General features: G+C 43.7%; 1 protein-coding gene and 2 long non-coding RNA genes across 5 annotated transcripts; 2 read left to right on the top strand and 1 right to left on the bottom strand.

The window, feature by feature from the left end:
* The first annotated feature begins 56,228 nt into the window (after window positions 1-56,228).
* Window positions 56,229-56,868, top strand: LOC117186286. Its single transcript, XM_033386844.1, has 2 exons — window positions 56,229-56,267; window positions 56,352-56,868. The coding sequence occupies exons 1-2, from the start codon at window positions 56,246-56,248 to the stop codon at window positions 56,648-56,650; spliced, it is 321 nt and encodes a 106-aa protein (XP_033242735.1). The 5' UTR covers window positions 56,229-56,245; the 3' UTR covers window positions 56,651-56,868.
* Window positions 56,869-64,642: 7,774 nt separating this feature from the next.
* On the bottom strand, window positions 64,643-65,493 carry LOC117186291. The gene is made up of 2 exons (XR_004471398.1): window positions 65,403-65,493; window positions 64,643-65,341 (listed from the first exon to the last, which is right to left on the bottom strand). It is a non-coding gene; the product is annotated as an uncharacterized LOC117186291 (long non-coding RNA).
* Window positions 65,403-66,092, top strand: LOC117186288. 3 transcript variants are annotated; one of them, XR_004471395.1, is made up of 2 exons: window positions 65,403-65,495; window positions 65,584-66,092. It is a non-coding gene; the product is annotated as an uncharacterized LOC117186288 (long non-coding RNA). The 3 variants fall into 3 exon arrangements; XR_004471393.1 differs by having other exon boundaries at window positions 65,432-65,524; XR_004471394.1 differs by having other exon boundaries at window positions 65,436-65,528.
* Window positions 66,093-72,089: the final 5,997 nt, after the last annotated feature.

The following is a 72,089-nucleotide window of genomic DNA, read 5'->3' as shown; positions in this document are numbered from 1 at the left end:
ATTTATGAGGCGGCGCACAGTGGCGATTTCGACGAAAAGAGGTGGCAAAAGTCGGAGATTTTAGCGCTTTGGATACAATGAATATACGCATTTAATAGAGATTTTTCCAGAGCTTTCAAAAATCAAACCAAAAAATTCAGACTTTTAGTTTAGAAGATATGAGCACTCAAAGTTGAAAATTGTTTCAGTGCGCACAATTTTTTTTAACTTTTATTCAAATACTGCATCTTTCAGGTGGAAAAAAAAGTTAACTATGTAACGTATGATTCTGTTTTTGGTATCTTTTATTAGTTGCATTAATTCTTAAGAAAACTTTTTAAAAATATGGTCAGTTGCATAGGCAGTTGTTTAGAAAAGCTTGATTTGCAAACCATCTAAAAATTATGCTGTTTTTTAACTTTGACTGGACTTTTAAAAAATATTTATCTAAATTTTCCCGAGATTTTTTTTGTATATGTTCCTTGAACTATTTATTACCTAAGTCTAAAAGCCTTTTCTGCGCTTCGGAGCCGTTTGGCTTCTATACCGATTTACCTGTCACAACCTCGCGCGAAAAACGGTCAAAATATGATTTTGTATGGGATCCACCACCACGAACTTGTAAACCATTCCTGTTTAGCGCATAAACTAGACCTTTTAGGGTTTCCGCCCAGCCTCCTGAGATGGATTTCTAGCTATCTTTGTCCCAGGTCTCAAAGAGTCCTCTTCAAAAACTCCCTCTCTTTACCAGTCAAGGATTCTTCGGGAGTACCACAGTGCAGGCATCTAGTCATCTTACTCTTCACACTCTTCATTAATGACTTGCCTTTAGTATTAACATACTCGCGATGTCTCTTGTATGCAGATGATGTTAAACTCTGTGTCCAGTATAAGGACATTTCATTTCAATCTCGCTTGCAATCCGATCTCAATAACTTTCAGTCATCGTGTTGTGCAAACTTGTTATACCTTAATGCCTTGAAATTCAAAGTTATGACATTTCACCGTTCTAGCCCCTTGTTGGCTCCCTATACCCTATTTGGTGGTTCTCTTGAGAGAATCACCCTGGTGGATGATCTTGGGGTTGTGTTAGACCCCAAGATGAAGTGTTCTGAACACATTTCTACCATGGTAAATAAGGCCATGGGCGTGCTTGGGTTTAAAAAGAGGTGGTCAAAGGAATTTTACGTCCCCTATATAACAAAGACTCTCTATACCTCGCTTGTTCGTCCGATCTTAGAATACGGCTCCTGTGTATGGTGCCCTCGGTACACAGTACACCAGGACCGTATAGAATCAGTACAGAAAAACTTTTTACTATTTGCTCTGCGTGACCTTAACTGGGATGCAGGTGTGAGACTCCCATCTTACTCTAGTAGACTACTATTAGGAAACCTTCCATCCTTAGTTAACCGTAGAAAAATGCTTGGTGTGATATTTATGCACAACTTGATCAGGGGTGACATAGACAGCACTGATCTGTTGAGCAGCATAAACTTCACGATTCCTATTAGACCGACTAGAAATTTTATACCGTTGTTCCTTCCACTTTGTAGATCGAATTATTCCTTGCATAAACCGTTTAGGGTCTTATGCTCGGATTATAATTCCCTCTACCATATTATATCCACCACTAATTCTCTTCCTCTTATTAAATTACTAATCCTTACACACCTTTCTAGTAATTAGTAATTGTAGTGGTATTTGTATTTTGATTGCATGCCTAGTTTCTTAGTAAGTTTAGTGCTAATTTTCCTCGAATGTTAGTCTAATAGCTATCTTTCTGCATGTTCGCGTTCGGTTCGGCTACGCACAGTGCGTCATGCGGCAGCGCCCCTCGGTCGGTTGGGCGGGAAGAGGGCTGCGTTTTGCCTGGGATCCGCGCGTAACAGCCTTCTGCTGGTTTCACACGGGCCACTTGACGATGCAGTAACTGCATCACCTCTTGAAAGATGCAGTCATTGCATGTCAACGTCCAAGTCGAGCACCGATGAAATGTCCGCGTGTTCATCTGTTTTGCAACAAATGCCGTCTGGTTAGAATTGGTGAAGGACCACCAATTTTGTGGGCCCAAGGAACGAGCTAGAGGACCTTCGGCGGCTATTTATTTGCGAGAAGCATCGTGCTGAAGATCATAATCATTGCATCAACAACGGCTTCGACTGGAAATTCATACCGCCCCGCTCGCCGCATTTCGGCGGCTTGTGGGAGGCAGCAGTGAAGACGGCCAAGCAGCATTTCTATCGCGCCTTGGGATCGTCACTTTTTGGATTCGACGAGCTGCGGACATTGGTTTGCCAAATCCAGGCTGTAATGAATTCTCGTCCTCTTATCTTGATTTCAGAAAACCCTGAAGATCTTGGCGTCCTTACACCCGGACATTTTTTAATTGGTCGTCCGCTGATGGAGTTTCCTGAGCCAGACGTTACGGGTCTCAACTTCAATCGACTTGATCGCTGGCAGCGAGTCTCCTGTGCCCAGCAGATCTTTTAGAAGCGTTGGAGTGAGGAGTACCTGACTCTGCTTCAACAAAGTGCCAAATGGCGCACACCACAACCCTCGATCCAGGTCAACGATTTCGTCTGCATCAAGGATGAAAACCTGCCACCTTTGAAGTGGCCCTTGGCGCGGGTGATCGAAGTTATCGCCGGAGCTGATGGCGCTGTCAAAGTTGCCAGCCTGCAGACCCCCTCTGGAACCACTCGTCGAGCCGTCAACAAGCTGTGCGTCCTTCCAGTTGAGGATCCTGTTAAAAGCCCTGGTCTTTCAACGGGGGGAGTATGTTCGGAGCAGCAGCCGTTAATAGCTCTTAAGTCGCGTCTCTGTTTCTGTTATCGCGCTCAGCCTATGTACGCTCTCAGTGCATACACGCACACACCTACATATGTAAAGTTATTACTTATTATAAGCCACTGCTTCGACCCTTCCTTCTCACTAGTCGGTCGTTCCTATTCGAGGCAGTCGGTCTGGAGTACTCTTTGTCGCCCAAAACGCCTAACACCTAAATATAAGTTCACGGCCACGGCCTCGAACAAAAAAAAACACACACAAACAATACCAACAATAAACGTCGAATTGTAGCCCTAAAAACGGAGCAATTATTTTCTTGTAAATTTTGGAGTCAGAGTTGCCGAAAAAGATCGGCAGCTTCCAACATGCTCTTTGGTGATTATTTCTCTTCTGTCAATAGCGTTGAACACGTCAGCCACGAAATTCTTGCAGTGCCAGAATTTTGTGGCTGGGAAGGCTTTTATCACCTCGTGTTGGATTTTGGCCATTGTTGGCAGGTTGCAGTGAATCGCATTCACTACTACACTATTCTCAGTTGATGACACACTTGACTGTCTCCACTAAAGTTTCTTTGTCGGTGAAGTTTATCAAGTGGCGAGTTTTTCCGCCGAATAGGATAAAGTTCTTGTTTAGCGGATACCGGGCCTCTTCCAACACTATTTGGTTACGGAAGCAATTCAACGGTTTGTCAGTCGTGTCGATTGTGTAAGTCAGGGACACCTCACTGTGGATCGTGGCCACATCGGACTCCGGCTCCTCGTGGTTGTTTTGTAGGGCGTTAACGTTTTGGCGCGATAGAGCATCGGCCAAGTGGTTTTCTTTGCCTGGCTTGTAAAAGAGCTTGGCCACTGTTTCGTCTATTCAGGCTTTCCAGCGTTTAATTTTGGCATTTGGGTTGCTCTCGGATCCTGAGAACGTGAGCGGCTGATGGTCGGTAAATATGTTAATACGGTAGAGTAAGTGCCGCAGTTTGGCTAAGGCCCAGACGATAGCTAGCAGTTCTCGCCCGTTAGTAGCGTAACGTGCTTCTCTATCTTTCAATGAGAGATATCATTGTTATTGGGTGGCCGTTCTGGGACAGAACGGCTCCGATGCCTGCTAGCTTCTCAACTGAAGGTATCTCGGTGGATCTCGTTCTGAAATCGCGGATTTCAGATTTCACCACCAGCATCACTGCCGTCGTTGCCCAGAAGATTACGGACAGTCAACCTCACGTTTCAATTAGCACTGCTAAACCTTTGAATACCCAGCTTGCTGACCCTTCGTTCCATAAGCCACAGCGGATTGATCTGCTCATCGGAGCCGGACTTTTCTTTGAGTTGCTGTGTGTGGGACAAATTCAGCTGGCGCCTGGATTACCTTTGTTACAGAAGGGCACTCGGCCCCCAACTCATCGTCGTTTATCGTAACCCAATCTTCGGATGACACCAATCACAGCACTGGGCTCGATGACTTGGTTCGTCAATTTTGGGAAGTGGAGCACATCTTTCTGAAGGAGTACCTGTCCCTCGATCATATGTCTCTGTTGCCCAAGGAAGATAGGCACAAGTGCAAATATTTCTTGCCACATCATTGGGTCATCAAAGAGGACAGCTCCACAACAAAGCTGAGGGTTGTATCCGACGGCTCTGCAGCTACCACATCTGGTCTTTCGTTAAATGATCTGCTTATGTCTGGTCCCACCATTCAAGCCAAGCTATTTCACATACTCATCCGTTTTCGTACATTTTCCATTGTTCTTACAGGTGATATCGGTAAAATGTATAGGTGTGTGCGCGTCCCAATGCCTGACACCATGCTCCAATGCATTTTGTGGAGGGACACTCTTGACGACGATATACAGACCTTCAAATTGAACACAGTTACCTATGGGACTAAGCCTGCATCGCTTTTAACTATGCATCAGCTAGCCATGGATGAGTCTTCTTCGTATCCATTGGGGTCGGAAACCATTCTACAGGACTTCTACGTAGACGACATGACGACGACATCTGGAGGCAATTCGGTCAAGGAAGTGCTAGATATTATGCGTCAAACCACGGATCGTCTTGCTCGAGGGAATTTTCAATTGCGGAAATGGTGTTCCAATTCCCCTGATGTGCTTCGTAAAGTTGGAAGAGGCCGAAAGGGAAAGTTTTCTGAAGCTGGATGATGGCAGTAATGTAACCAAAGCGCTTGGGCTCATTTGGGAGCCCCATAAGGACAACTTTTTGTTCACATTTGCTCCTCAAATCAGTGTTGGCAAGCACACTAAGCGTTCGGTGTTGTCAACCATTGCACGGTGCTATGATCCCATGAGTTTGATCGGACCTACATTGACAAGAGCGAAAATAATCATGCAGTGCATATGGAGGGACAAGCTGCATTGGGATGAAAGTCTTCCTCAACCTTTGGAATCGGCATGGACTGAGTTTTGCAGGGATTTCGCTACTGTGGGTCACGCTACATTTCCTCGCTACGTACTTCAACCTAAGACCCGATTTGAATTGCATTGCTTCTGTGATGCCAGCCTCCAGGCCTATGGGGCTTGTATCTCTGCTCGTTCGTTTACGGATACCGCCGCTGAGGTTCATTTGCTTTGTTCCAAATTCAACGTTTTTGTCTCTAACATATAACAACTCGGCCATACAACAACTTACCAGGGGAATGGATTGGCGCTATGTGCCAACTGAAATGAACCCAGCTAACATTCTGTCAAAGGGAGCCGCACCTCAGGAGCTTTTGCATTCTAATCTGTAGATAAATGGGCCTGCCTTCTTGCATGGAGAAAAAGGTTGCTGGCCTGAACGGTGCTTTTACCCAAGGATCATCCATTGACGTTCGCCATCATTATGCAATTTGATCGAAATCATCACCATGCTGGTCCGTCGTCGCTACTTGGAGCGATTCGCTTACAGTTTTGGCCCATTGGCGGCATGAAAACTATGGCTCGCGCCTTGCGAAAATGCGTCATCTGCTGCCGGTCCAGACCTCGTCTTGTGGAACACATCATGGCTGACCTACCGAAGGATCGAGTACAGGGCCCTTTTACTATATGCTTGACCTGTCCCTGTCTCAAGTCAATCATGTGAAAAATTCCTTGGGTCGATTGCTTGATCTGTGCTTTGTATCGGATCCGACCATAGTGTTATTAACCCGATCCCTTCCGCTCACTATACCTGAAGACGCCTACCACCCTACTTTCGAGGTGTCGCTAGATATAGGACCAACTGTATTGGATCGGTCGAGAAGACTACCTGTACGTGTCATTAGGGATTTTGAGTGGTCCGCTTTGTACTTGTGCACTGATGTCATAAAAGGCACAAACATTTTTAACAATGCTATTGGCACATTTTTTGATTCTTGTGTCCCGCTTTCTTGTCCGATTAGATCTGGAAAACCCCCTTGGTCTACCAAAGAGTTATCCAGTCTAAAAAACTTAAAATCAAGACATTATAAAAAATTTCAAGAAGTGGGTTCTCCTACTTCTCACTCTCGCTATGTAATAGCTCGGTCAAACTTTTCAGTTCTGAATGCTCAATGCTATAAGAACTACCTATCTCGATGCAGGATACGTTTTTCTCAGGACCCTAAACAGTTTTACTGCTTCGTAAACAGTAAGCGTAGAACGTCCGCACACCCATCCTCGCTATCATTTTTTAATACGTCGGCAAATAATGATCAGGAAATTGCCGATCTTTTTGCCCAATTTTTCCAAACCACCTATTCTGAGGAAAGCTACTCTGGTCATCCGTACCCATACGGTTCCCTACTTCATGATCTTCGACTAGTTAAGCCGGTGTTTTCACCGGGTCCAGACGGGGTTCCAGGTTGTGTACTCAGGTACTGCGCCGAGGCTCTGTGTGGACCCTTGCTTAAACTATTCACCCCGTCCATTGATTCTTCTTGCTTCCCCCCGATCTGGAAGGAATCGTTTATAATTACTCTCCATAAAAAAGGTAGCAAGTCTGACGCAAAATATTATAGAGGTATAGCAAAGTTATCCGCTATTCCCAGAATGTTTGAGAAGGTTTTAACTCCGCACTTGCAACCTCTGCAAGTCACTTAAATCTCCAACTCAGCATGGATTTAAAGTCGGAGATTTTAGCGCTTTGGATACAATGAATATACGCATTTAATAGAGATTTTTCCAGAGCTTTCAAAAATCAAACCAAAAAATTCAGACTTTTAGTTTAGAAGATATGAGCACTCAAAGTTGAAAATTGTTTCAGTGCGCACAATTTTTTTTAACTTTTATTCAAATACTGCATCTTTCAGGTGGAAAAAAAAGTTAACTATGTAACGTATGATTCTGTTTTTGGTATCTTTTATTAGTTGCATTAATTCTTAAGAAAACTTTTTAAAAATATGGTCAGTTGCATAGGCAGTTGTTTAGAAAAGCTTGATTTGCAAACCATCTAAAAATTATGCTGTTTTTTAACTTTGACTGGACTTTTAAAAAATATTTATCTAAATTTTCCCGAGATTTTTTTTGTATATGTTCCTTGAACTATTTATTACCTAAGTCTAAAAGCCTTTTCTGCGCTTCGGAGCCGTTTGGCTTCTATACCGATTTACCTGTCACAACCTCGCGCGAAAAACGGTCAAAATATGATTTTGTATGGGATCCACCACCACGAACTTGTAAACCATTCCTGTTTAGCGCATAAACTAGACCTTTTAGGGTTTCCGCCCAGCCTCCTGAGATGGATTTCTAGCTATCTTTGTCCCAGGTCTCAAAGAGTCCTCTTCAAAAACTCCCTCTCTTTACCAGTCAAGGATTCTTCGGGAGTACCACAGTGCAGGCATCTAGTCATCTTACTCTTCACACTCTTCATTAATGACTTGCCTTTAGTATTAACATACTCGCGATGTCTCTTGTATGCAGATGATGTTAAACTCTGTGTCCAGTATAAGGACATTTCACCGTTCTAGCCCCTTGTTGGCTCCCTATACCCTATTTGGTGGTTCTCTTGAGAGAATCACCCTGGTGGATGATCTTGGGGTTGTGTTAGACCCCAAGATTAAGTGTTCTGAACACATTTCTACCATGGTAAATAAGGCCATGGGCGTGCTTGGGTTTAAAAAGAGGTGGTCAAAGGAATTTTACGTCCCCTATATAACAAAGACTCTCTATACCTCGCTTGTTCGTCCGATCTTAGAATACGGCTCCTGTGTATGGTGCCCTCGGTACACAGTACACCAGGACCGTATAGAATCAGTACAGAAAAACTTTTTACTATTTGCTCTGCGTGACCTTAACTGGGATGCAGGTGTGAGACTCCCATCTTACTCTAGTAGACTACTATTAGGAAACCTTCCATCCTTAGTTAACCGTAGAAAAATGCTTGGTGTAATATTTATGCACAACTTGATCAGGGGTGACATAGACAGCACTGATCTGTTGAGCCGCATAAACTTCACGATTCCTATTAGACTGACTAGAAATTTTATACCGTTGTTCCTTCCACTTTGTAGATCGAATTATTCCTTGCATAAACCGTTTAGGGTCTTATGCTCGGATTATAATTCCCTCTACCATATTATATCCACCACTAATTCTCTTCCTCTTATTAAATTACTAATCCTTACACACCTTTCTAGTAATTAGTAATTGTAGTGGTATTTGTATTTTGATTGCATGCCTAGTTTCTTAGTAAGTTTAGTGCTAATTTTCCTCGAATGTTAGTCTAATAGCTATCTTTCTGCATGTTCGCGTTCGGTTCGGCTACGCACAGTGCGTCATGCGGCAGCGCCCCTCGGTCGGTTGGGCGGGAGGAGGGCTGCGTTTTGCCTGGGATCCGCGCGTAACAGCCTTCTGCTGGTTTCACACGGGCCACTTGACGATGCAGTAACTGCATCACCTCTTGAAAGATGCAGTCATTGCATGTCAACGTCCAAGATCTTTATAAGCCAGATGGGCGTAGTCGAGCACCGATGAAATGTCCGCGTGTTCATCTGTTTTGCAACAAATGCCGTCTGGTTAGAATTGGTGAAGGACCACCAATTTTGTGGGCCCAAGGAACGAGCTAGAGGACCTTCGGCGGCTATTTATTTGCGAGAAGCATCGTGCTGAAGTTCATAATCATTGCATCAACAACGGCTTCGACTGGAAATTCATACCGCCCCGCTCCCCGCATTTCGGCGGCTTGTGGGAGGCAGCAGTGAAGACGGCCAAGCAGCATTTCTATCGTGCCTTGGGATCGTCACTTTTTGGATTCGACGAGCTGCGGACATTGGTTTGCCAAATCCAGGCTGTAATGAATTCTCGTCCTCTTATCTTGATTTCAGAAAACCCTGAAGATCTTGGCGTCCTTACACCCGGACATTTTTTAATTGGTCGTCCGCTGATGGAGTTTCCTGAGCCAGACGTTACGGGTCTCAACTTCAATCGACTTGATCGCTGGCAGCGAGTCTCCTGTGCCCAGCAGATCTTTTAGAAGCGTTGGAGTGAGGAGTACCTGACTCTGCTTCAACAAAGTGCCAAATGGCGCGCACCACAACCCTCGATCCAGGTCAACGATTTCGTCTGCATCAAGGATGAAAACCTGCCACCTTTGAAGTGGCCCTTGGCGCGGGTGATCGAAGTTATCGCCGGAGCTGATGGCGCTGTCAAAGTTGCCAGCCTGCAGACCCCCTCTGGAACCACTCGTCGAGCCGTCAACAAGCTGTGCGTCCTTCCAGTTGAGGATCCTGTTAAAAGCCCTGGTCTTTCAACGGGGGGGAGTATGTTCGGAGCAGCAGCCGTTAATAGCTCTTAAGTCGCGTCTCTGTTTCTGCTATCGCGCTCAGCCTATGTACGCTCTCAGTGCATACACGCCCACACCTACATATGTAAAGTTATTACTTATTATAAGCCACTGCTTCGACCCTTCCTTCTCACTAGTCGGTCGTTCCTATTCGAGGCAGTCGGTCTGGAGTACTCTTTGTCGCCCAAAACGCCTAACACCTAAATATAAGTTCACGGCCACGGCCTCGAACAAAAAAAAACACACACAAACAATACCAACAATAAACGTCGAATTGTAGCCCTAAAAACGGAGCAATTATTTTCTTGTAAATTTTGGAGTCAGAGTTGCCGAAAAAGATCGGCAGCTTCCAACATGCTCTTTGGTGATTATTTCTCTTCTGTCAATAGCGTTGAACACGTCAGCCACGAAATTCTTGCAGTGCCAGAATTTTGTGGCTGGGAAGGCTTTTATCACCTCGTGTTGGATTTTGGCCATTGTTGGCAGGTTGCAGTGAATCGCATTCACTACTACACTATTCTCAGTTGATGACACACTTGACTGTCTCCACTAAAGTTTCTTTGTCGGTGAAGTTTATCAAGTGGCGAGTTTTTCCGCCGAATAGGATAAAGTTCTTGTTTAGCGGATACCGGGCCTCTTCCAGCACTATTTGGTTACGGAAGCAATTCAACGGTTTGTCAGTCGTGTCGATTGTGTAAGTCAGGGACAACTCACTGTGGATCGTGGCCACATCGGACTCCGGCTCCTCGTGGTTGTTTTGTAGGGCGTTAACGTTTTGGCGCGATAGAGCATCGGCCAAGTGGTTTTGTTTTGCCTGGCTTGTAAAAGAGCTTGGCCCCTGTTTCGTCTATTCGGGCTTTCCAGCGTTTGTTTGTTTTTGGCATTTAAGTTGCTCTCGGATCCTGAGAGCGTGAGCGGCTGATGGTCGGTAAATATGTTAATATATTTCGCATCGTAGTGTTAGTGCCGCAGTTTGGCTAATGCCCAGACGATATGAGAGATATCATTGTTATTGGGCGGCCGTTCTGGGACAGAACGGCTCCGATGACGAGGCTAGAGGCTAGCCTCCGAGGCTAGAATATTTCTTAACTTTTCAAACGCGATGCATTGGGCCTCATTAAACTGTACCTGGATCTTTTTTGACCTGTACTTGCTGACGGATCCGTGATTGCTGCGAAATCCTTAATAAAACAGCGGTAATAGCTGGCTAAACCCATGAATGATCTGACGCTAAATACCATTTTAGGCTCAACGTAGTGCTGAATCGCTTTCACCTTTTCAGGGTGCGTTTTTGCGCCGTGTTTAGTTACATTAAAGACGAGGTACTCGACGCTCTCTTTAAAAAATTGTGACTTTTCGCGGGCTACCCTCATGTTTGCACTATGAAGGTTCTTTAACACCCAGCCGACATGTATGACGTGGTCCACCTCGTTTTCTGAGAAGACGATGACATCGTAGACCGCGTTTTCGTCGGCTTTTTCGTCGGTAAAGCCACTACGGCTGGATTATAAGGCAGCGACTCGTTAGAGTCTGCGAAAGCCTTTTGGTAGCGGTCAATCATTTTTAGGAAATCAGCTTTTACCGAAGGTGGTGCTTGTATATCTTTGTTTTTGGTGTGGTTGACGTTAGTACTCTTGAGGTACTGCAGCGCCTCCAATATTGCACCTATTTTTATTGTGCCTTCATCAAGGCATAATACCGCCCCTACTTGTTTCTAATAGGAATAAGGTGTCGTGTCCAAACATGGGTATCTTGCATTTCTGCGTGATGTTGTTTGAGCCATGGATGGAGTGCACGGCGAAAGGGGATTCGACAGGGGTAACGTTTTTAGCTGCATGCTATAACTGCTATTCTGCGCCGAATGAACGGCAGAAGGAGCGTTCCATTAAAAAATAAGCGTTTTCGCTATCTGCGTCAGACTCGTTTCCGTCGTCTATTTCGGCTACCGCTTCCTGTGCTACTTGTGCGTAGCTTGCCTCTTGTACAGCGACTGCCTAGGAGATGCCTCCTACATCTCCTACAGTACATCCGTCAAGCTACGCTTTAGCCCAGAGATGAATACTGTAGTGCGCTTGTTGTAAGAAAAAAAAAAATTGTTTGCATCGACGTCTTAATTTTCCCTAAAATTATGCTACCCGAATTGGCTAAGCCTTCTTTTGGGTTAAAGAAAGCTAAGCTTTTAACACGCCATCTATTGGGTGCGCTTCGTCACCGTGGGCTGCCCATATTATTTCTTTTGGCTGACGTTTTAATCGGCCTCTTCCTCCCACTGTCATTTTGACAAATCCAAAAGAAAAAGGGAAGAAAGATTGGATGAGGCCTTGATTTCCGGGAGAAGCAGCTCGCTCTCTCCTCGTGGTATCCGAACAGTACGGACGTACTTATCCAGCTCTCAAAAAAAAATTTAATAAAAGTTAAAAATCAAATAAAAGTTTTCGGGAGATCAGCACGATCCGCCGGCCTTTCGACAGCAAGACCCCATCCACCCAGAAGAGAAACCAATCCCCGATCCACTGTGCAGAGGATGGTGCAAATTTTCCGACGATCGCCCCAAAGCGGGCCACCGTAGAGTTGGGAAGCTACCCCCAACGCCCCAACGCCATCCACCAAAGCGGTCCACCGTAGAGTTGGGAAGCTACCCCCAACGCCCCAACGCCATCCACCAAAGCGGTCCACCGTAGAGTTGGGAAGCTCCACCTAAAGCCCCAACGCCATCCACCACAGAGAGCCCTTCAGCAGTTCCCGAGCTTCAGCGCCGACAGAGGGCGGCCCCTCAGCCGTTTCCGAGCTTTAGCGCCGGCCGCAGCGAGCTCTTCGCCGCGCCAACGCGAGCCGTCGCGACCGAGAGTGGGCCATCCAGCCACCGGGCCAAGAGCCCTAAACAAAAAGTGCCAAGTGATCTTCCTTGCTAATGACAAGGAATAACCAGACTCGTCCAAGGAAAAAGAGACCCTGACCCGAATTTTTTTGTCACCGTGCTTCGCCCTAACCTAAAATTCAGATCATGACATGTGCAGGTTAAGTGTATTAAATAAACCCCAACGGAACGGGCAGAACTCGTATGAACCTCTTTGTGGCCCATTGCATTTACTACCAAAGAACATATGTGCGCTTGTTAGGCCGTTGACCCCTTTGTGCCCGTGAAACGTAACCAGCTGCTTGGAGCTTTTTCCGTGCGCCCACACCTTGGTCTATGTATCAAGACCTACCCCAACGAATCTGAATAAACGAATAAATATTGAATAAAGTATAACATATAGAAGTTAAAGATGGAATAATTTGATTTATGAACTATATATGCTCAAAAAAAAAAAGCCCTAAACAAAAAGAAAAAGAAAAGAAGATCAAGATAATCTGGTGTTAGCCGTGGTCATGCGTGTCCATGTGTGTGTGCTCTCTCTCTAAAACTTACAGGTATTCCCCTCGCCGAAAGATCTTTTGGACGTGGCCGGAACATGAAAGTACGTAAGTGAACGAACTCCCCGTTATCGTTTATAAGCTTTTAACATAAAGAGACAAAAACCATACATGAGCCCGGTCGCCCGTGTTCTTTGATTTTCCCTAAATTATGTTGGGACTTTTTTTTTGTTGTAAAGAGGCCTTAAGCCCACGAAAAGCTCAAGAGCTTTGGAAGCTTTAAGCTTTAGCGCAGATCAGCGGCAGCAGGTGCTTCACACCTATGCGACTGTGATTAGTTACCCTTACTTTTTGCATTAATACGAAAATAACGAAAATGAAGAAATCTTAAATTACAAAAGTTCCTAGTTAAATATTAATGAAATTATTCCCAGTACCCTACCATCTGTTTTTGAGATCCTACATATTATTCATATTATTTAAAATTATTATTCCTATATTTTTAATTATCTTATTGCCCTAGCTTATACTCAACCCTTAACTATATATAATTTTCTTTCTACCCATGTATTTAGCTTTAGGCCCTATCGTTAAAAATAAATATTGTTAATGATTTGGAAATGATTTGTTAGAAGATTTTTGTTTAGGAGCCATGCAGGGATCGATGAGGGAGAGTGGAGTATGACCCCAGGCGAGAAAAGGGATCATCAATAAGCCATATTTTCTCCGGAATTAGGATGATCAAGGTTGGGAGGGCCATGGCTGTTGCATCCAACACCAGCACAGCTACCCGTCGGTTCGGATATGCATGGCGGAAGCCAACTTCCCTTTCCCCTTAATTCCTTTGTCCCTTCTAATTCCCCCAGACTCCTCCTCCTCCTTCCCCAACCCCCTCACACTAGTAATACGGTCATACGCAGGGTAATGCACGCGAACAAAAATAATAAGATAAGGCATCGACGCGAGCACGTAAAGGAAAGGACCAGTATAGGAACCCCCCCATACTACCGACCATACAGCCGGAGCCAGCGCGTGCACCAGTCCTGCCCGATACACCCCCGACCAGCTCGAGTGGCACCGCCACACACAACAATCGTTGTATGTGATATGCTACAATACACGAACTGCGTCGCCTCTTAACTTTTCGCACACGCCCTTTGCCAAGCTACTGCCGTAGGTCATAGGGGCCTTGTTGGTCAACAAGGTAAGTCTCTTTTCTACCTCATCATAATACTGCAGAAATCCGCCTTGCCTCAACGTGCCTATTTCTTGTTCAATGACATGATATATTCTCAATAATATCAAAATTCTCATTTTTCAAATCACTTACATGCTTTCTAACTTAGATATGGATGTGCGTAACGTTCAGAAGGAATCGTTTCCGACCCCATAAAGTATATATGTTCTTGATCAGCATCAATATCCGAGTCGATTGAGCCCTGTCTGTCTGTCCGTCTGTCCGTCCCTAACAGCGCCTAGTGCTCAAAGACTATAAGAGCTAGAGCAACGACATTTTATGTCCGGACTTCTGTGAATGTCACTGTTACAAGTATATTTCAAAACTTTGCCCGCCCACTTCCGCCTACAAAAAGAGTGAAAATCTGTGGCATCCACAATTTCAAAGATACGAGAAAACAGGAAACGCAGAATCGTAGAGGATGACTTTATCTTCTAGAATGCAAAATCTGAACCAGATCGCATAATTATTATAGCCAGAATCAAGAAAACAAATTCATTCTTTCTCGCTCTGTCTTTTTCTAACACACAGGTTTCATGGTCGGTTTTGCCAGTTTCAAAATGTTAGTTCAAGGATCTCAGAGACTATAAGAGCTAGTGCAACCAAATTTGGTATCCACACTCCTGTGATATCGGACCCTGACGAGTTAGTTTCAAATTTTCGCCCCACCCCCTTCCGCCACCACATACAACGAAAATCTGTTACATCCACAATATTGAAGATTCGAGAAAACTAAAAACGCACAATCATAGAGAATGACCGGTTGCTGAATCTGGATCAGATCGGATAATATAGCCAAAAGGAACAAATCAATTTGCAGTGGCTACGCAGCGCCCGACGTCACGTTCAGACTGATTTTCTGTCTCTCTCGCACGCACTCTTTGTCGTGTCTTTAAATATTAGCGGCGTCTGCCGGAGGAGAGCCATACTGACTAAGTATCGGGTATAAGCTGCGGTCTCCGCAGCAACTCACAACGTTCCTTCTCGTTTTGTTATTAGATTCTTTGGTAACTGCACTGTCCTTTCCATGAGTCATTATGGTCTTATTGATTAACAAAGTCATCTTTTTGTTAACCTCATTGTAGAAATCTATTATTGAAAGATTTTCTTGTCGGAGAACGTTCCTGTTCTATTTTATATATAGGTATCTTGTCACTGTACACAAAGTCAAGTCGTGCTAGTATGGCATCAAAATTTAAAACTGTCCCGTGGTTGGTCAATGCGTCGACCATGTGTCATGGTCCTGTTATTTTGTTTCTTAAAATTGTGAAGCAATATAATATTGCTTACTTCCTCTCTTATATAGCTTCACTACAGTTTCTGCAGCTTCACTCCATCCTACGTATTGGTTTTATCCACCATTGACAATTGGTAGGGATTCTATTAGTTTTAAAGTGGTGTCATCTTCAACCCTTCAAATTCCACAGTTAGTTGATCCACTGTTTTATTCGTCCTTCTTTGGGTTTTCCTTCTTGGATTGGCTAATACAATTTCGGGTCTTCCTTCGTAAAATTCTTTGTTATTTAATCGTCCTTCTTGGGGTCTTCCATCTTTGGTTTTGCTGGTAGTTTTTATTTTTCTGTGTTTTCTTTTTAGGTTTTGTTAAAAGATTTTTTTTTTTATATTTGTTAAGTGTCTTGATTAGTTTTTATTTTTCCCACACCTTAAGCTCCGGCTTGTTTATTTTTTTTTATTATCTGACTTTATCTTGTGTCATATCTCACAGTCACTCCGCGTTTTTTATTGAAGGATTTATTCCATTAATTAATTGTCCTTTGTATTTCGGCACGACGCAACACTCTTAATACTTTTTGTACATCTTCCCCCACGTTGGGCGCCAATTAAATAACTGCGGTAGCGGATTGCGTTTTTTAAAAGTTTTTATTTAACTCTAAGTTCACAGATAAAGACTTAAGTTGAGGGTACAAAGGTTTCCGGATTGTGGTGGGGTAGTACGAGGAATTGTTGGGATTGGTAAGTGCGGTAATCGAGGAGAGTGAATCTGTGCAGATAGCGTGTCTTCCGCGTTTGTTGCAGCTTAATAAACTGGCCTCGTGGATAGCTGAAAGGACTGAGGAGTACTGTGCAAGTAGTCCGGATTTTATGGTTGATGTCTCACTGCAGATGCTATAGCTGGTAATGCCTGCTGCTTTGGACCCGTCTGTGTATAGGAAGGTGTGTTGGTGGAGGTTGGATTTGATGGTGTGGAAAAGTTGGTGGAAGACTATTGGGGGGGTGGTGTTTTTATCGTGTTTGGATAGGGTGATGTTGGTTGATTTAAGGATGGTTGTCATGCTGAATTTATTGGTGTTGGAGGTTTTAATCGGGGAGAACGGTATGAGATTATTCTGGGAAATTTTTTTAGCTCTGTCAATCGTGCTTAGCAGTCTGTGTTTTTTTTTTTTTAGGTTTTTTGGGAGTGAGTTTAGGGGGGTGTCTTTAGCGTGGATGAGGTTTTTAAATATTTTGCCTGTTAGAAAATCTCGCTTGTTTTCCAAGGTGTGTAAGTTGGATTCGGATAGAAGGTTTTTAGTGGGTGTGGTGCGGAATGCTCTTATTGCTGCATTAATCGTAGTTTTCAGGCGGTTAAGCTGGCTTTTTGGTACGTAACCGTATATGGGGAGGCAGAAGTCTACTTTGGATATGATTAGAGATTTCATAATTTGTACAAGTGTTGAGGTGTGTGTTTGAGATGCCAAGCTTTTTTGGCACCTATGTGTTTCAAAAATGAAAAGAGATTTCGGGTTAAACTTTATAATTCGTATTTAATCTTGGTGGCTTAGCGGAAGCCGATTGCTTGCTATTGCCAGATAAACTTTATGCGAGATCGATATGCAACCAATGCGCAGAGGGGTTAGCATAGAACTAAACTATAGACGACGGCGTTAGATCAAAGTGATTGCCGAAGTGGCGGCGGCAGAGAGCCCCTTTAGCGGGAGAGCGCAGCAGCTCTGCAGAACGTCAACGTTTTACAACATAGGCGGCTCTCTCTGCTCATACAATAATAATGTTAAAGTTACGGTTATTCTTCAGCGGCTGGCCCGAACATACTCCCCCCGTTGGGAGCTAGTCTCTCAACAGATTCCTTAAGGGGCAGCAAACATAGCCGAGTGACGGCCCTCCTGATGTTTCCTGAGGATGTCTTCAGGTCAGCGACGCGACACACTCCGTCCTTGCCCAAAACGACATCGACCACTCTAGCCAGTGGCCAACGCATTGGAGGAAGATTTTCGTCCTTCACCAGAACGAGGTCGTTCTTGCAGATGTTTTGCGCGGGGGTACGCCACTTCGCGCGCTCTTGCAAAAGAGTGAGATACTCTTCGCGCCAACGGCTCCAAAATATTTGTTGTAGTTGGGTGACCCGCTGCCAGCCATCCAGACGATTGTAGTTCAGCTTCGTTAGGTCAGGCTCGAGGATTTGCTCATGGGGGCCGCCTAAAAGCAGATGAGCAGGAATCAAAACGTCTAAATCATCAGGATTTTCTAAAAGCGAGAGCAAAGGGCGAGAGTTAACAACTGCCGTGATCTGACAGATCAGATTGCGCAGCTCGTCGAAGCTAAGCACAGATGGTCCAACTGAGCGGTACAGGTGATATTTTGCGGTCTTCACGGCCGCTTCCCACAACCCGCCAAAATGCGGAGAGCGAGGTGGGATGAAACGCCAGTCGATCGAGTCAGCCAAGCAGGATTCGTGGACCTTCTTCATATGCGGTTCGCTCAGACAAAGCTTCTTTAGCTCCAGAAGCTCGTTCTTGGCCCAACGAAGTTTGTCGCATTGTCCGACCAAATTCGACTTGGCCTTCCTCGAGTGGAAGTAAAACGCTTTAGTGCGCCTAGAAACGATGCGGTGGTCAAATCCCTTACGAGCTCCATGTGTATAGCCTTAGAAGTGAAACAAATGAATACGCTAATATAGCACTTGATCGGAGGCCTCGTGCGGATTTCTGATCGGTAGAAAAAAGGTCCACAGTAATCTACTCAAGTGACTTCAAAAGCTCGAGATCCTTCCAAACGTTCCTTAGGTAGGTAGCGATGAGTTGCCAAGACGACCTCCAACTCTAAGTAGTCCAGAATTATCGATGAACGGGTTGAGCGAACTAATAGAACTGGATTTCATGACTTGACCATTGCGCCGAATCTCCTTTATGTCCATCCTCCAATTGGCCAGCTGAATGTGTCGAATTAGAAGATGCGTTCCTTCCCGAATATCAGAAACGGTGAGTCCTGGATGCCTAAGACGATGTATAAATTTATGCATGTAGGCGAATGTGCGCTGCATGCGAAAGAATGAATTCGCAAATTTGCATCCGGACGTGAGATCGGCATGTGGAGACGTGATTAGCAATCCTCTCTTGCGAAGCTCCAAAGTTGCTATGTTGTTAGCAGGAGATGCAGGCCACTTATCCTTGGATCCTAGCAAAAAGGATGGGCCGTGAAACCATAGCTCTGACTGGATAAGATGGTTGGGAAGCGAGCCTCTCGAGAGAATATCAGCAGGATTTAAAGATGTGGGAACATAGCGCCATTCCATGGCTGCCGTCAACTCCTGAATTGATGCCACTCGATTTGCCACGAAAACTTGAAATTTAGCTGGCTCGTCCCTAATCCAAGATAATGCTGTTGACGAATCCGACCAGCAATAGAACCGACCTGTAAAGATTCCCATGTCCTTTACATTCTGCATGATTTTCGCAAGCAAATGGGCTCCACTTAATTCCAGCTTAGGATTCGATATAGTCTTTAGCGGCGCCACTCGCGACTTTGAGCACAAAACGTGGCTCAAAGACTGGGCTTCCCTGGACACGACATACACGCAAGCGCCATATGCTTCTAAGCTGGCATCACAGAATCCGTGAACTTCTGTAGCCACACTAGAACGAAGAACCAAGCGAGGAAATGAGATCCGAGAAATGCTTGCCAAACTATTTCTCAAGTCCATCCAAGCTGAATGCAACGCTGAGGGTAGGCTTTCATCCCAATCCAAATTTTCTCTCCAAAGCTGCCGAAGGAAAATTTTGCACCTGACAATGACTGGATTTATCAATCCAAGAGGGTCGTAGAACCGCGCAATCGTAGATAAAACCGACCGCTTTGATGGCTTTGAGTTTGTGTCCAGTGCGGACAAGGCAAAAAGCAGCTGATCCGAAGCAGGGTCCCACGCTAAGCCGAGAGTTTTGGCAATGTCGCTTCCATCATTAAACTTAAGGAACTTCTCTATGTCATCTTCAGGGGTTCCCTCAAGTACTTCCTGGTGACTGGAGCACCATTTCCTAAGTCTAAAATTACCACGGGACAGTAAAGCTGATGTTTGGTGCATCTTGTCCATGACCTGTGCGACCGAATTACCGCCCGAAATAAGGTCATCCACGTAAAACTCCTGCCGCAGAGCAGCTGAGCCAAGAGGGTAGGACTCACCCTCGTCGATGGCCAGCTGGTGCATTGCGCGGACCGCTAAAAATGATGCAGCCCTCGTCCCGTATGTGACGGTGTCTAATGCGTAGACTTGAACCTCGGACTCGATGGAATCTCGCCATAGGATGCACTGATACAAATTGTCGGGTGGAGACACTCGTACGCAGCGGTACATTTTACAAATGTCCCCAGTGAGAGCGACTGGATATGTTCGAAAGCGAATCAATATGTTAAACAATGCAGGCTGAACAACAGGGCCTGTCATCATCACATCATTTAGAGAATATCCAGTTGATGTAGCTGCGGATCCGTCGAAAACGACACGGAGTTTTGTCGTCGTACTGTCCTCCTTTAGGACACAGTGATGAGGCAAGAAATATTTGCAGAGACTACGGGAATCAGGGTTGACTTGGTGCATATGATGCAAATCAATGTACTCCCTCATAAAGGCGAAATACCGCTCCTTGAGTGTAGGATTACGCTCCAGTTTTCGCTCCAGTTTTCGCTCCAGACTGATGAACCGTCGATAAGCCTGAGCATAAGATTCTCCTAAACGATCAGTATTGTTATTTAGCGGCAGACGAACTGCATACTCCCGGATGGCAACCGTGAAAGGTGGCTTACGAAATGTGCTTCACAATCGTCTTCTTCTTTGGTATTCAAACCAGCCTCCACACAATTCTCGACTTCCCAAAACATACGAAGAGTTTTATCCAACCTTGCTTCCATCTCAGCTATCGAATCTGGACAATTGTGCGTAGCCAAAAGCGCCGAGCTTGATACCTTCTGTCCACCGCCAGATACGATCCACCCAAGCCGGGTCTTCTGCAGAAGAGGCAGTCCATCGGTGAGTTTGATTTGCCCTACGCAGAGGAGATCATAAAAAACGCTCGCACCAATGAGAAGATCAACCCGTTGAGGATTGAAAAATGCAGGATCAGCGAGCTGAATGTTAGATGGAATACGCCAATCGGATACATTTACTGTCATACTTGGTTGAGAATCGGTAATCGTGGGGGCGATGAGAGCAGTAAGTGTAGTTGTGTAAGCTGTAGTGACGCTTGAACCAACTACAAAAATATTACTACAACAACAACAAAAATAAAAGAACGGAAAAAAAAAAAACTAATCAAAAATTTTAAATCCAGGGAATATCGTAATTGCGTTTAGCGCCCCTATTGCTCGTGATCGACGGGTACTTTTTGGGCAGACGGTCGGACTCGGGAGAGAGTCGGCCGCGGTTATGTTAACTCGAGGGAAATGGTGGTTGGCACTTTCGCTGTTAGGAGGGTTCGTGAATGCAAGTCCAGCTACGGTCGCTCTTTTCGATTTTGGGCCCCACTTCAGAAGGTAGTGTTTGTGGTGGAAAGAGGAAATATTAGCGGAAAAACATAACTAAACCTCGCGCCAGTGCTAAATCAAAGAAAAAAAGACAAACAAAAGAATCGTGTTGCTTTCAAATTATACCATAAAGAAATCGAAAAGAAATTTGCCACCCCAGTAAGGGGGCGTTCCATTCTGACCCCACGCCGGAGGCAAGGCATCCGAAAGTGGTCTCTTTTTTTTTGTTTCGGACGGCCATTTGCAAGTTAATATAACAAGAGTGCCAATCGCCACATAGCGAATTGGCACGTTGTGCCAAGCAGATTTCCAAGGGAGAATAGCGGAAAAAGATAATTGGGATCGATGACCGAGCCGGCCGCAGCCACAACCAGCTGGCCATAGAAAGGGAAGAGAAGAGACTGCGCTCCCGAAAAAAAAAAAACACAAGAACCGATCGAATTCGCCGCTGGCGCAGAGAAGCGCAAGGCAGAGAGTCCGCCGCTCCAGCTGTGGGTCCGACTCAGTGCATCAGCAGCATCGTCGGCGCCGGGAAGCTGCGAAACTAAAAGCGGAATATTGAACATTTTTTTTTGGCCCCCAAGTTTTTTTGCGTAAATATCTTGCCCTCGGCCGACCTGGCTTAGTGAAAAAAAAGTAGAGGAAATAAAAACCCAGATCAAAATTATACCCATGAGCCAATAGGCAAGGTCTTAGTGAGTACGAATACAAATACCTTGCTCCCCTTTCGGCAGTGTAGCGCCGTTAATTCAGTCTTGCTTTTCTTTTCCCTTAAACCGTAAGGGCTAGCCCTATGTGGAGCCCAAAGAAAAGAAAGGCATAAGGGAATAGAAATACAATATCAATGCTCAAAAGCAAAGAAAAAAAGCAGTCCCCCGAAAGCCTCTGCGCGCCTTGTTCTTTCTCTTCTTTTCTCTTTTTGTTGTTGTGCTCTCCCAATAAAATTACATTTACAGCAATTATAGCAAGCGGATCGTCTTCGACAAAAGCGCTTTTGGAGATGGATGGCACGTAAGTGAAAGAATATTGCTTTACTCTAAATAAATTGCATGCATGAGCGTGAGAGAAGGAGAGGTATAGGAAAGAAAGAAGGGGAGAGGTAAAACAGTTGGGCAGATCCACATGCCGGAAGAGATAGCAAGAACAGTAACCATGGGTTTTTTGTTGTTGTCACAAATGCTCTGTTAAATTTGTATGCCAGTTTAGCGGCTACCTCCTATATACATATACTGTTTTTTTTATTATATACACATTTAATTCTTTTTTTTCTATTTAGTTATAATTCTTCTACTTTAATTATTATTAGTATTATTTTAATTTCCAACCTGGAATATTCTCGAATCCTGTTGTTCGCTAAAATAGTTATTGAGTCAATTGGGAGTTTAAGTAGAGTAGGGAAATGCCCCTGTGTCAAGTAATAAATAAGTTTTAAAATGAAATCGATAATGAACTAAATTATTTTAGGGCGCCATGCCGAGTGGATTATGGAAATGAAGTGAGTCTGGGGGATTTAGGGATCATCGGCCACTAATATGGCTTTGCGGCCCAGATGGTCAAGGTAGGGTGGGCAAAACGCTGCTACACCTACAGCTACTCAGCAGCACAACCCGTACTTCAGCATGTTCTGTTTTCTTTGCAGAGCAACCTCTATGTGTGCATAGCTTGTCACTCTTGGTAGTTTCTTTTCTGTATGGCCAGTCCGATCGATCATGTGTTAGGGAGGAAAACAGCACGCGAAATCAATATTATTATATGTATCCAATGCGAGCAGGTAGCACAGTGGTAAATCCTCACCCCCCCCTTGCCGACGACAAATAGAAGCCGGAACCAGCGCGTGCTCCTCTGGTCGCTACAATAAGATCAGCTCGTTATGATAGCGTATCGCTATACGTTGTATGCTACAAAGCAGAGGTGCGAGAATGCATACAAATGCTTATGGTGGATCCCTCAGTAGAAACACTGGTATCGCCCAGCCCAGACACAAGTGCAGACTATTGAGTTCTCCTAAGCTGAAGCTGCTGGGCGAACCTGGATGTGACGAGATGCAGCTGCGATCCTGAATCTATGATGGCACGACAAGGAACTAAAACGCCAGACCGATTCTTTACGAGAACCACGGCTGTAGCCAGAAGCACGACATCAGAGTGAAGACCTTGGGCAGCAAGAGAGGTAGACGAAGGTAGAGACGAGCTGCTAGCAGAATTTTGAGCAACGGAAAGAGTGTCCGGTTGAACGGCCAGATCGGGAGGAGTAATACCTGGGCAGCCTTGTGTTGTGGGCTGTATACTATCGAAGTGCAACAAACTATGATGCCTACCGCCGCATACTCGACATTTTCCACTATTGCATGCGCGGGTCCGGTGCCCCGGCTTTAGGCAATTGAAGCATAGGGAAAGCTTCTTCACTTCTTTGTGGCGCAGCAACGGTGAGAAATTTCCGAATATCTTGCACGAGTATATTCCATGGCCCGCTGAGTGGCAAAAGACGCATACAGACGGGTCGGCGGAAGAGTTGGAAGCTACAAACGTTTTCTTAACCTGCGTATAGGAATGGTTTTTTCCCACCTGATCGCTACTAGCGTGTGTCGCTGTAGCATATTCCAACCGCTCCATTTTCTGGCAGCGTTGCTGCAAGAATTCGAAGAATTCCTCTGCGGTAGGTATAGCATCCGACGATGTGTGCTCCTCCCATTTGGTTTGCGTCTTCGAATCCAACTTCTGCAGCAGCATGTTGATGACCATGAATCCTGAAATCTCCTCAGCAGTTCCCAATGTCTGCAACGCTCGCATGTGTAAATTGACTGCATCCGAAAACTCCCGAAGCCTTTTAGCAGAAGGCGAGTCTACCCTCTTTAGCCCAAGAATCTTCTTGATGTGTGCCTGGAAAAAAAGTCTTTTGTTATTAAAGCGTTTATTAAGTATATCCAGAGCCGCACGATAATTGGCACTGGAGAGCTCTAACGATCGAACCGAATCCAAAGCCGCATCAGCGAGGCAAGAGCGAAGGTGCTGGAATTTCTCGATGTCACTGAGATCCGCATCCGCTTCAATCACCGATTTGAACATTGCCATAAAATCCGAGAACTCGACGTATCCACCAGAAAATTTAGGCACCTTCAGCTCAGGAAGTCGCTGCTTGTGAGCCATGATGATGGCACTATGTCCGGAATGGCTTGGCAGAGTCGTAGAATGGGCAGCGGCGTGTGACTGGCTTACTTCAACAGCAGCCAGCAACGATATGAAAAGAGTATCGAAGATTTCGCGCAGCTCACTCCCAATCTCGTTTTGATCGAGAGCCTCCAACTCATTATGGGCCTTATTAAATTCCTCTCGAATTTCTGCCAACATATCAAGGCGCACCTCGACTTCCGCGGCGGTCAGCTTATCGAGTTTATTCCCCGCGAAGGATTCGCCAAGCCTGTGCAATCGATCATATAATGACTGACTTTTACGCTTATACAGACTCAGTCTGGAATCAGCCACCACAATATTTCCGCCCGCGCCTGTATTCGGATCGTTGTCCATGTTAACCGTTGTGCAATTCGACACAACAACGGAAAATGAAATACCGCTTAAGCGACGATGTATAGACGCGAGAGCGAGAATGCAAGACACGAAAAGTCAAGAACCGCGTCTGCAGCTGCGCAGAGAATGAGAGATTCGACGCTTAAAGTACCGGAATTTGTCTATAAATATTCCAGCCGCACTCTCACTGAATTTGCACTTTAAACTGTTTTTCAACGTGCACCCAAATGTATTTGTTGGTAGTTAAACTACCCAACAACAAAATATTATATAAATAATAAGTGTTTTAACGGAACGCGATTAAGCAATGGTTTTATATCACGTCGGGGTCACCAATGTTTGAGATGCCAAGCTTTTTTGGCACCTATGTGTTTCAAAAATGAAAAGAGATTTCGGGTTAAACTTTATAATTCGTATTTAATCTGGTGGCTTAGCGGAAGCCGATTGCTTGCTATTGCCAGATAAACTTTATGCGAGATCGATATGCAACCAATGCGCAGAGGGGTTAGCATAGAACTAAACTATAGACGACGGCGTTAGATCAAAGTGATTGCCGAAGTGGCGGCGGCAGAGAGCCCCTTTAGCGGGAGAGCGCAGCAGCTCTGCAGAACGTCAAGGACGAGAGGTGTTTGATAATGCCCAGTGGCTTGGCAAGGTCTATTTTGAGTTTATTGATGTGCGAAGTCCAGTTATATCTGGAGTTGAGTGTGAGGCCTAGTAGTCTGAGTGAGCTGTTTTGGTTGATGGATGTGTTGCCAGTAAGGAATTTTGGTTTGCAGTTATGTTTGCGACATATGTGTACGAGTTGGCTTTTGTCATTGGAGAGGTCTGCTCCTGACTGAGTGCACCAGTTGTTTATTTGGTTGAGGATTGTTTGGATGTCGGTTGTGGGGCCTCTCACATGTCTTCCTCTCCGAGAGCGGGGCACTTCTCCTCCTTGGGAGCCCTTGGCCACGAACCCGCCGCATCCGGATATCCGCGGGTATCCGGACTGACGTTCGCCTTATCCGGCCAGCCGTTAGCCTTATCCGGCCGCTCCTCAGCCTTATCCGGCTGTGCTTCAGCCGAATTCGGCCTGTGGGAACCCCAGCTCCTCACAACGTGTGATCTCTGCTCCAAAGAGAATAATCCAATCCGTTTATGACCTCACTTTCTTCAAATGCCTGCTGATGCTCGCTCCAATTACATTAAGCATAATAAGCTTTGGATGAACTGTCTTGCAAAAGGCCTCCAGATACGAGAATGCCAAAGCGCCCACAATTGCATCACTTGTGGAGACCGGCACCATACGCTCGATTTCGACAACGGTACAAAATTCCTCAGCGTGGCCCGAGCTAAATCTACGAGTACCAAGCGCACAAAATCCCAGTTCGTCCGAAGCTCAGCCAAACGTTCAGTCTTATTTTTCCTTCGGTACAAATGTACAATGTTGTCCTTCTAAGCACGGCAATCGTTAATATTTGTCACCTGGGAACAAATTTCCCCGCCCGCGCTCTGATCGACTCTGGCTCCGAAGCAACGTTCATAACGGAACGTCTTGTTCGTCGCCAACGTATCCAGGCACTGGTCTTCGGCCTCAGTCAAAGAAGCTCTGCAATTTTTTCCATACGCTCTACGACTAAGCCGGGCTTACAACTAAATACCACAACCTACGTTATTCCGGAATTGGCCGCGAATATTCCATCGCATCCGATCTCGCAAAGTTTCTTGAGAGACTTGCCGAGCCTTCCATGGGCGGATCCTACATTTTTCAATAGCTCTCCCATCGATCTCCTGATTGGAGCTGATGTCCTACCATCCGTCGTGCTAAGCGGCGGACAAGAAACAGTTTTCGTCTGGGTACTCACAGGCCCAGTGCCTAGTGGGGCTTTTCAAGTAGAACTTCAAGACTACCTAACAAACTGGTAGAAGACTCGGGTTCCTACCACGAAAGTAATTTCCTTTCAGCTTCCTCCCCAGAATTTCTCGAACGGTCTCCTACGCTTGACCAAAAGGAATATTTCCAAAATAATAACGGAATGAATGATCAACGCTCCGTGCCGAATTCAAGCCGGCACTTGAATGTAAATCCGTCCTTAGACCCACATGGACTCATCAGACCATGCAACCGCGTGGCAATTTCCAATGTTCTAAATGTACCTTTAATCAGTTATACGCTCCTTACAAATACTCCTTCGACTTTTCTATTCCATCCTGGTATTTTGCATCCAGACATGGCCCAACGTCCTCGCGCCAACCGCACGACGGAGAGCCGTCGTGCTCGAGAGATTACCTCGTACCGTTGCCGGGTCTGCCAAGGAGTCCATCCGCTACGGACCTGCCACCATTTTCTTCGCCTGAGCCGCCCCGTGGTTGGGACCCCAGCGCCATCCGTCGACTCACTTCTACAACATCGAAGCCTCAACATCTTTCCGACGCCGCTGGTGATTCTAGATACGGGCTCCAACTACTTCGAGCCGGTGGCCCAGGTCACCGTTTTTGGATGGATCGTGTCCGGGGTGTGTACTCAGCCATAGCCCTCAACTATACTTTGCTATCCTGCAAGGGGGAGGAGGATGTTCAGGGCAGCAGAAAATGATTGACTCGCACTGTGCCAACTCCGTTTGCTCCGGTCCAAGCTCGCTCGCGCTCGGAAGATCCACTATCTACGACCCACGATCCACACGGCAATCACCGCAGCATAACGTTTACGCTATAAGCTGCCGCGTCGTGTACCCACCGACTTATACAAACCTTAAGAAATACTTGAACAATATACTGGAATCTTTATGTGGAATTATCTGTCTTCGTTGTTTATCCTTTTATACGTTCGGATACCAGCGACTCGATCCGCCCCCCTACAAGCAATCATCTTTTTTTGCAGTCTCTAAGAGTATAGCATACATATTGGCAGTGTAGGTGGTTCCTTTATATGGCACGGCTGGGTCGATCAGAAAGTTAACCAGCCAATTATCTTTTAAAATCAGGATCGAGGGTTTAACGCTGTTGTAGCTCCTGATCGATGACTTCATAATTTGTAACGGTTGTAATGTAAGATAATTTTTATGGTGCTCAGGTATATCGCATGCAATAACCTTGGGCCAATTATATAAGCAGCTCATAGTATAGTTACCCCCACCCCAGGGTGCATGCAAGTTGCAATAGAGAACAGCTGAGCTAAGCTTTCGAAAGTGCTGTGCAGCGCATCGCAGAGGAGATTTCAAAGCGGAGTTTTTAGATCTTTTAGATCGTATTCAAGCAGTCCACAAGCAAAAGGTCATTTTCTTTTGAATATTCCAATCGGTGCAGCAGTATATTGTCTCCGCTTTCGGTAACAAATTATTTTTTTTTGGAAAACGACCACGTGAAAGAAAAACGGTCCAACAAACAGGAAAAAACTACGAAAATTAAGTTCTGTGCTTGCTGATCGCGGTAATAAGGCCAAATTAATAGCAAGTGCATATCTGCCCCGCTTCCCCTCCAAATGTCTGGAAGGCCGTGCGTCAATAGTCTCTGTCAGAAGAGATCAACACTCTTCTCTCAGTGAAAAAGTCAGAAAAAACGGTATATTCAAGTGCCCTGTAAAGAAAAATTGGTTTTTCTTAGCTCTCGTGGTTCCCATAGGGGCCCATAGGGCCCACGATCGGCCGCCCACCCAGCTCCCCAAAGTTCGTCACCCACAAAAAAACCCTACACTTGACGAGCGAAACCGAGGTCATTTGAACTCGAAATTCGCTCGAGGATATGATTTCCTAGAACATATGAGACAAAATATGGAGCGCGACGGTAAAATGTCATAAGTTTTCATTTAGAAAGGTTCAGAAAAAGAAGATTATTTCAACACCACAAATGTAGCATGGTTCACAGAATCGAATGCCTTGCTGAAGTCCGTAAAAACTACATCCGTCTGCAAACCACTTTGAAAACCACGGTGGATTAGGTTAGGAAACTCATGAAGGTTAGTCGATGTTAAACGATGTCTGAGAAATCCGTGTTGCGACAGAGATATCAAGCTGCAACAAAGATGTTGCAGTTGCCGGGTGATCAGGAACTCAAGAAGCTTCGGGATGGCGGAAAGCTTTGCGATACCACGATATTTGATCTTGAACCTTTTTTGTGAAGCGGAATGATGTAGGATTCACTCCAAATTACTGGGAGACAAGACTGTTCCAAAGAGAGGTTGAAGAGAAAGGTCAAGGGTTTGCAAAGGGACTGGGCACAGTGTTTTAAAATGCAACTTGGTACCTTATCTGAGCCCGCAGAAACGATAGATGACAAACATTCCAGAACAACGCTTTCCTCGAATATAGGTAGAAAAATGCTGTTAGCTTGAGGTAGCTGGTACGGATACGGAGTGGATGCGTTGTAAATATGAGACGAGTACGTAGTTTGGAAAAAGGTAGCGAATAAATTTGCAATACCAACGGAGGAAAAGCGTTTGACTTACGCTTAGAGTTAACGAACGAATAGAATTTTTTAAGGATCACTACGAAAGTTACTATTACATTGTGAAAGGTAATGATTATAACACTGACTATTAACGGCAAGGAACAGAGAGCGAGCGGAGGAGTATAGAGCTAAGGCCGACGTGGAGCCCGACTTCTGGTACTTTTTATAGAGCCGGGATTTATTGTTTTTTAAGTATAACAAATACTTGGAGAACCTGGGAGGCTTGGACGATACGGGTACAGTGATATCTGGAACAAATGTATTAAGGGCGGAGTAAATAGAGCTATAAAACGAGCTAACAGTTGCATCTATGTTCGGTAATGAATAAAGAAACGACCAATCAACACGCGAGAGATGTAGATCTAAATCGATAAAGTTTGTTTTGCGAAAACACTTTATGTGACAAGGAGCCATGGAACTGTCAGCACCTCCAGATTGTGTACACTCCAGGGATATCGACAAAGTTGTATGGTAAGTTTCTTCAGGGAGTGATATTGGGCTTGCTCTAGATACCGTAGCAAGAGAAGCATCGTTAACAAACACGAGGTCAAGAAGTCTGTCCCTAATGTTTTTAACGGCATTAATTTGGACAAGGGAAATATCCGTTAGCCCATTGATAAAGTCATTATGGCAATTGGGAAACAACAGGTTAGCGTCATCACAAGGCAGCCAAGACAGAAATGGGAGGTTAAAGTCCCCCATGACAATAATTCGATCATTGCACCCTAATGCAGATACGACAGTATTAATTGCTGAGAGGTGGTGTAAGTAAAGCTCAGCATCAGACCTGGGAGAAATGTAAGAGCAAGTTAAATAGAAAAATGCCGAGCCAACACGAACTTTGACTGCAACAAATTCAAATCCATGGATGTTATTGAATGGGAATAACTCAGATGAGAAAACAGATTTAACTGCAATCAGAACCCCACCTGCAAAAGATGGGCGGTCCATTCTATATATAGTGTAACTATCAATGAAAATTTCATGATCATTGACAGAGGAGTTAAGCCAGGTTTCGGTAAATGCGATGGCATCGAAATCAAAGGACGCACTATTAGTATGAATTTGACGCAATTTGCCCAACAAACTGCGAACGTTCTGATAGTGCATGGAAAAATGGAACATCAGTTTTTTGGAGCAGGTTCGGTAATTCTAGGATTCGAGTTCGAATCTTTGAGAAGGAACGGTTCAAGAGAACTGGATAGTAAAGAATCAGGGAGAAGAATTTTAAAGGATGATATGTTGCGCTTATGTTTAAATGTAAATTTAGTCACAACTATATCATCAGGCAAAGTGTTAAGTTTAGAGGAAAGATGTTGTTTAACATCCTCCGTTGAAGCCTCAGGAATAAGACGAGAAACGAATATTGCTTTCCGAGGGACCACTGCTCTAAGTTGAAGTCCCGAACGAAATCGAGATGGTGGAGCCACTCCTAAAAGAGATCTCGGTCCTGGGGCAGAAGAATTGGCAGCAACGGCTGGAGCAGGAATTGGCAAGACATCACAAGCAACCAACACACTCTAGGAGCACTCATCACATCGGTAGTGATGGCAGCAGAAACTGCAGGGATGGGAACTTGCTCAAGAGTTTGAGCCCAAGAAACTGCGATTCAAGGGCTAGAAATTTCTCGTTGAGAGCCACGAAATTGTTTCCGGACATCCAGAAACCCAGTTCGAGTCTGTCTCATGAATGTGCGCATTCCGGCCTCAATCGCCCGACAAGCCAGACATGACCAAGACAGGCCCATACGTTTCGAGACCAGCCAAAATATCCGCCACCAGCACATTTTATGTGGGCAAAATTGTCGCACATTTCTTTGCACTGCAAACAATTGCCATTATTGACAGCAGTAGAGTCAGGTACATTAGGTACATAATTATGTGGCACTTCGTAGTCAAAACAGCACTTTCCAAGTTTTCGCAAGCCATACCTGTATATTTAAATAAAAACTAGTAATATCTTCTCACTAAAAATAAAACTTTACAAAAGAATGTTATTGGTTCTTCATGGTTCTTATTAGTTTCATGGAATTACTTAGATTTGTCTTAACCAGAATAATCTGGCTTAATACCCGCTCAATTTCCGCGTTTGACCACGGTTATTATTAGATTATTGCAGTAGACAAACTAATGTTCCAAATAATAAGGCTTTGTTAATATATATATTAATATACTTTATTTTAACTTTTCATCTGCACGCACTCGTCGCTTAGAAAACTGATCTCAACTAAGATGGAGAGAAGCAAAGAGCGCAAAAATAAGTACATGACGCCATTGCAATATTCAGCTTTTTCGTTCCCTCTTCTGTACTCATTGCGATAGCATTTGCAGTGCAACAGGTGCCAGCTAAAGAAATCAGCTGTTTTCACCAGAATCTTTAAAGAAGTAAGCCTCCAAAGTCTAGTGCTGTCGCTGAAATTTTCTCTCTTTATTAAATGAATATCGCTATATTTGCATCCAATTTCTGAATATTTTCAACTTTAAGTTAATCCAAAGTGTAGCTAATTCCATTCTTCTTAACGCACAAGATTTTGTTGACGGAAAAAGGTTAACCTGTTTTAGAATTTCTATATTATCTGGTAAGCTGTCAAATATTGTTAAAAAATAATGATGAACCGGCCACATTTTCTTACTTTCTATGTAACCGGTGGGAAAAAAGTGTAATCGGCAGCACTGCCCGTCGTGTTTCTTTGAAGGAATGTATTAGAAAATGTGTGATGGCCACATGACATTAGACTTTGCTAACTGACTAACTGCAAAAACAGAGATAGCTCTCTGAGAAAAACATGCAGTGGGAGCGAGATATGTAGTATAAGCGTAAGCTTGACTTCCTAGCAAAGTTATCTTTAAAAAATATAATCGATTCTTTGTGAAGACATCGATTCTATTTTTGGTAGTCGGTTTTTATTACGGCGAACTTCTTAATGTTATGGCTGCATGAAAAGACTATAAGAGGCGGCATTTTTTCTATTATGAGGACAAAACTTGCAAACAATTTTTTTTAAAACATTAATTAATTTTGCCTTTGTGTATGCTTCGCGAAGTGGATTTTCAGTTGATCCTCGTTTGAAGCAAGAGATCTTCCTTAAATACTGAAATTCTTGATAAACTTTGAATTGCCCGAAAGAAGCAATTCCTTGTGTAATAAAAGAAATGAATTGAAAAAAAACAAAATTTTTATTTTTATTTTAATCAACATTTTTAGTCAAAAACCGAAAAAAAAAAAAAAAAATCAGTTCTGAGAAAATCGATCTACTTTCTAGAGCTGGGAGCATCGCCTGCGGCAGAGCTTATTGATTGTGATACTTTTTATTACCAATTTTGCTAGCTGGCTGGGTTTTTGTATTGAAAACAACAAAAACAATTCGTCAAATATGTTTAATTATAATGTCTAATGTCATAACACCATTACTGAAGATTTGTGTGGCACAAGCTTTTAGTCGCCCTAAATGGAAATCGTCAGTAGATTTATACATAGATTTATGTCACACCCCTGTATGTATCACTCCAAATGCACAGCCTTCTATTGAGTCAACCCTTAAAACCATTGGCGGAAACACAAATTTAAACTACATACATACATATACTCGTACATATGTATGTACATGTGAAAAATTGTCTGTCTCTATGCGCAATCCGAGTCAACGCGGACCAAACGAGCTTACCCAAGCGGTTGGTGTATAAATATGTATAACTGAGCAGGATTTTGGAGGAAGCTCACACGCAGTACTTAAATCCTAAACGTAGACCAAAACAGAAATGGACAAGAAAAATTAAGGTAGGAACGGAAATAAACAATACGAGTGTATGTGGTGTGACTGATATTTATTTTTGATAATATTGGTTCATACATATGTACATGTATCAATATTTGTGAGTGTATATTTACATACATATATGCATGGTACATGTATTGTACAAGTTTATATATACTTATACATATTGGTATATACTTATATAGTATATATATACTGTATACTTATATGTACTTATTTGTATACTTTTTCTTGTGATTTTGTATGTGTATAATAAGGAAGAAAGATTTATTTATACACATACATATGTACGTATATAAATACATATAAATATACATAAATTATATTCAAAAAATATACATGTATGTATGTACTGATATAGTTAGCATTCCGCCTTCACTTCAAAGCTCTATGCTTTTACATACTACTATACTACTATTTTTCGCGTTATTCTATAAAAACTATTTACAAAACGCTTGACTTATTATAAATCAAAAAGTTTACCTGATATGAATGATAAAGCAATAAATGCATCGTTGGGTCGACGCAGTCAAGCTTGTTGTACCATACACACATACATACATATACCAAACTTTTTCCTTCTCAAAGGACGTCGAAATGTAAACAAATCATTCAATAGATTTTCACAGTTTAAGCCTAGTCGTTATATTACAAACGACAGAGTGTGAAAAACGGTTGTGGTGAATGATTTATGGTGAAAATGGATGTAACGTCCAGAAGGAAGCGTTTCCGACCCCATAAGGTCTATATATTCTTGATCAGCATCAATCGTCATGTCGATTGAGCCATGTCTATCCGTCCGTCCCTATGAACGCCTAGTGCTTAGAGACTATAAAAGCTAGAGAAACGTAATTTTCTGTGATCTGTCATTGTTACAAGAGTATTTTAAAACTTCGCCCCGCCCTCTTGCGCCTTCACGAAGGACGAAAATCTGTGGTCATGGTCGGCTTTGCCTATCGCGAAAGGTGAGCGCCTAGATCTCAGAGACTATAAGAGCTAGAGAAACAAAATTTGGCCACATATATATTTCAAAATTTCGCCCACCCCCTTCCGGCCCCTCAAATGACGAAAATCTGTGGCATCCACAGATCACAGAGACTATTAAAGCTAGAGAAACCAAATTTAGTCTCCACACTCCTGTTAGATTTCACTGTTAAAACTGTATTTCAAAACATCGACCCGCCTACTTCCGCCCCACAAAAAACGAAAATTTGTGGCATCCACCAATTTGAAGATACGGGAATGACCATTTCTACCAGATTGCCGAATCTGGATCAGATGGAATCATTATTATAACCAAAAGGAACAAATCAATTTGCAGTTGCTGCGGAGCGCCGTCCACCTGCGAACTCAGTCGAAGCAGCAGTATACGACTTTTCGTGCAGTGGCAGAAGAAGTGAGGAATCGACTCATCTTCTTCCTCGTCTCGTCACTTGTGAGGGATTGACAGTCTGGAGTCGTGTGTGCCAGTTTGCGGGTTCCCGTGATGGCTCAAGTAACTGCAGAGCACTTTACTCTGGTGAGTCTATATAGCTCTGCGGAGCACTTTTTTGATCGACGTGGCCATATCGATCCCAAGGTATTGCAGAGAATGTTATGCTGGGATCGCTTGTTTGCATTCTGCTCAAAAATGTCGTACGTGAGAAGCATCGCTTCGCTACTTGCTCCTTCTCTGATAGGATAGGAATGTTAGTGCCCTGTCTGACTAGTTCTTCGGCAGCATTATTCCCTTCGTGGTCCGAAGACCTATATTAGGAAGAGGTGTAACTGGTCTGCGATATCGTTCAGAGAGCTACATTTAAAGTCGTTTATTTTGTCGATATTGAGCCTAAAGCTTAAATTGCTGCTTGGCTGTCCGAGAAGACGCAAACTAAGTGCCTGTCTAGGGGTAATTTGGATACAATATAAATGGCCGCTTTGATTGCTTCAACCGCCGCTTGGATCACACTACGATGATCCGGGAGCCTGGAGCAGTAACTGATGTTTAGCTTGTTATAATAGACTCCACCACCCACGCGGCCATCTATCTTTGAGCCATCAGTGTGGAGGTGGACCGCACTTGCACGTCCCAAATCGCCCATATCCCAGTCCCCCCTAATTGGGATTGATACCTGGAAAGGCATCGAGAGGTGATCACTAGGAATACAGTAATCTGTCCTCTCTGGTAACTACGGGAGTCTCGTCAGGATTCCCAAACGCAGATGTTTTCCACAGTCTGGCTTCTCTCATTCTTAGCACTAGTTCCGTTTTAGATAGGTTAGCACCTAGGCCGCATTTGTCTGCACATTTTGACAGGGATGATACCAATTGTTCTAGCAGATTTTCAGGGCTTAAGCCATTGATTGACATGAAATGTTCTTCTGACTTATCAGGTTCAGGATAGACCTTGAGGCAACAGAAGGAGGTGCGATGTAATTAGGTATGTTTACATCGCAGCCACAAATGGCTTGAGAAGTTGTAGCGACTCGTTGCTGGAGACTGTTCGGCTTTTTTCAGGAAGCCCAAGGTGGGTGTTGTCTTCGGGAGATCTCTGCGCAAGCACGAAGCTCCTGAGTTACTCTCGATTTCGCTGCAGAACTACCGCCATGATGCGCGTTTCTTTCCTAAGCTATTTGTTATAGGTTGGCGGACAGACTTTATACTTGGTTCAGCTCTGTTCAACATTTTGAGCCTTAGCGCTGTTGACGAGTCTCTGGCCTTCCGGCTTTCTCAAGGCTTTCCGGAGTTCCTCTAGCTTCGGAATCCACCATTCTGGTTTAATCGAGGATTAAACGTGTGCCTCATTGCAGGCGTCGAAAAATATTTTTAAAGATGGGTCGTGGTCTCCCGTGAAATCTTCTCCTCAGGGGGGACTCAGGGAGAATGCGGCCCAGGTGAACTGCATACCTACTCCAGTTTGTCCGCCTAAGGTTCACGAATTCGGTAGGTAGAAAAAAACCTTATATAGGCATAAATATTCTCTGTGGCATGAGCGTCTATATGAGCGTCTATATGAGCATCTATATTGCTTATATACACGTTTTTTTTATACCCGATACTCAAAATGAGAATAGGGGTATTGTTGTGAAATCCTCGATAGCCGTTGCCGTAGCGGAGATTAGTTGCGCAGAGTGTGTTCTCACAGACGAGTCGGTCGCTGCATACTGTAGATGACCACCGGAACTAGTGTTGGGAACAACTTCGCAAGGCTGTGCTGTGCTCTGAGTAGGAAGTAGGGTCCTAGCGTAGAGTTGCGTAGGTGTAGCCCTGCCAGACGAGTCGCTCGCTGTATACTGCCAGGGACGAGCGCTATGGGAGGCTGCATGAGGCTGTGTTGCCACCTGAGCAGGAGTTGGAAAGTACAGCAGAATATGGTGTCTTTGATCACACTGCGTGCAGTTTCTTTTGCTGGTACATTTTGACAGTCCATGGGAACGGCTCAGACAGTTGAGGCATGCCTTTGCATGATCGACGATGGCTTTCCTTGCAAAGCAGTCCTTGGACAAAAGGTCCGGGCAATGCCGAAGATTATGACTGTCGCTACAGTGAGGGCAGCGAGTGTGTTCGGCAACCGCAGTCTTGGCGTGGAAACTGGAAACTCCCAAGCTTGTAGTGTCGTGCTTGACAGTCTGGAAGTGAGATGATGAGCCATCCAATGTTGAACATCTAGATTCTTGAAAGCATTGAGAAAAACCGTCGCAACATTAAGCATATGTTTTATATCAGCAGACTGCTCCTTTGTCAACTGTGGCAAGTCATACAAACCGTTCATATGGTACACAAATTGCAGTCGTTTGTTGTCGTATCGCTTGAGGACGAGACTCTAAGCTGTTGCATAGCTATTTCCCGCAAACGCCATCTGCTGAATATCCTCATCGCGATCCAAGGGAAGAGCTTGCTTCAGAAAATGAAACCTTTGGACGTCGGACAGTTTCTGGTTGTTATGGATGAGTTGATCAAATGAATCGTGAAATGCCGGCCAATCCACAAACTTGCCTGTAAATGTCGGTACAGGTAGTTTGGGCAATTGCACTTATGATACAGATGGATTTGCTGGCTCTGGATTCTGCTGTAACGGTGGTGCTCTTGGACATACATTTTCATAGGCCTCTGATATGATGTTGCATGCCGTTGTATAGTCTTCATCAAAGCGAAAGGCCACTTCGCTGGACACATAACTATGCGTACTTGGACATCGAAGTATTAGTAAACGTTGATGATTTTGCTCAAATTCACCCAAGAACCGTTGCAAATTTTGTAAGCGCGTTTGAAAATAAGCCTTTGTTTTCCGATATGCGCCGTCCTTTCTGAAATTACGCACCGTTTGATTAACCCTCGCAATGAGATTTGTCTGAATAACACTGAGATTGTCGATCTCCACCTGAGGATCGGCTTCGAGGTCGTGGGACTCGGCTGTTGACATGTTGCTGTTATATATGTAGGTACCTTTCTCACCCTCTTAGTTGCACTCTCTTTGACCTTGTTCAAAATACACACAACGAAATACTTACTCTGGTACTCGGGCGTGCTTCCCTTTGCTTAAAGCGTAGCTTAAGAGAACTTGCAAGTCGTTGTTGTTGTTGTCCGAGCGGAAAGCAGAAACTGTGCTGATGTGAGCGTTGAGTTGAGGCCTTGTGTCTAGAGATGACGTGCAGCAGCAGAACGATCGTTATCTTCTTGGTCTCTGCTTTGCACGAGAGAGAGGTTGCTGTCTGTGGGGTTGGGTTTGTGTGCTGCAGTGAAGCTACTGTCCAGGCGCAGAGCTATCGTCCGGTCTTCTTTGTCTCTGCTTCGTGCGAGAGACATCGGCTGTTGGGTAAACCGTTGGCTTGCGTTGTGTTTGCCGTTTATAGTTGCAGCCGGTAAAATATGATTTTATATGTGCATCTGTATGCACGCGGAATGTGGTAGAATAATTTGCGGATAGTACGAATTAAACGCTGTTCCCCTCATGGGACACCAAAAATGTTGTGAAATCCTCGATACGAGATTTCAATGTTGAGCAGAAATGCTCTGGGGAATCTTTGCGTTTAATAATGTACTTAATTTATTTATTTGGACTACAATCAACTTAAACTTTAATCGTAATCGCGTATAGGGTAATATTTAATGGGTACCAACTGTATTGGATCGGTCGAGTAGGCTGCCCGAACGTGTCCGCTGCTTTCGTAAAGCCGAGTTTGCGAAGCTTAATAACCTCATTAGGGATTTTGATTGGTCCGCTTTGTACTTGTGCACTGATATCATAAAAGGCACAAACATTTTTTACAATGCTCTTGGCACATTTTTCGATTCTTGTGTCCCGCTTTCTTGTCCGACTAGAGCTGGAAAACCCCCTTGGTTTACCAAAGAGTTATCCAGTCTAAAAAACTTAAAATCAAGACTTTATAAAAAATTTCAAGAAGTGGGTTCTCCTACTTCTCACTCTCGCTATGTATTAGCTCGGTCAAACTTTTCAGTTCTTAATGCTCAATGCTATAAGAAATACCTATCTCGATGCAGGATACGTTTTTCTCAGGACCCTAAACAGTTTTACAGCTTCGTAAACAGTAAGCGTAGAACGTCCGCACACCCATCCTCGCTATCATTTCGTAATACGTCGGCAAATAATGATCAGGCAATTGCCGATCTTTTTGCCCAATTTTTCCAAACCACCTATTCTGAGGAAAGCTACTCTGGTCATCCGTACCCATACGGTTTACCGAGGTCGAACGGCATTTTCAGTCCCTTGTTAAATGAATGTTCCCTACTTCATGATCTTCGACTAGTTAAGCCGGTGTTTTCACCGGGTCCAGACGGGGTTCCAGGTTGTGTACTCAGGTACTGCGCCGAGGCTCTGTGTGGACCTTTTCTTAAACTATTCACCCTATCCATTGATTCTTCTTGCTTCCCCCCGATCTGGAAGGAATCGTTTATAATTCCTCTCCATAAAAAAGGTAGCAAGTCTGATGCAAAAAATTATAGAGGTATAGCAAAGTTATCCGCTATTCCTAAAATGTTTGAGAGGGTTTTAACTCCGCACTTGCAACATCTCTGCAAGTCACTTATATCTCCAACTCAGCATGGATTTATAAGGCGGCGATCAACCACCACGAACTTGTTAGAGTTTACCTCTTTCATTATTAAATGCTTTCAATGTAACTTACAGACGGATGTTATTTACACCGACTTTAGTAAAGCATTCGACTCTGTAAACCATTCCCTTTTAGCGCATAAACTTGACCTTTTAGGGTTTCCGCCCAACCTCCTGAGATGGATTTCTAGCTATCTTTGTTCTAGGTCTCAAAGAGTCCTCTTCAAAAACTCCCTCTCTTTCCCAGTAAAGGTTTCTTCGGGAGTACCACAAGGCAGCCATCTAGGCCCCTTACTCTTTACACTCTTTATTAATGACTTACCTTCAGTATTAACATACTCTCGAGTACTTATGTATGCGGATGATGTTAAACTCTGTGTCCAGTACAAGGACATTTCATTTCATTCTCGCTTGCAATCCGATCTCAATAACTTTCAGTCATGGTGTTGTGCAAACTTGTTACACCTTAATGCCTCAAAATGCAAAGTTATGACATTTCATCGTTCTAGCCCTTTGTTGGCTCCCTACACCCTATTTGGTGGTTCTCTTGAGAGAATTACCCTGGTGGATGATCTGGGTGTTATGTTAGACCCCAAGTTAAAGTTTTCCGAACACATTTCTACCATGGTAAATAAGGCCATGGGCGTGCTTGGGTTTATAAAGAGGTGGTCAAAGGAATTTGACGACCCCTATATAACAAAGACTCTCTATACCTCGCTTGTTCGTCCGATCTTAGAATACGGCTCCTGTGTATGGTGCCCTCAGTACAAAGTACACCAGGACCGTATAGAATCAGTACAGAAAAACTTTTTACTCTTTGCTCTGCGGGGCCTTAACTGGGATGCGGGTGTAAGACTCCCATCTTACTCTAGTAGACTACTATTAGTAAACCTCCCATCCTTAGTTAACCGTAGAAAAATGCTTGGTGTGATATTTATGCACAACTTGATCAGGGGTGACATAGACAGCCCTGATCTGTTGAGCCGCATAAACTTCACGATTCCTATTAGACTGACTAGAAATTGTATACCGTTGTTCCTTCCACTTTGTAGATCGAATTATTCCTTACATGAACCGTTTAGGGTCTTATGCTCGGATTATAATTCCCACTACCATATTATATCCACCACTAATTCTCTTCCTCTTATTAAATTATTAATCCTTACACACCTTTCTATTAATTAGTAACTGTAGTGGTATTTGTACTTTGATTGCATGCTTAGTTTCTTAGTAAGTTTAGTGCTAATTTTCCTCGAATGTTAGTCTAATAGCTATCTTTCTTGCATGTTCGCGTTTGGTTCGGCTACGCACCGTGCGTCATGCGGCAGCGCCCCTCGGTCGGTTGGGCGGGAGGAGGGCTGCGTTTTGCCTGGGATCCGCGCGTAACAGCCTTCTGCTGGTGTCACACGGGCCACTTGACGGTGCAGTAACTGCATCGCCTCTTGAAAGATGCAGTCATTGCATGTCAACGTCCACAGAAGAACCCGGGTTTGAGCACGGCCGGCTGCCACTGCTTGATTGTGGTTTTGATTTCGTCGACACGCAAACGACGACTCTTCTTGGTGATCGGAGACGAGGTTACGCTGCCCTAGCATGAAACGAAGACATTCCCTGAGTGGGCAATCGCAGTTAGAGAGCTCTCACTCTCTTTGTGGTTTAACCCTTAGAAAACCGTCCATGCCGCCCCCAATACTGGGACCAGTATTAGAAACCAAAGGATGTCACCTGTGAATGCTCTGTGAATAAATAAAGTGTTCGTTATGGTACATGTATGGTCGAAAGGAGCTAGCAACGGTGATAGGATTATTCTGAGGTCTCTGGCAACGGAAGCCGACATAGTTTAGAGATCGATCGTTTGTATACGCCTGATGCTGTTTTAACGGTTGCGACTCTGACTAAACTGTCAGCTCCAGGGTGAACTTCTATTATCCTTTCCAGTTTCCACTCGTTGGGTGGCAGTCGGTCATCCTTGACAATAACTAGATCGCTGACTTGTAGATTGTCGGTTTCATGTCACCACTTTGGGCGGGCTTGAAGATGTGATAGCCAATCCGAACTCCAACGCTTTCAAAATTGCCGGATCATTTTCTGTCCTTCCAGAAATTGGACTGTGAGTGGAACATCTTTTGTCATTACATTCGGCAGAGCTAGTAATGAAAATGAGCCGGGGTGAGGACAGCTGGCCTGGAGTTTAAACAGGCTTCAATTTGTGTTAGCACGGTAGCAAGTTGTTCGTAGGTCATTTTATATCCTGAAAAGGCTCGAATGAGATGGGTTTTGACACACTTTGACAGTGGCCCCGACGCGCGATGAAACGTTGTAGAGCCATGAGAAAGTGTTCGGTGGTTAAGCCCGTGACCGCTTCAAGATGAATTGCCTTTGTAGCCAAACAGATGAAAACTGCGATATACGCCTTGTAGTTTTTGTGTCCACGGAATCTGGATGCTTGAATTTCGAACGGTGTCCACTCCGGTGGCGATGAATGCACAAGTTGGAGGATCAGCCATCAATTGTGCTGCTGGTTTCGGTCGGTGACGAAAACATCGGACGCATTGTCGAAGAATGCTTGTGTCGAATAGTGGCCAGCGTTAATTCGGTGCCGCCGTGGAGTGCGAGACGATGGGCATTACGCACGACGAGATCGCTAAAATGATGATGATTGGGAATGATCATTGGTTGTCGCTGGCTTATTGGAAGGTGCATTGCATTTCCGAGTCGCCCTCTGACTCGTAGAATTTGTTGGTCATCTAGAAATGGGGATAATTGACACAGTTTGTGTGTGCCCGATAGTGCCTTGTTTCCCTTCAACCTCAATATTTCTATCGCGTAGACCTCCTGTTGAATGCTGCGAACGAGATGAATTAAAGCGTTGTCGAGCTCCTGCACACTCAGTGGTCCAGACAGTGGTCCAGACAAGGGGACAACCCTTTGGCTTGAATGTTATGTATAAACCGTAGAACATATGCCATAACTGACATTAACCTGTCGTATGAGGAAGAGTTTTGGATGAAGGTTTCTGGAGCTTTCGAGACTTGCACAGCATTTTGGAACAAAACTGATGGTTTCTCCTCGGTTATAGTCATGTCGATGTCTTGACTAGAAACTCCGTTTGACGGCCATTGAGTTTCCGGCTGCTGTAGCCATGATGGTCCAGACCACCACAATGGATGTACTGCTTACTCTTGTGGTGTTAAGCCACGAGTTGCGCAGTCCGCTGGGTTTACCGCAGTAGGTACATGTCTCCACTGAGTTGATGTACTGTGCTCCAAAATCTGTCCAACGCGGTTTGACACAAAGGTTTGCCATCGGTGGGGATCTCCATTTATCCAAAACAAAACGATAGTAGCATCTGACCAATGAAAGGTTGCTGTGCGAAGTTGGTCCAGGATCCATTTTGCAAGTTTAACTGCCAGCAGCGCACACGAAAGTTCGACTCGTGGAATTTTGATCGGTTTCGTGGGCGTGACTCGACTGCGTGCAGTTAGCAACTTCCGTTTGGTAGTTCTGCGCGAATATATGCGCATTCTGCATACGCCAGTGATGATCCATCGCAGAAAACATGTAGCTGTAACGATGCAAGCTCGTGGATGTTGAAGCGCAGCCATCGTGGTACTTGAATTTGCTCGACATATGGCAAGTTCTGTATGAATCCCTGCCATCTATCAAGCAGTTCGGTTGGCAGAGGTTCATCCCAGTCCAGTTGTGCTAGGCTGCCATCGTTGCGTTTGATGCGGTCCATCCATGTGTCCTTGATTATCGCCTTCGCGGTCATGACACAGGGCGTGATGAAACGTAAGGGGTCGTACAGTCGGGCGACTGTAGAAAGTAAAGAACGTTTAGTATGTGCGTGACTGATTTCAAAATGTATCTTGAACCCAAAATAGTCTTAATGTGGATGCCAATAGAGACCTAAGCTTTTAACGGGATCTTGGTACGCAAACTCTAATAATGTCTTTCGAGACAAATGGTCGGGAGGTATGTCTTGTAGCAGGGAAGCGTCATTCGCAGACCACTTTCGAAGTTCCATTCTAGCTGATCGTAAGGCTCCGATCAATTGATTTTGAATTTCTAATGCTCCTTCGCGAGTGGAAGATCCGCTTTGTACGTCATCAACGTATATTTCGTGTCGAAGGACCCTTTCCGCGAGTGGGTATCGGTCGCGTTCATCCTGCGCCAGTTGATGTATGACGCGAATAGCTGTGTCAGGAGCTGAAGCGGTTCCAAACGTAACTGTGTTGAGATAATACTCAGCTACCTGGTTGTGTTCGTCATGCCAAAAGATGCGTTGATATTGCGAATCCGCTGCATTCATGTCAATGCATCTACACATCTTCTGAATGTCGGCAGCAAAAACATAACGATGGAGGCGCCAATTCAGGACCACGCCGGCTAGATCGTCTTGGAGCGGTGGTCCGGTGCATAGGACGTCATTGAGCGATTTTCCGTTTGACGTTTTACAGGAGGCGTCATATACTACTCCAACCTTAGTAGTGACACTTTCCTCCTTGAATACTGCGTGATGAGGCAAGGTGCAACATGTGGACTCGATTCCATTCTCCTTGCTAATGATGCAATGCTGCTGCTCCTTGGTTATTACTTTGGTCCTAGTGCTGGGTCCGTGATGCGTTGCCGTAGCGGAGACTAGTTGCGCAGAGTGTGTTCTCACAGACGAGTCGGTCGCTGCATACTGTGGATGACCACCGGAACTAGTGTTGGGAACAACTTCGCAAGGCTGTGCAGTGCCCTGAGTAGGAAGCAGGGTCCTAGCGTAGAGTTGCGTAGGTGTAGCCCTGCCAGACGAGTCGCTCGCTGTATACTGCCAGGGACGAGCGCTATGGGAGGCTGCATGAGGCTGTGTTGCCACGTGAGCAGGAGTTGGAAAGTGCAGCAGAGTATGGTGTCTTTGAACACACTGCGTGCAGTTCCTTTTGCTGGTACATTTTGACAGTCCATGGGAACGGCTCAGACAGTTGAGGCATGCCTTTGCATGATCGACGATGGCTTTCCTTGCAAAGCAGTCCTTGGACAAAAGGTCCGGGCAATGCCGAAGATTATGACTGTCGCTACAGTGAGGGCAGCGAGTGTGTTCGGCAACCGCAGTCTTGGCGTGGAAACTGGAAACTCCCAAGCTTGTAGTGTCGTGCTTGACAGTCTGGAAGTGAGATGATGAGCCATCCAATGTTGAACATCTAGATTCTTGAAAGCATTGAGAAAAACCGTCGCAACATTAAGCATATGTTTTATATCAGCAGACTGCTCCTTTGTCAACTGTGGCAAGTCATACAAACCGTTCATATGGTACACAAATTGCAGTCGTTTGTTGTCGTATCGCTTGAGGACGAGACTCTAAGCTGTTGCATAGCTATTTCCCGCAAACGCCATCTGCTGAATATCCTCATCGCGATCCAAGGGAAGAGCTTGCTTCAGAAAATGAAACCTTTGGACGTCGGACAGTTTCTGGTTGTTATGGATGAGTTGAACAAATGAATCGTGAAATGCCGGCCAATCCACAAACTTGCCTGTAAATGTCGGTACAGGTAGTTTGGGCAATTGCACTTATGATACAGATGGATTTGCTGGCTCTGGATTCTGCTGTAACGGTGGTGCTCTTGGACATACATTTTCATAGGCCTCTGATATGATGTTGAATGCCGTTATATAGTCTTCATCAAAGCGAAAGGCCACTTCGCTGGACACATAACTATGCGTACTTGGACATCGAAGTATTAGTAAACGTTGATGATTTTGCTCAAATTCACCCAAGAACCGTTGCAAATTTTGTAAGCGCGTTTGAAAATAAGCCTTTGTTTTCCGATATGCGCCGTCCTTTCTGAAATTACGCACCGTTTGATTAACCCTCGCAATGAGATTTGTCTGAATAACACTGAGATTGTCGATCTCCACCTGAGGATCGGCTTCGAGGTCGTGGGACTCGGCTGTTGACATGTTGCTGTTATATATGTAGGTACCTTTCTCACCCTCTTAGTTGCACTCTCTTTGACCTTGTACAAAATACACACAACGAAACACTTACTCTGGTACTCGGGCGTGCTTCCCTTTGCTTAAAGCGTAGCTTAAGAGAACTTGCGATTCGTTGTTGTTGTTGTCCGAGCGGAAAGCAGAAACTGTGCTGATGTGAGCGTTGAGTTGAGGCCTTGTGTCTAGAGATAACGTGCAGCAGCAGAACGATCGTTATCTTCTTGGTCTCTGCTTTGCACGAGAGAGAGGTTGCTGTCTGTGGGGTTGAGTTTGTGTGCTGCAGTGAAGCTACTGTCCAGGCGCAGAGCTATCGTCCGGTTTTCTTTGTCTCTGCTTCGTGCGAGAGACATCGGCTGTTGGGTAAACCGTTGGTTTGCGTTGTGTTTGCCGTTTACAGTTGCAGCCGGTAAAATATGATTTTATATGTGCATCTGTATGCACGACTAATAAGGTAGAATAATTTGCGGATAGTACGAATTAAACGCTGCTCCCCTCATGGGACACCAAAAATGTTGTGAAATCCTCGATACGAGATTTCAATGTTGAGCAGAAATGCTCTGGGGAATCTTTGCGTTTAATAATGTACTACACGAGATAGGTAATTCAAGATTTATTCATTTGGACTTCAATCAACTTAAACTTTAATTGTATCCGCTTATAGGGTACAAACGACGACTCTTCTTGGTGATCGGAGACGAGGTTACGCTGCCCTAGCATGAAACGAAGACATTCCCTGAGTGGGCAATCGCAGTAAGAGAGCTCTCACTCTCTTTGTGGTTTAACCCTTAGAAAACCGTACAGGTATATTAGATTTGTGGTGAAAATTGATCAGCATCAATAGCCGAGTTGTTTGAGCCATGCCTGTCTGTCCATTCGTCTGTCTGTCCCCATTAGCGCCTAGTGCACAAAAAGACTATAAGAGCTAGAGCAACGACGTTTTGTATCCAGACTTCTGAGATATGTTACTGTTACAATTGTGTTTCAAAACTTCGCCCCACCCCCTTCCGCCCCCGCAAAGGACGAAAATCTGTGGCATCCATAGATCTCAGAGACTATTAAGGCTAGAGAAACCAAAATTGGTATCCGCACTTCTGTTTGATCTCACTATAAAACGTATATCTCAAAATTTCGGCCCACCCCCTTCCGCCCCCACAAAGGACGAAAATCTGTTGCATCCACAATATTGCAGAAAACTAAAAACGCACAATCATAGAGAATGACCATATCTATCTAGCGAAAAGGAACAAATCAATTTGCAGTGGCTACGGAGCGCCCGACGTCACGCTCAGACTGATTTTCTGTCTCTCTCGCACGCACTCTTTGCCGTGTCGTTCAATATTAGCGGCGTCTGCCGGAGGAGAGCCATACTGACTAAGTATGGGGTATAAATGTAGAGTTGCGGTCTCCGCAGAAACTCACAACATTCCCCCTCGTTTTTTTTTTTAATTTAAAAAAATGTTATGTTTTTTTTTTTGTTTTTTTAGAGGTAGTGGTCATTTTTTTCACCTAACTTAAGTATCTTACATATATTGAATAAGCTGATAAGCATCTACTGCACCGTAAAGTGGCCGATGCAACACCACCGAAAGGCACAACTCCGCCGCACGGATCCAAGGCAGGTATGCATAATGGGAGCATAAGACTCTGAACTGGTTTATGCGGCTCAGCAAACCAGGTCTATCTATGGAAACCTCGATCAAATAGGTCACAAAAATTACGCCAAGCCTTTTTCTACTATAAATCAAGGATGAAAGGTTTTAAAAAAAAATCTATTAGGGTAAGATGGCAACTTTACACTTGAAGCTGAAGCTACGCAACGAAAACCGTGTCTTTGGACTGATTCTTTGCGGTCCTAGGACCCAGGACTTTGTACTGACGGCACCATTTATAAGAGCCGTATTCTGAAAACGGACAATATTAGCTAGATATAATGGTCCCCGAGTTCCTTTGACCACCTCTTTATAAACCCAAGCACGCCCATTGCCGTATTTACCATGGTAGAAATGTGTGCAAAAAGCTTTAATATAACACCGAGATCATCCACCAGGGTAATTCTCTCAGGAGAACCACCACATAGGGTATAGGGAGCCAACAAGAGTCTAGAACGTAAAGTGTAACAAGTTTGCACAACACCATGACTGAAAGATATTGAGATCACATTGCAAGCGAGATTGAAGGGAAATTTCCTTATACTGGGCACAGAGCTTAACATCATCTGAATACATGTGTTGAGCCACCGAGCTCATTCAGATGCGTAATCAATTCTCTGTACTGCTTTTTGTGGTGCCATGGGCAGGCGCTTAGCCGAACAACATGAGTACACTAGAGTATTTTAATATCGAAGGCAAGTCATTGATAAAGAGTGTGAAGAGTAAGGGGCCTAGTTGGCTGCACTGTTGTCCTCCAGGAGTAACCTTTACTGGTGAGGAGAGGTAGTTTTCGAAGAGAACTCTTTAAGACTTGGAACAAAGATAGCTAGAAATCCATCTCAGGAGGTTGGGCGGAAATCCTAAAAGGTCAAGTTTATGTGCTAGAAGGGAACGGCTTACAGAGTCGATTGCTTTACTAAAGTCAGTGTAAATAACATCCGTCTGTAAGCTAACGTAAAAGCCTTTAATAATTAAAGAGGTAAACTCTAACAAGTTCGTGGTGGTTGATCGTTGCCTTATAAATCCTTGCTGTGTTGGAGATATAAGTGACTTGCAGAGATGTTGCAAGTGCGGAGTTATAACCTCAAACATTTTGGGAATTGCGGATAACTTTGATATACCTCTATAATTTTTTGCTTCAGACTTGCTACCTTTTTAATGGAGAGGAATTATAAAGGGTTCCTTCCAGATCGGGGGGAAGCAAGAAGAATCAATGGACAATGTGAATAGTTTAAGCAAGGCTCCACATAGAGCCTCTGCGCAGTACGTGAGTACACAGCCTGGATCCTGGAATTTTCAGGAGTTGAGTCACTTATTTATTTATTAAATTAAAAAATTATCTGTTAATAATGGTACTTAATTACTAAAGGCGGAAAAAGAGAAGTTGAAAGTTAGCTAAATTTAAGTGATTATAAATATTGCATGCAATTAGTTTAAGAGACAGTTCAGGGGATAGGGTTTGGCAGAGGGAGCTATAATTATGGCATAAAACCCTAAAAGGTTCATGATCAGCATAATTAGACCTACATATGGGTAAACGGATAGGCCTAAAAGTACGGGTAGGTCTAGATGGAACGGCCAAGTCAATCTGACCCAAGAGAGTTTGGGAGTCAACAGTCCCGAGACGGAGCTTGTGCACGAACATTACGCTATTGCATATTCTGCGATGGTGCAACGACGGCAGGTCAATAAGATTTAGCCTAGACCGGTAGGGTGGCAAGATTCTACCCGAGTCCCAGTTAAAGTTCCGAAGGGCAAAAATTAAAAATTGCTTTTGCACGGAATCAATAACAACCTGCTGCTCTTTATACTGCGGGCTCCACACACGAGAACAATACTCCAATATAGGACGTACTTACGAGATGTACAGTTGTTTCGTAACGTACGGGTCGTCAAACTCCTTGGACCAACGCTTGATGAACGCTAAAACACCCTTAGCTTTATTTACAGTTGCAGCTATATGGCTGTTAAAACACATCTTATGATCAAAAAGGACTCCGAGGTCATTTGAACTCGTAATTCGCTCAAGGACATGATTTCCTAGAACATATGAGACAATATGTGGAGCGCGACGGTAAAATGTCATAAGTTTGCATTTGGAAAGGTTCAGAAAAAGAAGATTAGTTGAACACCACAATAGTAGTTCACTTAGATCCAGTTGAAGGCGTATGTGCAAATACCAATCAGAGTAAGAAAGACAGATTTTAACATCATCAGCATACATTAGTGTAGTAGAGTATGTTATAACTTGAGGAAGGTCATTCACAAGTAAAATAAACAGAAACGGGCCCAGATGACTTCCCTATGGCACACCTGAAGTAACATTAACAGTATTTGACAACACGTTAGAAACCAAAACACGTTGAGTACGGTTAGAGAGATAGGACAAAATCCAATCTAGAAGATTCGTTGGGAACCTTAATAAAGAGAGCTTGTGAAGAAGCAGAGCATGGTTCACAGAATCGAATGCCTTGCTGAAGTCCGTAAAAACTAAAATTTAACTCGATCTAGAAGCTGAACGGATCAAAATCGCAGAATGCAATATTCATAGAATAAATACGAAATCGGGGAAAATCCCGAATAAATTTTTGTCTTTGACGTTGACATGCAATGACTGCATATTTCAAGAGGCTTTGTAATTACTGCAACATCAAGTGGCCCGTGTGACACTTGCAGAAAGCTGTTACGCGCGGATCCCAGGCAAAACGCAGCCTTCCTTCCGCCGCCGCCAACCGACTGAAGGGTGCTGCCGCATGACGCGCGGCGCGTAGCCGAACCGAACGCGACTAACTAAGCTGTTAGACTAATATGTGAGGAAAATTATAACAAAATTTACTGAGAACAATTTTAGAGTAGTTTTTCTAAACATAAAATACCAGAGTATATATATTATATTTATGTAGGAATATTAATTATCACAGTGTTTATTGATATGAGTATGTGGTGTAGGTTTTATAATGAATATTGGATAACTACTTTAACAATTGATAAGACAACTTATTAGCACGACGACTGCCAACTTATTCGCTCGACGGTTGACAATTTATTCGCACGACGGCTGACAACTTAATAATGAGAGTCCTCTCTCGGGCGCTTGACGGCCCGCCCAAACTATAGCGATGCTCGACGCGTCGTTTTTTGTCGGAGGTCTTATAGGTCTTCTGCGCCTCCTCAATGTTATGATTGTCTTCGTTTCGCTCGGTAGGGTCATCCTTTATATTCACAACCATTCGGTTACCAGAAAAGATTTCAACTGCTGGATCGGCCGTTCTTCCTGTGGCCCGATCTAAAAATCAACGTCTTTTTTTCTAAGTTTTGTGAGTGGACGCGCTACCTGCGCATATTGTGGCACGAATTTGCGAAAGAATCCTGATATTCTTAGAAATGATTGGACGGCCTTGACATTTTTCGGCGTAGTGAAGTTATTTACTGCTAAGCACATTTCTTCTCCTGGCCAGATTTGTCCATTTTCAATAATATAACCCAAAAACTTATTACGCCGCTGCAAATCGTTACATTTCTTCCATTTAATCTTCATTCCATACGAAGCTGCTTTCTCTAGGACTTTCTTTGCTTTGGCCATGCATTCCTCGACGTCGTTGGCGTATATAATGATATCATCCATATACAGCTGCATAACGTCTTCATTCATTAGCGGCTGGAAAATATGATTTAAAAACCTTATGAAAGCTGCTGGAGAGTTTGTAAATCCGAAGGGCGCCCTGCTGAATTCGAAAAGTCCTTCACGAGTAACGAGCGCAGAATAAGCTTTGCTATCCTGCTATGAAAAAATCCATTTTCAAAATCCATAGTACTCAAAAACTTAGCTGCTTTTAGTTTCTCCAGGACATCGTCTATCATTGGAACGGGAAAACGATCTTTCAACACCATGCTATTTAGTTTTCGATAGTCAACGATAGCAGACTCTAAACGTTTGATCTTTCTTTCTGACTATCACAATTCTGCTCGCTACTTGAGAAGTTGATTTGCGTACAATACCCTGATCGAGCCACTCATCAGTCTGCCTTTTTTACAGCTGCGGCTTCATCTCCAGACAAACGATTTGGCGACTGACGAAAAGGTTTATTACTCCATCTGGAATGATCTTAAACTCAATTGAAGATATTATGGGCACTTCGGCTGACTAATAACTGCTCACCAGCTGCTCGATGTTCCTCTGATATTGGGGTGAAGCCACAAAACTACCTGGTGTTTCGATCACATTGTAAACCACTCCTCTTCCGATTTTTTCTGATGTTCCAGGCTCAGGAAAGAGACTCCGTCCGCATCGGCCATAAGCGTCAACTTCTTTATAAAATCGTAGCCCAATAGTCCATCACATTCCACTGAATTGTTTGGAACCACCAGGAACTTGTGTTCGGTTCGCAGCTGATCTACTTCTATGTCGGCATGAAAAATTCAATCGGCTTCGTGTTCTTGTTTCCAAGTATTTTCACATCGTTCAACTTTTCAAACACGCCTTTTTTGACCAAGGTCAACTAGGCACTGAACATCGATACCATTTACAAGGACTGTATTAAATCGACTGCGATCCACTATTATATTCACTCTTCCAGCCTTCTTTGGACAATTACGGGAGATATGTCCACTCTCGTTGCAATTAAAGCATTTCGTATCAGCGCTACACGACATTCTCTTATGTTCCGGCGAACCGCAATTAAAACAATATTCTTTCGTTCCTTCAGTTACCTACGTTTTATTCCTATATGCAACTATGGTTTTGTCACTGCTGAGTTTTCCTTGAACCAGTTCGTAAATAGCATACTCTTCCTTCAACGCCTTATACGACTGGCTCCGATACATCGCCATTTTAAACTAGTTTTTTATTTGCATCCCGTTTACGATATACCGCAATACTGCTGCTTGTTCAATATTTTCGATGCTTGCCATCTTCTTCATGTTCAGCAATTACTCGTGGAATGTTTCCGATCTCTCCAACGATTGGTGGATATCCGCACTATTTGTATTACTTTAGAATTCGCATATTAATTTGTGTTAGGTTAGGTTAGGTTCAGGCGGTAGCCTGGGGGAGTGATGAAACCCCCCAAGCTCACTTGGACCTGTAAAAAGGTCCGTTGTGATGCCGCATGGGCTGGTGCCCCTTCTCAATGCCTAAAAACCGTGGCAGAAGAAGTGGGGGACCGATTCCTCCTCTTCATCGTCGCGACAACTCCTGCAGAAGTCGTTATAAGGGATTGCCAGTCTAGAGGCATGAGTGCCGATCTGCCAGTGTCCCGTAATGGCTCGAGTAACTGCAGAGCACTGTGCTCTGCTGAGTCTATACAGCTCGGCTGAGCGCTTCTTCGATCAATATGGCCATATCAATCTTGAGACTTTACAGGAAACGGTTTGCTGCCATCTCCTATTGGCATTTTGCTCGAACAATTCGTGCGTGTGGAGCCTGCACGTAGCCAGAGGCATCGCTACCTGCTTCCTCTCCGATAGAAGAAGAATCGTAGTACCCTGCCTGGCTAGCTCATCGGCGGCGTCGTTCCCCTCGATGTCCCTGTGGCCTGGGACCCATATAAGGCAGAGATCTAACTGCTCTGCGATCTCGTGCAGAGACTTACGGCAGTCATTTACAGTCGCTGAGTTCGATGATATTGAGCCGAAAGCTTTAATAGCTGTTTGGCCTTCCGAGAAAACGCACACTAAGTGCGTGTCTAGAAGTAGTTTGGAGACGATAGAAATAGCCTCCTTGATGGCTACAACTTGGAGCCTGAAGCAATGACTGATGTTCAGCTCGGTGCAGTAGACTCCGCCTCCCACGCGGCCGTCTAACTTTGAGCCATCAGTGTAGAAGTGAACCGCATTTGCGGGTCCTGGTTCGCCCATCTCCCAGTCCTCCCTAGGTGGGATTGATACCTGGAAAGGCGTCGAGAGGTGATCGCGAGACACGAAAGCAAATGATTGAACTTTTCGATAATTGGAATGCTTTCGTCATTGTGAACCACTATGAAGTTTTTAAAGTCCAAAAAGTTGTCGCTGAACTGCGGCAGTGCTAACTTTGGAAGTCGAGCACGAGTTGGGCCACCATAAGCTGCTACTGCAGGTTTTGTCTCATCAGCTGTCTTCAAAGCAAATGAGAGACATTAACTATACCTTTGTGACAATTGAGAGTTCTTCCAACTCGACTCCAAATTCATCGTCAATGTCTATATCTTCAATCTTCTCTTGAAGTTCGCGTGACGTGTCAATGCTACGCATCAGCGTATCGAGTCTGCACTCGAGTTCCGACAATACCAGCGGAATATCCCTCGCTTCTAAACGGTCCGCTAATAAAAGAATGCCTTTGACACGGCAGCTGCGCTTTTTCTTCAGTTCTTGGCTTTTGAGGTCATATAGATTCTCAATACACGCAACTGAAGGCGAAAGGTCGTTTCTAATAATCGTATTCAATGCCGACGCCCTCAATAAAAGAATGGGTAATTGTCCCAAACGAGGTAAAAAATCAATATACCCGACAAATTTAGGGTATTGCGTCGCGTAGCTCAAAACAGGGTAGCTTGGTGTTTGGTTTGGATCAAGCGCGCTGAACAAAAAGAACAGCGATAAGCAACTGTAAGGAGCGAAAGCGAAACGAAAAAATTCACCGCTGCGTGCTTAGCCAACGATCCAACTATATATTTGACACAACGAAAACGAGAAAGGGGAAGGGGTGACAGCGATTGCAGTTAAAAATGAGTAATATGTGTTGCGTCCAAGATGGTTAGGTGTATGTATGTATATATTTATTAATATATATATGCTCAACTCTAACTACAGCATGCAAATCTAGCTCTACTATGTCATACGTATGTGCCAAGATACAATTCTACCGATTGGGGTATTTTAATTGTGGCATAGAACCCCAAAAGGTTCATGACCGTAAATTGATCTACAGAAAGGTAAACGAAAACGCCGGAAAATGCGGGTACGTCTAGAGAGAACAGCTAAATACATCTCAGCTTGACAGTCAACAATTCTAAGAATGAGCATGTGGCAAAATATTGTACCATTTCATATTCTGCGACGGAGATATTTAACTGCATCATAAATCTTGCAATTGGCTTGTAAACCAGCATCACGATAAACCATTAGTTTTAATTATTCGATCTTGACCCATTTTATGAAAAGAAATAATGTAAGTTAATAGGCTATTCACACTGTCGACCATCCACCATCCATTTCAGGGATGGTCCTTAAGGTTTTTCCGTTCCGAAAATTTCCCACTTAGTCCACCATCCATTTTGATGTTCCTAAGCCGCACGTTTCTATGCGATAGTTATGATGATAATACATACATATGTGTGTAGGCTTGTATTTGATTATAAAATAATAATAATAATACAATTTGTTGTTTGCAATTACTTTTGGAGCAACTTATACAACAGTATTAAAAAAAAAAAAATTTTTAAAATGCGTGTTATCAAGGTCGAAGAATTTGGAGAGGGATATTATTTGGTTCAATTATCTGTTCAGGTTTCTAGGGTAGAGGTCCTCTTAGATCATCCTGTTAGGCAGGTCGATTGGGTCTATTCTGTCCAGTCTACGCCGGTATCTTGTTCTCGCAAGACGCCTCGCCAGTATATTAGGGTGGCTTCTGAGCTTACAAATATGGTTCTTCGCTTGATTGTTGATAGCATCACCAACAAGTGGTACGTCATGGTCCTTGGTGATGTCCCGGTTACGGATATACCACTCAGCTCCGGAGATCCTACGCAGAGATTTACTCTGAAATGTCATGATCCTCGCAAGGTTAGTCTTGGAGGCAATCCCATACACCTGAACGACGTACTTCCAGGCAGGGGCCAGTATGGCTTTGTAGATCATGGCTTTGTTTTTATACCCGATACTCAAAATGAGTATTGGGGTATATTAGATTTGTGGTGAAAATGGATGTGTGAAACGTCAAGAAGGAATCGTTTCCGACCCCATAAAGTATATATATTCTTGATCAGCATCAATAGCCGAGTCGATTGAGCCCTGTCTGTCTGTTCGCCTGTCCGTCCGTCCGTCTGTCCGTCCCTATCAGCGCCTAGTGCTCAAAGACGATAGGAGCTAGAGCAACGACGTTTTATATCCGGACTTCTGTGATATGTCACTAATACAAGTATATTTCAAAACTTTGCCCCACCCACTTCCGCCCCCACAAAGGACGACAATCTGTGGCATCCACAAATTCAAAGATACGAGAAAACTGAAAATCGTAGAAGATGACTATATGTTCTAGAGTGTAAATTCTGAACCAGATCGTATAATTATTACAGCCAGAATCAAGAAAACAATTTCATTCCTTCTCGCTCTGTCTCTCTCTAACACACAGGTTTCATGGTCTTTTTTGCCAATTGCAAAATATGAGTTCAAGGATCTCAGAACCTATAAGAGCCAGAGCAACTAAATTTGGTATCCACACTCCTGTGATATCGGACCTTGACCGTTTTGTGTCAAAATATCGACACACCCCCTTCCGCCCCAACAAAGCACGAAAATCTGGGGCATCCACAAATCTCAGAGACTATTAACGCTAGAGTAACCAAATTTGGTATCCGCACTTTTGTTAGATCTCACTATAAAACGAATATCTCAAAATTTCGCTCCACCCACTTCCGCCCCCACAAAGGACGAAAATCTGTTGCATCCACAATATTGCAGATACGAGAAAACTAAAAACGCACAATCATAGAGAATAACCATATCTATCAGATTGCTGAATCTGGATCAGATCAGACAATTTTTATAGCCAAAAGGAACAAATCAATTTGCAGTGGCTACGCAGCGCCCGACGTCACGCTCAGACTGATTTTCTGTCTCTCTCGCTCGCACTCTTTGTCGTGTCGTTTAATATGAGCGGCGTCTGCCGGAGGAGAGCCATACTGACTAAGTATCGGGTATAAATGTAGAGTTGCGGTGTCCGCAGCAACTCACAACGTTCGCCCTCGTTTAAACTGAGCTTGTTGCTTTGTTTAAGAATCCAGAACATTTTCTGCTCCTTGCTCCTCACGCTACGGATGTGACTGTCGAAAGTTAAAGGTGCATCCAGTGTAATTCCGAGGTATGTGTGATTCCTACGCTGCACCACGAGTTTCCCAAGCAGGAAGACAACAAGGCTAGAGCCTATTTATCAGGGTTTATGGAGATGTTCCATCGGCAGGCCCAGTTTGCAGATTGCCCTCGAGAGTACTGCTGTGTCGTCATTTCCCTTCGGACCGTAGAGGGATTTGGCATGTCGTGGGTAAATAAGCAGTACAGTGTCGGCCCAAGCACTGTGCCAGGAGGTTCTCCTGCCTTGATGGTCTTGGTCAAAGAAGCTTGACTACACGGAAGGTCCTCTCCGTCAGAAAGTTTTTGATAACTTCACACAGCTGAGCACGGTTGATCATCGTTTGGATCTTGGCGAGTAGTCTCTCGTGCCACACTCGTTCGAAAGCCTGCGAAATACCCAGGTAAGCAGCTGGAAGCCATCTAGTATGTGTTCCACTAACCTGTGCAGTTGTTCGGGTGTGCTGTGCTGAAGCCTGAACCCAAATTAATAGTTTGGCATCGCTGTTTTAACCGGCGGCGACTCCAGTACCCTTCGTAGGATGCAGCGCTCAAACATTTTGCCAAAAGTTGACAAGAGACTAATTGGTCTATGTTTGTTGAGGTCTTCCGGTGGCTTTCCTGGCCTTGGCAACATGATTATGTGGGCACATCTCCAGGCTTTGGAAGAGTATACTGATCTTAGCGACGCGTTAAAGATTAGCAACAGATACATCATTGCTCTTCAACTAGATGTCGTCCAGAATGGTGTGAATCTTTTTTACAGGTTCGTCGCAAAAGCCTCCACTCTGTCCATTGCTGTTCTTGCCCATGAGCCGTCAGCCTTCCTTGCCTAAAAAACAATGAATGACAATAAAAAATAGTTCGCGCCCAGACATATTGGAATTCGTAATTCGAATTTTAAATCGTTGAAAACTAAAAAAAGAAAAAAATACAACAAACACAATACAAAATGGAGAGACCAGAAATTGGTGGTAATAAGTAAACAAATGTACATATGTATGTATGTATTTGCTTTCTCTTTATTTTTCTCCTTGATTTTAAATGCTGATTTTCAGGCCTTAAATACACGCAAGTCGAAATGAACTGGCATTATAGTACTGCGGATTTGCGGGGGCCCCGAAATAATTCCGTTAATGTCGACCGGGGCAGATCCAACTACAGCTCTAGTTTTATTTCTGCAACCAAGGCGCCGCAACAAGGCAACAAGGAAAATCTGAAAGAGATTGTTCGAAAAATGCTGGAAGTCCAGAAAGAGCAGCAGAAATTACAGGATGACCACCAGCAATCAAAGCGAGAGATACTCCAGCCAATTGCGAGCATCCAAGGCCAAACCAACTTCCAACAGAGCTTCTGAAATTTTTAAGGGAGTCCTAAGAGTAACGTTTATTGTATATATATGGCCGAATCTAAACGTTGCCGAATCGGGTTGAAACATTTATTTTATTGTTTTATAACAAAAGGAACATTTTTTAGACCCTGAGACCTTTGAAAACTAAACTTTTATAAATAAGCGCAACCTTAATACGCGATAAGTTGGTTTACATATGCTAATAAATTGTGAATATAATTCAAACTCTCTACTTTCATTAAATTCAAAACTTTCAACAGTTTAATATTAGTTATTAATAAATAAAATAAATATTAATAGCTTAACAAAGTTCAAAAGCTCATTCTCATTCAATTTGAAAGAACCTAATTGCTATAGCTACTATTTTCATGACTTCCGTTAAGAAATCAGAGCTGCAGGGGTGATGTGTGTGAGGGGCCATTTCCTATTACTTTTAAGTTGCAAACAACCCTTTCTTGGTTTTATCAATATGATTATGCTCCTATCCATACAACCGAAATGTTTAGCTATTAAGCTGGCCGCGATACTCACCGGTTTTGAATATTATTTATCAATAGTATTGATCAGACCAACAATATTCAAGTTTACCCGAATTAATTTAAGCCATGGAGCTCTTTTGGAGCTTGATATAACTTAATTATTTGACCAATTTGTATGAAACCCCTAAACCGTATGTGCCCAGTTATGGAGCAGAAAAGTGGATCAACAATCTATTACCCTTTTTAATTTAATTCAAGCATTCTTACTAGCTTAAATAATATTTAAGCTATGTTTTTTCTTAGAATTATTAGAATTCTCAAAAATATATTTTTTTTTAGTGTGTCCTATTCAAGTGTCGCAAAGTTATTACCCTAAAATTTCCGTATGTTCTTCAATATTTTAGTTTAAAAAAATTAAGTGTCTTGCGTGCTTTTTTGTGACTGTGGGCGATAGAAACTGACTAGGGTGTCCTATTCAACTGGCAATACTTAATACTTAGCTTACAAATTATTTTAAAATAAATACTTATCTGCAAAATATAGTTAACTATGTGTTAGGTTAGGTTAGGTTGAGGCGGCTGCCGGGCTCGCTCGGAGCCCGTCACACTTAGGCCGGTTTCGGCCCGTTGTGATTCCTGTCAGCAATTATCCCATCCAGATGTTCTCACAAAGTTCGCTATCCTCTTGGGACATAGTTTGGACATCTCTGAGAGGTCGTGTAGAAAGGCTGAGCCCAGGTGCTGTAGCTTTCTTCTGCTGAGAGCTGGGCAGGAGCAGAACAGATGTTCCACTGTCTCCTCCTCTTCCTCGTCTCTACAGCTGCGACAAAAATCGTTATGTGGGGCCCCCAGCCTGTTAGCGTGGGTGCCTATTATCCAGTGTCCCGTGAGGGAGCGTATGACTACGCTGCACCTTTTCCTGCTTAACTTGAGGAGCTCGGAGGTGCGCTTCATGTCCATGGTCGGCCATGTTTGCCGAGTTTTGCGACATCGTGGCGCTATTTGCCACATATTGTTTGTTAGTCGCTTGTATTGCTCTTTAATAATGAGCTTACAGGTGGCCATTGGCATACAGATATCCTCCTTGTCTTGGAGAAGGGGGATTGTAGTGCCAGATCTGGCCAGCTCGTCCGCTATACAGTTGCCTCCGATGTCCTGGTGGCCCGGGACCCAAATTAGGCTAATAGCAAATTGCTGAGCCATCTCGTGCAGAGATTTGCGGCAGTCTGCCACGGTGGCCGAGTTCGAGGAAATCGCACTTAGCGATTTGATCGCAGCCTGGCTGTCGCTATAAATGTTTAGCTTGGTTGCCGTAACGGCAATCGCTTGTAGGCAGTCTAGAGCCTCCCTGATTGCTATGACTTCCGCTTGAAAGACACTGCAATGATCTGGGAGCCTGAAGGAATGCCTTATGTTTAGCTGTTCAGAGTAGATTCCCCGTCCGACTCTGTCGTCCAGCTTTGATCCATCTGTGAAGATGTTTATGGCCCCATCTGGGCCTGGGAGTCCCTCGAGCCATTCGTCTCTGTGAGGGATGATTGTGTCGAAGGGAGTGACTGTGTACTCTCTTGGAACTTGGTAGTCTGTTTTTGAGGGGACGGTACTGCTATTATTTAATATGGCTGAGTGACCTATTCACTGTGTCACCCATTGATCTGAGTCTCTTAGACGTATTGCTGCTGCTACTGCCCGTTTCTTTCCTGCGAGGTCAAGGCTCTGTAGGCATAGTATGGCATTTAGCGCATCATTTGGGGTGGTGCGAAGAGCTCCGCTGATACATAGGGCGGCAGTCCGCTGGACTTTGCCCAGTTGCTTGGTGATCGCCCCTTTTGATAGGGCCGGCCACCACACCGTAACTCCGTAGAGTAGTATTGGTCTAACTATAGCTTGATATATCCATTGGACTATGCTTGGGATCATACCCCATCTTAGCCCAATAGCTTTTTTGCATGTGTAGAGTGCAGTCATTGCCTTCTTCACTCTGTCTTTGACATTCAGGTTCCAGTTAAGCTTCTTGTCAATTACCAACCCTAAGTAACTGGCACTGTCGCTAAAGGAGAGCATGCATCCTTGTAGTATTGGAGGGTTGAGGGGCTCCAGCTCCAGTCTTATTTCTGCAACCAAGGCGCCGCAACAAGGCAACAAGGAAAATCTGAAAGAGATTGTTCGAAAAATGCTGGAAGTCCAGAAAGAGCAGCAGAAATTACAGGATGACCACCAGCAATCAAAGCGAGAGATACTCCAGCCAATTGCGAGCATCCAAGGCCAAACCAACTTCCAACAGAGCTTCTGAAATTTTTAAGGGAGTCCTAAGAGTAACGTTTATTGTATATATATGGCCGAATCTAAACGTTGCCGAATCGGGTTGAAACATTTATTTTATTGTTTTATAACAAAAGGAACATTTTTTAGACCCTGAGACCTTTGAAAACTAAACTTTTATAAATAAGCGCAACCTTAATACGCGATAAGTTGGTTTACATATGCTAATAAATTGTGAATATAATTCAAACTCTTGACTTTCATTAAATTCAAAACTTTCAACAGTTTAATATTAGTTATTAATAAATAAAATAAATATTAATAGCTTAACAAAGTTCAAAAGCTCATTCTCATTCAATTTGAAAGAACCTAATTGCTATAGCTACTATTTTCATGACTTCCGTTAAGAAATCAGAGCTGCAGGGGTGATGTGTGTGAGGGGCCATTTCCTATTACTTTTAAGTTGCAAACAACCCTTTCTTGGTTTTATCAATATGATAATGCTCCTATCCATACAACCGAAATGTTTAGCTATTAAGCTGGCCGCGATACTCACCGGTTTTGAATATTATTTATCAATAGTATTGATCAGACCAACAATATTCAAGTTTACCCGAATTAATTTAAGCCATGGAGCTCTTTTGGAGCATGATATAACTTAATTATTTGACCAATTTGTATGAAACCCCTAAACCGTATGTGCCCAGTTATGGAGCAGAAAAGTGGATCAACAATCTATTACCCTTTTTAATTTAATGCAAGCATTCTTACTAGCTTAAATAATATTTAAGCTATGTTTTTTCTTAGAATTATTAGAATTCTCAAAAATATATTTTTTTTTAGTGTGTCCTATTCAAGTGTCGCAAAGTTATTACCCTAAAATTTCCGTATGTTCTTCAATATTTTAGTTTAAAAAAATTAAGTGTCTTGCGTGCTTTTTTGTGAACAGTGGGCGATAGAAACTGACTAGGGTGTCCTATTCAACTGGCAATACTTAATACTTAGCTTACAAATTATTTTAAAATAAATACTTATCTGCAAAATATAGTTAACTATGTGTTAGGTTAGGTTAGGTTGAGGCGGCTGCCGGGCTCGCTCGGAGCCCGTCACACTTAGGCCGGTTTCGGCCCGTTGTGATTCCTGTCAGCAATCATCCCATCCAGATGCTCTCACAAAGTTCGCTATCCTCCTGGGACATAGTTTGGACATCTCTGAGAGGTCGTGTAGAAAGGCTGAGCCCAGGTGCTGTAGCTTTCTTCTGCTGAGAGCTGGGCAGGAGCAGAACAGATGTTCCACTGTCTCCTCCTCTTCCTCGTCTCTACAGCTGCGACAAAAATCGTTATGTGGGGCCCCCAGCCTGTTAGCGTGGGTGCCTATTATCCAGTGTCCCGTGAGGGAGCGTATGACTACGCTGCACCTTTTCCTGCTTAACTTGAGGAGCTCGGAGGTGCGCTTCATGTCCATGGTCGGCCATGTTTGCCGAGTTGTGCGACATCGTGGCGCTATTTGCCACATATTGTTTGTTAGTCGCTTGTATTGCTCTTTTATAATGAGCTTACAGGTGGCCATTGGCATACAGATATCCTCCTTGTCTTGGAGAAGGGGGATTGTAGTGCCAGATCTGGCCAGCTCGTCCGCTATACAGTTGCCCTCGATGTCCTGGTGGCCCGGGACCCAAATCAGGCTAATAGCAAATTGCTGAGCCATCTCGTGCAGAGATTTGCGGCAGTCTGCCACGGTGGCCGAGTTCGAGGAAATCGCACTTAGCGATTTGATCGCAGCCTGGCTGTCGCTATAAATGTTTAGCTTGGTTGCCGTAACGGCAACCGCTTGTAGGCAGTCTAGAGCCTCCCTGATTGCTATGACTTCCGCTTGAAAGACACTGCAATGATCTGGGAGCCTGAAGGAATGCCTTATGTTTAGCTGTTCAGAGTAGATTCCCCGTCCGACTCTGTCGTTCAGCTTTGATCCATCTGTGAAGATGTTTATGGCCCCATCTGGGCCTGGGAGTCCCTCGAGCCATTCGTCTCTGTGAGGGATGATTGTGTCGAAGGGAGTGACTGTGTACTCTCTTGGAACTTGGTAGTCTGTTTTTGAGGGGACGGTACTGCTATTATTTAATAATTTCCCCGTCCGACTCTGTCGTCCAGCTTTGATCCATCTGTGAAGATGTTTATGGCACCATCTGGGCCTGGGAGTCCCTCGAGCCATTCGTCTCTGTGAGGGATGATTGTGTCGAAGGGAGTGACTGTGTACTCTCTTGGAACTTGGTAGTCTGTTTTTGAGGGGACGGTACTGCTATTATTTAATATGGCTGAGTGACCTATGCACTGTGTCACCCATTGATCTGAGTCTCTTAGACGTATTGCTGCTGCTTCTGCCCGTTTCTTTCCTGCGAGGTCAAGGCTCTGTAGGCATAGTATGGCATTTAGCGCATCATTTGAGGTGGTGCGAAGAGCTCCGCTGATACATAGGGCGGCAGTCCGCTGGACTTTGCCCAGTGGCTTGGTGATCGCCCCTTTTGATAGGGCCGGCCACCACACCGTAACTCCGTAGAGTAGTATTGGTCTAACTATAGCTTGATATATCCATTGGACTATGCTTGGGATCATACCCCATCTTAGCCCAATAGCTTTTTTGCATGTGTAGAGTGCAGTCATTGCCTTCTTCACTCTGTCTTTGACATTCAGGTTCCAGTTAAGCTTCTTGTCAATTACCAACCCTAAGTAACTGGCACTGTCGCTAAAGGAGAGCATGCATCCTTGTAGTATTGGAGGGTTGAGGGGCGGGACCTTGTATTTATTTGTGAATAATACGAGTTCCGTTTTTGAGGGATTTACTCCCAGACCGCGCGATTCTGTCCAATCCGACAGTTGCGCCAGATTTGCGGTCATTAGGTCGCACAGTGTTTGGGGGTATTTCCCCGAGAAGATAATCGCAACGTCGTCCGCATAGGCCACGACTTTGCAGCCCCCCCCCCCCCCCCCCCCCTTCTAGTTCACATAGAATCTTGTTGACTGCTATGTTCCACAGAAGAGGAGACAGGACACCACCTTGCGGGGTGCCTCTGTTGACATAACTTGACTGGGCGGACGATCCCATCGATGATGTCACCGTCCTGCATGTGAGCAATTGATCAATGAGCATCACCAAGTGACGGTCCACCCCCAGGTCAGTCAGGGCTTCTGTAATGGCGCCCGGTACAACGTTGTTGAAAGCTCCCTCAATATCGAGAAAGGCTATGAGTGAGTACTCTTTGTGATGCAGGGATTTCTTTACCCCTGAGATCACTTCATGAAGAGCCGTTTCCGTGGATTTTCTTTTCCGGTAGGCATGCTGTGCGCCTGACAGCAACTGAGGGTGTATAGTTGTCCTCAGTTGCAGCCCGACGAGTCTCTCAAAGGTTTTGAGGAGGAAGGATGATAGGCTGATTGGTCTAAAGTCTTTTGCAGTTGAGTGCGAGGCTTTTCCTGCTTTGGGAATGAAGACTATCTTTGCCTTAAGCCATGTTCGCGGGATTGTACCCACAGCCAGTATCTTCCTGAAGATACCTTGAAGCCAGTTGATGGCCGTATCCCCTGCCTTCTGAAGTTGGGCCGGGATTACCTGGTCTGGGCCTGGCGATTTGAACGGGTTGAAGCTGTTTATTGCCCAGCTTATGTTACGTTTTGTGAGGATGTGATCCATCGAGATTACCGGTCCCTCTCCTGGGAGATGTACCGTCTCGATGGTCGTGCACCCTGGGAAATGCGTGTCTAGTAGAATGTGCAGGGACTCCTCACTGGAGTTGGTCCACGTGTCGTCATTCCTTTTAAGATACCCTACCGAGGGGTTAGTTTTTGAGAGAATCTTGCGAAGCCTTGCGGCCTCTGACGTTTCCTTAATTTCCGAGCAAAATTTTTGGCAAGAGGCCCTTTTTGCTTTCCTTGTTTCCTTTTTATATAGTGACAGACTGATTTTGTAGTCTGCCCAGTGGCTCTCCTCGTTCGCGCTTTTAGCCCTGTTGAAGAGGGTCCTGCATCTTTTACGTAGGATGTCTATTTGTTTTGACCACCAGGGGGGTTTCTTTTTCCCCTAGGTTTGCTAGAGGGGCATGCTGCCGCGAAGGCTTGGTTGCATGCTTCTGTGAACCTGTTCACTAGGCGATCAGGCGATCTAGGTCGTCTTTTGTGTCCGGGCATGATGGTGCTTTGGAGGGGAGTAAGTCCTCCAGGGCTGAGCTATATTTTTCCCAGTTGGCTTTCCTGGGATTAATATAGTCCTTAGGTTTCGGACACTCGAGGGATAGTGTGGTCTCGATGTATCCGTGGTCAGAGAAAGAGTGGTCATCAAGGACTTGCCAACTCTTGACTATGTCTAACAGGTTGGGAGACACTATGGTGAGGTCAATAACCTCCTGTCGATTTTTAATTATAAAAGTGGGGTCGTTGTCCCGATTACAAATAAATAGATTTTACGTTTAATTTGCGAGTCCACCCGGGGGCGCCATGAAAAATTAGAATAGTTTTTCTAAATATAGAAAGACCGAAACATGGGTGGCTAATTGTATTTTAACGACGATAAAATAATGGTGCGTTCGTTCGTTTACAATAGATTTTTTCGACTCTCTTCAATGTATTCAAACAATTTCTTCTTAGCCTAGCTTGCCTACGGTGGCAAAGTGGGGCGAATTCGCCAAGAGCGAGAGAGCGAGCTTTCATTGCGCTCCCGCTTTGCCCTAGCCTAACTTACACTAGACTTAATAAGATGCGATACACTAATAACAGTTGTAATATAAGATCAGATGCCAAATGGCGCTACAATGTTAACAGGAGGGGAGATTGAATTGTATCAAGGGAGATATGGTATGGTATACCCATTGGGGTATTTTAATTGTGGCATAGAACCCCAAAAGGTTCATGACCGTAAATTGATCTACAGAAAGGTAAACGAAAAGGCCGGAAAATGCGGATACGTCTAGAGAGAACAGCGAAACACATATCAGCTTGACAGTCAACAATTCTAAGAATGAGCATGTGGCAAAATATTGTACCATTTCATATTCTGCGACGGAGATATTTAACTGCATCATAAATCTTGCAATTGGATCGTAACCAGGTGTTCGAGCAGTTTTGGAATCACGGACAGCATCGCGATAAACCATTAGTTTTAATTATTCGATCTTGACCCATTTTATGAAGAGAATTAATGTACGTTAATAGGCTATTCAAACAGTCGACCATCCACCATCCATTTCGGGGATGGTCCTTAAGGTTTTACCGTTCCGAAAATTTCCCACTTAGTCCACCATCCATTTTGATGTTCCTAAGCCGCACGTTTCTATGCGATAGTTATGATGATGATACATACATATGTATTGTATTTGATTATAAAATAATAATATTAAAATACAATTTGTTGTTTGCTATTACTTTTGGAGCTGTGCTGTGCTGAAGCCTGAACCCAAATTAATAGTTTGGCATGGCTGTTTTAACCGGCGGCGACTCCAGTACCCTTCGTAGGATGCAGCGCTCAAACATTTTGCCAAAAGTTGACAAGAGACTAATTGGTCTATGTTTGTTGAGGTCTTCCGGTGGCTTTCCTGGCTTTGGCAACATGATTATGTGGGCACATCTCAAGGCTTTGGAAGAGTATACTAATCTTAGCGACGCGTTAAAGATTAGCAACAGATACAGAATGGCTCTGTTTGGTAGCGCCTATGCCACAACATTGTCAATCCTATCGTCGCCAGGGGCCTTCTTGGACTTGAGTTTCTTTATGTCTTCCAAGATTTCTTGAAAAGTAATTGGCGCCACAGGGAGCTCCATCTGGTGGGTCTCATTCAGCCTCTCAGTGACCATCATTGCTCTTCAACTAGATGTCGTCCAGAATGGTGTGAATCTTTCTTCCAGGTTCGTCGTAAAAGCCTCCACTCTGTCCATTGCTGTTCTTGCCCATGAGCCGTCAGCCTTCCTTGCCTAAAAAACAATGAATGGCAATAAAAAATAGTTCGCGCCCAGACACATTGGAATTCGTAACTCGAATTTTAAATCGTTGAAAACTAAAAAAAGAAAAAAAGACAACAAACACAATACAAAATGGAGAGAAAAATGGAGAGACCAGAAATTGGTGGTAATAAGTAAACAAATGTACATACATATGTATGTATGTATTTGCTTTCTCTTTATTTTTCTCCTTGATTTTAAATGCTGATTTTCAGGCCTTAAACACACGCAAGTCGAAATGAACTGGCATTATAGTATTGCGGATTCGCGGGGGTCCCGAAATAATTCCGTTAATGTCGACCGGGGCAGATCCAACTACAGCTCCAGTCTTATTTCTGCAACCAAGGCGCCGCAACAAGGTGGATTAAACTGGAAAATCTGAAACAAATTGTTCGAAAAATGCTGGAAGTCCAGAAGGAGCAGCAGGATGACCACCAGCAATCAAAGCGAGAGATACTTCAATTGCGAGCATCCAAGGCCAAACCAACTTCCAACAGAGCTTCTGAAATTTTTAAGGGAGTCCTAAGAGTAACGTTTATTGTATATATATGGCCGAATCTAAACGTTGCCGAATCGGGTTGAAACATTTATTTTATTGTTTTATAACAAAAGGAACATTTTTTAGACCCTGAGACCTTTGAAAACTAAACTTTTATAAATAAGCGCAACCTTAATACGCGATAAGTTGGTTTACATATGCTAATAAATTGTGAATATAATTCAAACTCTCGACTTTCATTAAATTCAAAACTTTCAACAGTTTAATATTAGTTATTAATAAATAAAATAAATATTAATAGCTTAACAAAGTTCAAAAGCTCATTCTCATTCAATTTGAAAGAACCTAATTGCTATAGCTACTATTTTCATGACTTCCGTTAAGAAATCAGAGCTGCAGGGGTGATGTGTGTGAGGGACCATTTCCTATTACTTTTAAGTTGCAAACAACCCTTTCTTGGTTTTATCAATATGATAATGCTCCTATCCATACAACCGAAATGTTTAGCTATTAAGCTGGCCGCGATACTCACCGGTTTTGAATATTATTTATCAATAGTATTGATCAAACCAACAATATTCAAGTTTACCCGAATTAATTTAAGCCATGGAGCTCTTTTGGAGCTTGATATAACTTAATTATTTGACCAATTTGTATGAAACCCCTAAACCGTATGTGCCCAGTTATGGAGCAGAAAAGTGGATCAACAATCTATTACCCTTTTTAATTTAATTCAAGCATTCTTACTAGCTTAAATAATATTTAAGCTATGTTTTTTCTTAGAATTATTAGAATTCTCAAAAATATATTTTTTTGTTAGTGTGTCCTATTCAAGTGTCGCAAAGTTATTACCCTAAATTTTCCGTATGTTCTTCAATATTTTAATTTAAAAAAAATTAAGTGTCTTGCAGTGAACAGTGGGCGATAGATTTAAGATTAAGATTAAGATTTTAGAATAGTTTTTCTAAATATAGAAAGACCGAAACTTGGGTGGCTAATTGTATTTTAACGACGAAAAAATAATGGTGCGTTCGTTCGTTTTCAATAGATTTTTTCGACTCTCTCCAATGTATTCAAACAATTTCTTCTTAGCCTAGCTTGCCTACGATGGCAAAGTGGGGCGAATTCGCCAAGAGCGAGAGAGCGAGCTTTCATTGCGCTCCCCCTTTGCCCTAGCCTAACTTACACTAGACTTAATAAGATGCGATACACTAATAACAGTTGTAATATAAGATCAGATGCCAAATGGCGCTACAATGTTAACAGGAGGGGAGATTGAATTGTATCAAGGGAGATATGGTATGGTATACCCATTGGGGTATTTTAATTGTGGCATAGAACTCCAAAAGGTTCATGACCGTAAATTGATCTACAGAAAGGTAAACGAAAAGGCCGGAAAATGCGTATACGTCTAGAGAGAACAGCGAAACACATATCAGCTTGACAGTCAACAATTCTAAGAATGAGCATGTGGCAAAATATTGTACCATTTCATATTCTGCGACGGAGATATTTAACTGCATCATAAATCTTGCAATTGGCTCGTAACCAGGTGTTCGAGCAGTTTTAGAATCACGGACAGCATCGCGATAAACCATTAGTTATAATTATTCGATCTTGACCCATTTTATGAAGTTAATAGGCTATTCAAACTGTCGACCATCCACCATCCATTTCGGGGATGGTCCTTAAGGTTTTTCCGTTCCGAAAATTTCCCACTTAGTCCACCATCCATTTTGATGTTCCTAAGCCGCACGTTTCTATGCGATAGTTATTATGATGATACATACATATGTATTGTATTTGATTATAAAATAATAATATTAAAATACAATTTGTTGTTTGCTATTACTTTTGGAGCTGTGCTGTGCTGAAGCCTGAACCCAAATTAATAGTTTGGCATGGCTGTTTTAACCGGCGGCGACTCCAGTACCCTTCGTAGGATGCAGCGCTCAAACATTTTGCCAAAAGTTGACAAGAGACTAATTGGTCTATGTTTGTTGAGGTCTTCCGGTGGCTTTCCTGGCTTTGGCAACATGATTATGTGGGCACATCTCAAGGCTTTGGAAGAGTATACTAATCTTAGCGACGCGTTAAAGATTAGCAACAGATACAGAATGGCTCTGTTTGGTAGCGCCTATGCCACAACATTGTCAATCCTATCGTCGCCAGGGGCCTTCTTGGACTTGAGTTTCTTTATGTCTTCCAAGATTTCTTGAAAAGTAATTGGCGCCACAGGGAGCTCCATCTGGTGGGTCTCATTCAGCCTCTCAGTGACCATCATTGCTCTTCAACTAGATGTCGTCCAGAATGGTGTGAATCTTTCTTCCAGGTTCGTCGCAAAAGCCTCCACTCTGTCCATTGCTGTTCTTGCCCATGAGCCGTCAGCCTTCCTTGCCTAAAAAACAATGAATGGCAATAAAAAATAGTTCGCGCCCAGACACATTGGAATTCGTAACTCGAATTTTAAATCGTTGAAAACTAAAAAAAGAAAAAAAGACAACAAACACACTACAAAATGGAGAGAAAAATGGAGAGACCAGAAATTGGTGGTAATAAGTAAACAAATGTACATACATATGTATGTATGTATTTGCTTTCTCTTTATTTTTCTCCTTGATTTTAAATGCTGATTTTCAGGCCTTAAATACACGCAAGTCGAAATGAACTGGCATTATAGTATTGCGGATTCGCGGGGGTCCCGAAATAATTCCGTTAATGTCGACCGGGGCAGATCCAACTACAGCTCCAGTCTTATTTCTGCAACCAAGGCGCCGCAACAAGGTGGATTAAACTGGAAAATCTGAAACAAATTGTTCGAAAAATGCTGGAAGTCCAGAAGGAGCAGCAGGATGACCACCAGCAATCAAAGCGAGAGATACTTCAATTGCGAGCAGCCAAGGCCAAACCAACTTGCAATAGAGCTTCTGCAATTTTTAAGGGAGTCCTAAGAGTAACGTTTATTGTATATATATGAATTGTTTTATTAAAGTGAATAATATAGCCAATTTACTTATTTAAAATTGTGAAAATTTCACAATTCAGACCAAAACTTTGTAATTTTAGGCTCATCAGCTGCTTTTTGACGGATGATAGATGGTGGATGGTACCAGTGCGTATCGGAGTTTCACATCTGTCAACAAATCCCACCCACCCCCAGGATGGGTTCAGTGTGCAGAGCCTATTAGTTGCAAATCACAAGACCAATACAGAGATAAATTGCAAATAACGGTCAAGCAGTGGCATGGCAGGGACACAGTGTGGATCAATTAAAGGTTTGAAACGGGTACGTCGATTGGAAGAAGGAGTAGAAAAATGGCAACACCAAGAGCAGAATATTCAGTTTTATCCTGATAATGAAGAAAAAAAGAAACGCGTTTGACGAACAAAAAAAAATTGTTTGGATCATTTTAAATATTTTTCGCCATTGAATTGATATTGCTGCTGCATCGGGCAGACTCAACCAAAATAGATATTCGTATATAGGTTAGGTTAGGTTATAGCGGTAGCTGGGGAGAGGGGATGAACCTCCCCCAGCTCACTTGGACCAGTTAGAGGTCCGTTGTGTTTCCACATTGGAGTGTGCTCCATCTCACTGCCTAAAACGCGGAGAGCAAGCTTTTTCATATTAAGGACAATCCCATCCGGTGGATTGGATGAATTTCGATAGGATCCCTGGGTTGGTTTCGGAAAGGTCAGAAATTTTCGTGAGGAAAGGCGCCCCGAGAAGCCAAAGCGCTTCCCTACAGAGCTTTGGGGTATCGGAATCTTGCACTTCCTAGTGAAGAGCACTAGTTCCGTTTTAGTTGGATAACCTAGGCTGCATTTGTCTGCCAATTTTGAAATCTTAATGAGAGTAATTGTCGTGCACACACATAGCGTTTGTGAAGGTCTACGAGAAATTCTAAGGAAACAACATCCGCATACGCTACCACGCCTTGTTCTGCCGTCGTACCTCTGCCCTCTCAGGTCTTTTTCTGTTATACAGAATCCAGGCACAGCAAGATTTAATAAAATATAATGCACGGCCGAAAAATTGCATATCAAAGTATGCACTTGGTCGCAAAACAGATGTTGATAAGCTTTGACAAAGCTCACAAGATCAACAACTGGTAATTTTTTTACTGCCTAGTTTAAGGCTGTAAGTTTGGAGTTAGCCGTTGATATTTCAAATAAAAGAAGGCACGACAGCGTCGAATATTACTCCCCCCGCTGAAATCATACTTTGGACTGTTGCTAATTGATTCTCCGTCGGCTGGCCCGAACAGCCTCCAGCAATCCTTCGTACTCGACTTAGCAGCGGCCCCGAGCAGCTCTAAGCTTGTTGCATAGGACATTAGACTTGCGCTTATTTTTATGGGCGAAAAAAAATGTATCGGTCTAAACATGTTCCATTTGTTATAAAACAATAAAATATAAAGTTTCAGTCCTATTCGATATCGTTTAGAGGTGCCGACTTTAGGTCAAAGATCAAAAATACGATGTTTGGCCGATGGTTCCTATGGCATCCAAACTATATATTGCTTTGATCGGATTGCATTTTGTTCCTGATTTAGAATATTAAAATCTAATCCAGACCCCAACATTTTAGCTCGACTTGTTCATGTTTAAGCCAACTATAAATAGTTCACATTCAAGTTTTCAGACTAATGTGCAATTAAACGTGCAGAGTATTAAAATGTTGATTTGCCACCTCGTCTTACCAAAATGCATTCGGAATGGGAATGGAATTGGGAGTAGTTGATCAAATTAAAAAAGCCTGTTTTGATACAACTGGTTCCAATTCTGGACAACTTAACGGCGCTACATTCCGCCTAGAGAAACTATTAGACAAAAGACTCTTATACCTTATAACACGCAGATATCACACCAGTGAAATACATTTGCGGGCAGCATTTAAGTCATGTGCCGAAGCTACATCAGAATTAAAGATTCTTGGAAGACTATGGAACAAATTAACGCACGTTGCAACGCATTTAAATGACAGAAGAAATGAAATAATTTACTTCTGTCAAGTTGAATTGAGAAAACTCATGTACGTACTGCTTACGTTGAATTGTTAGCTTTGAAAGCTAATTTTTCCGACTCCCTGGACCAATGCACCATCCGCGCTGGATGTATGAGGCGATTTATACCTATCAAATATATATTATTCGAGAGAAGTTCAAGTTGACAACTCGAGCAGAAAAATATTTCCGCGACGTTTCTATTTTGAGTGCATTTTTATGTAAATTATTGGTCCCGGTCAACATTAGCTATTGTGATGGACCTATTTCAGGCTGAGGTAAGCTCAGTCACGTCCAGGGGTCAATCCACAAGAAATTTGTAGAAATAGATGGAACCTTAAGGGCGGCGTCGGGGGCGGCCTTTCGTAGAGCAATATGATGATACATACATATGTATTGTATTTGATTATAAAATAATAATATTAAAATACAATTTGTTGTTTGCTATTATTTTTGGAGCTGTGCTGTGCTGAAGCCTGCACCCAAATTAATAGTTTGGCATGGCTGTTTTAACCAGCGGCGACTCCAGTACCCTTCGTAGGATGCAGCGCTCAAACATTTTGCCAAAAGTTGACAAGAGACTAATTGGTCTATGTTTGTTGAGGTCTTCCGGTGGCTTTCCTGGCTTTGGCAACATGATTATGTGGGCACATCTCAAGGCTTTGGAAGAGTATACTAATCTTAGCGACGCGTTAAAGATTAGCAACAGATACAGAATGGCTCTGTTTGGTAGCGCCTATGCCACAACATTGTCAATCCTATCGTCGCCAGGGGCCTTCTTGGACTTGAGTTTCTTTATGTCTTCCAAGATTTCTTGAAAAGTAATTGGCGCCACAGGGAGCTCCATCTGGTGGGTCTCATTCAGCCTCTCAGTGACCATCATTGCTCTTCAACTAGATGTCGTCCAGAATGGTGTGAATCTTTCTTCCAGGTTCGTCGTAAAAGCCTCCACTCTGTCCATTGCTGTTCTTGCCCATGAGCCGTCAGCCTTCCTTGCCTAAAAAACAATGAATGGCAATAAAAAATAGTTCGCGCCCAGACACATTGGAATTCGTAACTCGAATTTTAAATCGTTGAAAACTAAAAAAAGAAAAAAAGACAACAAACACAATACAAAATGGAGAGAAAAATGGAGAGACCAGAAATTGGTGGTAATAAGTAAACAAATGTACATACATATGTATGTATGTATTTGCTTTCTCTTTATTTTTCTCCT

The sequence above is a fragment of the Drosophila miranda genome, chromosome XR (assembly GCF_003369915.1).
Source record: "Drosophila miranda strain MSH22 chromosome XR, D.miranda_PacBio2.1, whole genome shotgun sequence".
In the NCBI taxonomy this organism is placed as follows: Eukaryota; Metazoa; Arthropoda; class Insecta; order Diptera; family Drosophilidae; genus Drosophila; species Drosophila miranda.
Note: the sequence above shows the minus strand (reverse complement) of the source record. Positions and strands in the feature narration are given on the sequence as shown.

Bases quoted from the DNA above. Each gene is read 5' to 3' on its own strand.
- LOC117186286 (XM_033386844.1), top strand. From the start codon at position 56,246: ATGGAGAGACCAGAAATTGGTG. The intron at 56,268-56,351 runs GTAATAAGTAAA...GCTGATTTTCAG, and splicing joins GGAGAGACCAGAAATTGGTG to GCCTTAAATACACGCAAGTC.